Consider the following 60948-nt stretch of genomic DNA (forward strand, 5'->3'; position numbering starts at 1 on the left):
AGAGCGGCACTTAATTCGGAGCATGTGAATGCACTCACATGTTTAAAATCATGGATGAAGCAGTATTAACTAGGTGAGTCTTCATACTTTTTGTTATTTATGTTTGTCTCAAAAATTCCCGGAGAAATTGACACAATTTATAAACCTCATAATAAATATGTTAGTCATCATCATCATCATCATCATCATCTTCCTAACAAGTATTAGGACAAGTAGCCTGTTACGGTCTCAAACTAGAATTTTCAGTCCATCTCTTCTTTGGACGGCCTAGAGATCTTTTTCCATATGGATGGTAATGAAACAGAGCTTTTGGAATTCTGCATCGATTCATTCGTTCGAGATGACCCTACCACTGAAGTTGATTTTATTTTTTATTTTATTGGGTTATTTTACGACGCTGTATCAACATCTAGGTTATTTAGCGTCTGAATGATATGAAGGCGATAATGCCGGTGAAATGAGTCCGGGGTCCAGCACCGAAAGTTACCCAGCATTTGCTCGTATTGGGTTGAGGGAAAACCCCGGAAAAAACCTCAACCAGGTAACTTGCCCCGACCGGGATTCGAACTCGGACCACCTGGTTTCGCAGCCAGACGCGCTGACCGTTACTCCACAGGTGTGGACACACTGAAGTTGATATTTGCTGATAAACTGTATAATGGGTTCTATTTGAAATTCTTGCATTATGTCCTCATTTTTTTATGATCCCAGCGAGTATATCCAGCTGTTGCTCTCATAAACCTCATCTCCCTTGCTGTTATTCTACTGACATCTTTATTCTTCACAGTCCACGCTTCACTACCATAGCTTAATACTGGCTGTGCTAAGGTTTTATACAACCCTATTCTTGTGTGTCTTTATATTAGTGAAGGTTTCATGATTTTATTAATGGTCCCCATTGTTTTATAAATATGTTAGTAAATAATTAAAGTAGTTGTTTTGTAATATAATGATACAATATATACAGATATACAACATTAATTCAATACTTATACTTATCAACGAACTATAGTTAATTGATTAAATATTTTGATCGATCGACAGCACTAGTAATAAACTGTTAAAATCTGCACAGTTATATTACTTCCACTCTGTATATCGGTATTGAGTGTCGAGAGATTTGGCATCGACAATATTATATATTTTTCATTTTTACACAGATACTCGTCGAAGTGGAAACAGATGCACGAAAGAGAGATAGTAAAAAATGTTATTACTGCATTTTACCTTCCTCAAATCCGGTTTCGTAGAAGCTTACGAGAGATTATAATCTTTAGAGAGGGGAATGGCAATGCTATACCATAAGTGTCATAGCAAACTGTCTCGCAGTTGTAACGGTAATAAACATTGTTATTGCCGGGTGTCCAGGTGGCCGTGGATGCTTGAGAAGTCCTCTTAACACAGGAATGTATGTTTCAGTGCCCATAAACGATCTCCTCTTCAATCGCCTGAGCACTTACTCTCAGAAACAAGAAGGGTTTATGCCTCATTGCGATTCAGTAATGGACCTCGTGCTATATACAGGGAATTTCTGGACTACCAGCAAAAGATGGCTGAAGGAAGAATTGTCCTTGCAATAAGATGTTCCGTTAGACCAGTGATGTCAAAGCAAGCGCATTTTTCTGACCTTGACGTCGTGCGCGGGCATCAAGCGCTAAGTATGGAAAGAGGAAGGGTTGTGTGTATGAATAAGCAGCCTGTTGGATTAAGAAAACCTTGGTGCACAAACTTCAAACGGAACGTGAAATTTTATGTCGTTATTTTTATATGGCTTCTTTCTGTTTGATATTATCTATATTGTCTGTAAAACAAAAGTAGTAATAATTTTTTTTAATATTGCAGTTGTGTTTTAAATGTTAATAATATAATAAAGAGTTAAGAAGGAATATTCACATAAATTCCATAGTAGTATAAATGGATGTAACACATCATTCATAAAGAAAGTGATATCCCAAAAAAAAAAGAGATTGAGTATGACATGATAAGTTGGAATTGATATTGATGGTACCTTTAGCCTTATAAAAGTAATCAATAAACTAATCAAAACAATATTACAGTACAAAGCAAAGTTACCTGGGTGGTATATATGTTTTAAGTGTAATTAATATTCCATAACAAAACTCTTATCGCATTATGCTTTTAAGTGATATTGACGAGCAATTTCCTATCATCAGAATATTAAATTATTTTCTCGAAATGTGCTGAAGCTATAGAGCTGACATTTTTACAACACATGAGCACGTATCTTTTGCTTATGATGTAACAGTAGTTGCTTTGTTAATTCATTTCCTTACAAACAATTTCCATGAGAATATTTTCAAAATTTCCTATGCACTATCTTCAGTAATACGTATTTACGGTATATTAGATTTACGAAAACATTCTGTAAGGCTACTAAATTTCACTTTTCTATAAAAAAGAAGTTGAAAATATTTCTTTTGAATAAAAAAAAATCAAACTTGTGAAAAATGAGCATTAAAATTAAAACTTACTTTCTTATAATGCACTTATACTTCTGAGACAAATCTAAAAATTACCATGGATACAGTTTTAATAAGTTTTCTTCCCTTTATCTATTGATTCAGTTCTGGCCATCCCTGAATATAGCTCGACCAAGCGGCATATACTACCTCTTTCGTCTGTCTCTTTCCTTTCCGCTGTAAAGCGCTCAGACTCTCCTGAGCTCTAAAGCGCGCGCTTGCTCCTATAGACATCAATTTACATGACTGCGTTAGATCAATGGTCGACAAAGATGGCGTGATATAAAATACAGCCCGCAAAACAAAGAAAGGAAAAGGCAGGAGGAGGGAGGTTTAAGAGGAGAAGGCGGGAATACCTTCACTATTGGAAGTTTCTAGAGCACAGGGAGCCACCGGCGTGGCTCAGTCGGTTAAGGCGCTTGCCTGCCGGTCTGAAGTTGCGTTCGGGCGCGGGTTCGATCCCCGCTTGGGCCGATTACCTGGTTGGGTTTTTTCCGAGGTTTTCCCCAACCGTAATGTAAATACAAGGTAATCTCTGGCGAATCCTCGGCCTCATCTCGCCAAATATCATCTCGCTATCACCAATCTCATCGGCGCTAAATAACTTAGTAGTTGATACAGCGTCGTTAAATAATCAACTAAAATGAAAATAGAGCACAGGGACGAACAGTGAACATTTCCAAACTAGAGGGAAATTCCAATTAAGTTTATGTCAGTGTATTTTTGTTCATTCCTTTTTCATTTTTTTATTTTTACTCTTTTTTCTGTTATTTTATAACAATTTAAACATTATGATGGATATATAATTAACTCATTAAAATCAGGAGTCAAGCTGCATTTAGCATGTAGTCAATTTTAACTGAGAAATGAAATGTTTGTATGTGATATGCGAAATTCTCTATGATTTTACAATTTCCATTTTGAAAAAAAAAAAATATTCACAAGTATAGTATGTACTAGCCATACCCATGCGCTTCGCTGCACTTCTTAGAATTAAATTTTGACAAATCTAAATACAGTTTTGTAATTACTTAGTCAATAATAGCATTTTGTATGTTGTAAGTCGTTTGCTCCTGAATCGTTCTGAAAGTTGTATTTAAAACTATGAATTTAACTGTTATAGTCATGGAATACTTCCTGGAGTTGTTCAGTCAACTCTACTTTTAAGATTGATACTATCCCGGTCGGGGCACGTTACCTGGCTGAGTTTTTTCTGGGGTTTTCCCTCAACCCAATATGAGCAAATGCTGGTTAACTATCGGTGCTGGAACCCGGACTCATTTCATCGGTATTATCACCATCTCATTCAGACGCAAATTATCTAAGATGTTGATACAGCGTCGTAAAATAACCTACTAAAAAGTTTAAAAATTGATACTATATTAGACCTAATAGACAATTGGTCAGGGTCTGAAATGAAATATACATGTGAGAAATGAAGGCTCTTACCATCAGCTGGATGATTTCCAATTAAATAAGCCTATGCTTGAACTTTAAATGATGGCGTAGAAATTGACTTTATGTATTTCTTTTGCACCAAACGATGCCACTTGAAATAAGATGTTGTACTGTCTTACATTATACTATATTACTTAAAAAGTGTGTTGATAGCGCATGTACTCTGATAAGTAAGTTTTTAATTTGTTGTGGGGGCTCTTGAATCTCAGCAGGAACAACTATTACAACAGCGCCACATAATCTGCTTGGCTCATTATCCAATTTTTTGCATTGTATTTATTGCATAGTTAATTCATTTTACTATTTTAACACGATTCAATTGACCATAGTTAAAATTTGGATTATAAAATAATGGAATGCTAACCTAACATACTATTACTGCATACAAAATCAATACACTCGCGTTGCTCGTTAATTCTCTGAGATCAAAATGAATGTAGTACATAAACATTATTTTAAGAATTACAGGAAACGAATATACAGACTAGCTTATCAAGTTTTCTTTGCATAAGAAGCTATTTTAATCTTACCTTCCTAGATTCACTCAGAAGTTACTGTAATAGTATTATAGAATTATGTCCATCTAGAGAAACTACACTTTCCAATGATGAAATAATAATTAAACAAATCGGATAATTAGCTTCTGAGATTATTTCATACAAACAAACGCCGCTAACTGCAGGAGTGATGCTTGCGACATTGTACAGGGACATCATTTTATTCTTACTAACATTTTTAATATTAACCTCTCTATACCTTTAGAGAACCGGAAACACCGCTTGCTCCCCCCTCCAAGACTGGAGTTCGATGATACTGGCGTAAAACACAAATCACTCTACTAGGTATAGGAGGGAAGAAAAGTAGTTCATCCATTTACGTAAACTAGGAAATATCGCGATTTTGAGTTTGATAATTTTCATTAGGTTTTTCTTTAATTCAAGTGCAGTACTGTATTAAGAGTAAGTGTTTTTACTCACGAAGTGAGTTATCCAAGCGAACGTATTCATTATGCAGTGTATACTGTCTACAGCACATTAGCGTACAATATAGAGAAAGAATTTAAATTGAAAAATAATCATAATATGAATATTTAAACACAATTTTGAAAATGGTAGCCTTTCATTTCGATACAGGCTTCAGTTCTTTTGTGCATATTATCGCACTATAGACTATTGCATCTAATTCCAATTGCCAGTTTCGTCCTTCGTACTAGTAACTCATGTTGAAATAATTCTGTACCTACTCTACGTACTGTGAATTCAATCTTCACTTCTGCCCGACCCGAAAATATAAAATTACTCAGACATGCTATCTACTGTCCGTCCAAGTGGTTATGCCGCAGGATTGTAGAAAGGGAGGAAATCACGTGACAGTTAATTACTTAACGAGGCCCTTTTATTGAAGTTAAATTAAACAGCTGTATAATATTACGTAAACGTCCAATTCCTAAGAGAAATTAATGTTTTCAGAAAAGAGCTAAGACAGCCCAGCTTTTACAGAGGGGCGAGCAGAAGCAGGTGGGGGAAATCGGGATGCGACGTAGACAAACGGACAGTACCTGTGAGAAATATGATTCAATATTGAAAGCTCTTTCGTCACTGGAAAACGCGAACATATTTCTGGAACGTACTATACTCAGTAACTCAGTACTGCTTACTATCTGCGGTCTTGGTTCTGTGTGGAGTTGGAACTTCCTTAGTAGAAGGGGTGGGAGTGAAGTACGTTCAAAAACTCGGGTACAATAAAAATTGAAGTAAAAATAAAATGATGTCCCTGTATAAGTGAAACATGGACACTGTAATTCGCTTTACAAATACTGACACAATTAAATTAAATTTAAAACTAAACACAAACTAATTCTACCTTCGTCAACAACAAAATATTTACGAAAACAATAGCCGCGACAGAACACCAATACTTGCTGTAACACAGTAATGAAAATTCAACACTTCCGAACAAAGCACGTGCTCGCTGCGAAACAGTCGGCAACGTCGGGTTGTTGTCATGGTCCCTCTTTGGATAATTTGAGCGGTTGCCATGGTGACGCTTAGAAGGTTAGAACTGTCAATACCTTTCTAGTTTTTACGCTCGACCATGCCGAAATGTAGTAATTATACACCTGGTAGCAGCCCTTTAATGGACCTCATTAAAGTACACCTATTCATTAAAGTTCAGGTGTTCCACCAATCAGAAAATACCATTGTAGCAATATGAAAGCGCAAGTATCGATTATTCTCGGATATGCAATCGAAAGACAACTAGTTCTGTTACTATAATAATTAGCGTTAATTGTAAATAATATTCAAATAAATTCAATTTGTCATCTCGTTTTTCAATGTCTAATTCAATTTCAAGGTTATATCAAGATTAATGTTCATTTTACTCTCTGGATTATATTAAGTGTCAATGTCGACATTTGTTTCTCGGAAAAAATCAATACTTTCGCCTCTGCGCACATCTCACAATTTACGAGGTATTGCACAAGGTCAGTTCCGCTCCTCAGTCAGATAAGAATAACATGAATACTTGTGAACAATTTCAAGTTAGAAATATGGTCGAGCATAAATAGTCGTATGAAACTTGACTATGATGGTAATTAAGACGCTCGTATGAAAATTATGAAACTCGCTTGCGCTCGTTTCATAAACATATTCGCGTCTTAATTACTACCATTATAGGCTCGTTGCATAATGTACTATTTATAGACTGTAGTTTTGGACACATCGTTAATGAATAATAATGAAATTATCCAATTCTCATATTTACATTGCTTCAGACTGAACAATTTTTGTTATAAGAATCGTGTGTGAATGAAAAAAAAAATATGAAGAATGGCGATTTCTATACGTAATATTTGTAGCCAAAAGTGTAGCAATAATGTACCTTTCTTCCATCAGTTTAATCGATACACCAGTCCCATTACAGTTTCATAGGTATACAGTAGACAACGTTGAACCCTGTGAGGCAGGAGACGCAGTAGAACAAGTTCTCAGATATGGCCTTTTGAACGAAGTTACTCCTCGCTGGGGATGAGATTTTTTACAGCAGTTGAGAATTAGTTCGTCGAAGCAGGCATCAGTCACGTTCCTTGCGAGACGATTCAGAACGGCACGGTATAAGCAACGAGGGGGTTTTCTCAGGGAGGTGAACTCGAGAGGGACTCAGGTGTTCACGATTCGCGCTGATGCGATTTTGATATACTTCATAGTTAACGGCAAGGACAACCAGACACAGCAATACGCTCATTTTTTTATTTTTATTCTGTTGTCTTACTTGTCTTCTTTGTTTTTTCTCTTCCTGTTTCTATCCTTTCATTTTCTTTTGCTCCGTCTCATCGGCCTTATCTAATTCTCCCATTTCTTCGCTTCTTTTCCTCTCCCGCTTTCTTCTTAACTCTTTTTTTCATCCTCCAGCCTTTCCCTTTGTCGTCCACCCTCTTTTTTTCTTTAATTCTTCTTCATTTCCATCTATATTTTACTTGTTCCTTCTCCTTTGTCCGTTCCTTTCCTCTATACTCGTATTTTTCTCCCTTTTTTCCAATTATTTGTGTTCCCACTCCTTCCAGTTTATTTCTCTTTTCTTCATTATCCTTTTCCACTTAGTTTATCCCTCTTCTCCTTTATCTCTCTTTTCTCTTTAATAATGTTATCCTCGATCTCTTCATTTCTCTTTTCCTCTCTCTCCTTTACCCCTTGTTTAATCTTCTCTATATCTCCATTTTACTGTTTTATTTTAGGTTTCTTTCTCAATTTTCATTTATCTTTCTTATATAAATTCTGTTGTGGGCCTTTTCTTCTTTCTTTGTTTATAGTTTCCTTTTGCTTCTATTATCCATATTGTTCTCTTTCTCTTTAACTCCTTTCCATTTTATATTTATACCACTTTTCTTATTTCTCCTTATCCCCCGTTTTTCTCTTTATCCACTATCCTGCTGAAGTTTGTACGTTGGCCAGACTGCTAACATCAGTCAGCTGTTTATGGTGTAACGTACGCACTTATATTAAGCAATTCAAACTTCACTTAACAAAAATAAATAAAAGTTATTCCAATTGAACTCGAAATATTACAAGTACCTCAATCATTTTTTATTCCTTTAAATTGAAGTTGATGCTGAAGTTTGTACGTTGGCCAGACTGTTAACATCAGTCAGCTGTTCATGGTGTAATGTACGTACTGTATATTAGGATTTTTAAAAATATTGTTTTCAAAATGTACTATCGTGTAAAAAAGATTGCACAATTACAAAATCTCGAAAAATTGAAAACTCTCTCTTCTTGTTTTTCAAACTTTGCCTCGATTTCGTAAAAAGCACTTCCCAATCTTGTATCGTAATATTATCTCGATATATAATATAATGTAAGCATTACTTATCAACACCAAAGTGTTTTTACACTTTCATGAAACGTAATTTGGAAATAATTGTTAACGTAAAAGTGTCCTTCCGAAAAAAGATCATGTACAGTAAGAATAACTGTTTCCGAAAGTTGGTTTCGGAAAAACGGATTCGGAGACCAGAACGGTTAGTATTTCTTTGAAATTAGTTCATTTTCATTATTTATTGCGGTCAGGGGCGTACTTTGCGGGCTACCGGGGCTACCGGCGGTGCCCAAGGAAATTACGAAAGAAAAAGCTTATAATATAACATAATGTAATAATTTTGTATTATTAGTTTTACCATAGTAATTAAAATTAAAGTAATTGTTAGATATATTTTGTGTAATAATAGGGTCAGCGGTAGCCCAAACCCTTTAACCAGTATACGCCACTGATTGCGGTAGTATTTACTTACAGCTCAACGTATTTTGGACAAAAAATAGACCTACTGTATTTCCTTTACCAAACCGCGGATTCAATTACATTTATGAGTCCCAATGTGTATAATGTCCACTTCATTTGACTATAAATTAATTAATTTCACCAATACATTTCTAATGTAATGTTACGATACTCGATTTTGTTAATTATTCTATACAGCATCATGAGTACCCTTAACAGAATTCACACGACGAACATGTTTTGCTAGCAACTCATAAATTAGAATGAGGTTGTTACAGTGCTAACTTAATTAGCAACGTATGATCAAATTAACTTCTCGTTCCTTTTTAGGATCGATAACACTGTTCCCTACCATCACGTTGAAATTGTATTTTAAGCATATTGATTGATATGTTTACGATGTCCATACGTACCTTGTGTTATTTTCAACAGTAATCTCACTAGAGGTTTTTTATTTATCTAGATAAAATCAAAACTCGAGTGGGATTTAATTGACTATTACACGGTTAGAAGAAAGTATATAAAGATTAGAAGTAAAGAAGTACTCCAATACAATAAAATATTAATTGACTTACGAAAATACAACTGTCTTCGAATGTATTATTGTACCATCTCAACATTACAAATATTACGCTAGATGCATGCTAGATGGCAGTGGTGTGTTATGATTACGTGATGTTATCAGGTGTGCCAAGTATGGAATCTTCATTGAACTCTGTGGACGGTTACTAGTCAAGAAGGCTTTGTTGATTCAATTTCATTTTTATTAAAACAGTTGCATTCCACTTCAGTTATCCGGATCCCAGTAATCAACGTCACTTTACAGATGATTTTCAATAAATCTTAATATTAAACAATCTCTGATACGTGACTATCCATAACATCATATAGCATAAACAAGTGTTAGAAAAGTTTTAATTAGGGATGAGGAAATAAACAAGAAATGTTTTAATTAACGATGATAACATAAAAAATAAACATGAATCATTTTAAAAGAAACATTCAAAGTGCAATTTTCAAATTGGAATGTTTTAGTGGTTGGTGTTAGTGTTTTATATTGGACGTGTGCGTAAAAGAAGTGAACTCGTTGATGTACATGGTTTATTCCTCAACTTATTCAGGATTTCCGAATGGTGCTTTTCATTCATTTGTAACTAGGATTTCAGGGAAGATGTATAATTATGACCAGTGATCTTTATTAATTCTTGTTCTTGAATGCCAATGCGAGTCATATTCGAAACTGCTGTGCATCGACTGGAGTTGTTTATAATTTTCTGTTTTTTTTTTTTTTTTTTTTTTGACGTCCAGACCAGCACAGTTTGAAATGTTGGCAAACAAAGAAAAAAATGCTAGGGACGCGATAAAATTAAACAAATGCTAGGGACGCGATAAAATTGTGCGATAAGCAGCCATGATTGGTTGAAATATGTCCTTTCGTACCGTTTTATTGGTCAAAAGTAGTATGACGTAGTAAAAGTGTAATAGTCAGTGTAAAAATATGCTTCATTAATTCTTTAATAATTTATTCTTGTAGCAGTATTATATTTGAACTCTCAGCTAGGGTTACCGCACGTCCTCATTTTCCCGGACATGTCCTCATTTTCAAAGGTTAAAATATCGTCCGAGAGGAATTTTCAAAATCAATGCTAATGTCTGGAAATTGAACCTGTGATTTAATTTTAAAAAATACGTGTTTCACGCACTAGTCAGGAACTCAGACTGACATTTGACACGTTTTTAAGCTTTGAAGTATAGAGCCCATTTCACTTCCGTTTTCTTATTCTAATGCCTGTTGCTCACGGAGGAGAGGCTCATGACAGGAATAGTTTGACTGTGCGCATGCGCGGATCTTTCATGCAGCGCCAGAGTGATCCTTACCTGGATTTATTTTCCAGATCAAATCAGAAAGTTCTCTTCGTGCTTCGGTTTCACATCTTGCATATGCGAAGGTTAGGTTTTGTTAGTTTAGGTTTTCATTAACCAAGTCAGCGTATTCCGCGCATGCGCAGACAGCCAAATTGATCCTGCCGCGAGCCGTACATCTCACGGTCAAATTTTTCGTAAAATTTATTGTACAATAAATATGATGACAATTTTGATAAACGATTTATGAAATTGGTTCCTTGCTCACTGTCAAATTTTTAATAAAATTTCTCTCAAAAATACTATTTCCATCTATGCAGTAAATTTGACACTACAGTCTGCTTGCCCTTCCATCTATGAATAATATTTTGTACTGTTTTCTCAATTGAAATCTGTGATTATTATTCGTCTAGTAAAAGACTCAAAACTTCTTTGTTCCACCTAGAGTCAGCCATGTTTAATGTTTATGTTTGAACTTCACAATCTGCACACCAGATTGCGGTGATTCCACACACCCGCTTCGCTGATTGGTTGCTTTCATCCAATATATGACGAAAATATGACCTGTTCTATTTGGGAAAGTTGCATTCAACGTTTAACCATTTCGGTTCTACTAACATTTCACCATAAGCAACTGAGATTTGATAGAATTGAATTGAATTGAATTTCTTGAATAGTAAATTTAACGAAAGATTAGACCGTGAGCAACAGGCATTACTGTTTTACTGGTCAGTTTGAACACTACTCACACGAGATTCTATTTGTCTACTTAATTGATTCACACAAGCTTTGAGACGAAGATCGGAGTTCTTTGCCATGCTCGCCAAGCATTTTTATGTTTGTTTAATTCAAACGCAGTGGTCTAAGGAGAGGAATTTCCTTGTTGTGAAAGGCCTAGCTGTAGCGAAGTACAAATTTCTTCATTTCAATTGCGTAGTATTTCAGTAGTAATTTCTCAAACCTCCAGCAGAGAAATATTAGGGTTCTAATGGACTGTTTAAATGAAGTTACCCTCTATTGGAACATGTTAGAAATGTTACTCGTATAACCTCCGATTCCTCAGCCGGTGGTAGCCGCTCCACTGTCAGCACCATTTCCAGATATCTCAGGTTGAAGACTGTCTTATGAGAAGTGTAATACAATAATAACTACCACGTCGAATGACATGATGTACTATATTTTGTTTCCGATTACATGGCTTTTAGTTAATACATTACTAACAGTAAAAATGTAACGTATTCTACCTTGTTATTACCGCTGTGTTTAGCTTGTACAACAGCGGCGTTAGATATCTGGACAACTAATAACGTTTGTGGGGGCGGGGGTTAAATATGTAGCTTACCGCATTTCACCTCCACTATCACACCTTAATAGGAATACGTCGAATTACAAATGTATGGACTCTTTGGTAGCGACGTGCATTCTAGCGGAGTCGAGAGGAAGTATCCAACTTACATGTTCGAAATGCAAAATGACAGCATGGGATTAATGTTAATGGCCGTGTGCACCATTCTCGATCATCTAGCCCGTTTATTAGCAATCACGGAAACATGGTTAATTCTTGACAATGATCAAGTTAAGATGCGGTGCACCGACATTTTCCCTCGATCAACTCAGTACCGTCAGCTGACGGTACGCTCGCTTGAGAAGAATCATCTGAGCGCTAGGTTACCGCGTATAAAACAGCGAACGAAAGCACTCTGTTAATTATCGCTTCGTTTTTGTTTGTCGGACTGCTTTCAAACATCCTCGCAATTTTCAAATAACAAGTTTCTATAATCATGGAAGAAAAAAAGAAAAGAGCACCGAACGTCTCACAGTTCGAAGTGGGAATTCCTTTAGAACTCTTCAGCAATTATCCATCCATATTATAGAATAAAAGTACTGACGGAAGTTCTCTAAGAGAAAAGCAGGCTACCTGGTTGAATTTAACCTCACAATTCACATGAGTTATACGTGTTTACATAATTCCACATAATTTGTAACGTAATTTATACAGTGGTTATTTCATATTATTGATAATAATTGGGAAAATTTCAGTATATGGATACCTCACTGACAATTATCTTGAAATAGGCTATTAAAAAGAGCAGATTTGTATGTGTTTGTCGAATGCTCATCATCTTGCTTATGAAAAGAGACATTTCAGTGCCAATAAATTTATTTGGGAAAATTTCAGTATACGGATACCTCACTGACAATTATCTTGAAATAGGCTACTAAAAAGAGCAGATTTGTATGTGTTTGTCGAATGCTCATCATCTTGCTTACGAAAAGACACATTTCAGTGCCAATGATTTATTTGGGAAAATTTCAGTATACGGATACCTCGCTAACAATTATTTTAAAATTTAAAAAAAAATTATTCTGTGTATGTCGAATACGCATCATCATGCATACGAAAAGGAAGTTTTTAGTGCCAATTTATTTTGTGTGCACAAGGTTGGAATTTTGGAGTAAGAGGGAAAGGAAAGTATCCTTGTTCTGAAATGTATCCATTTATTTTGTGTTCACAAGGTTGGAATTTTGGAGTAAGAGGGAAAGGAAGGTATCCGTGTAATTTCTCTTAATTCAAGCGTAAATAGCCTAATTGTCCAAAACGTCATGTAGGTCCTAATAGTTTCAAACGGCAAATCTATAGCTAGTAAGTGATAATCTCGCATATTACAAAATGGTCATTTAGTTTTGCTATATTATTACCGGCATAGAATAACTACCTTAGGTATTATTATGTTAACAAAATTGGACAATTAGGCCTAAATAATATTTTGTCCTCAAGGAAAGTCCCGATCTTCCAAAGCAGAAACATATATAAAACATTAGTCTATTTTGAGAAAAAAGAACATTTTTATTATTCATCTACAAACTTACTCTTTCTACAATAACACCAATTCTGTTATTTCCGCAGTGATTTGCGTGTTCAAGATACATCATTTCATCTTCAATTCCATCAAGTACGTCAAATCGTGCCGCCATTTTGGTTTTCTCGATTTGACCATGTTCAATTCAAGATAATCGTTCCCACACCCGTGATCAAATTTGATCATCATCAACTCGCTTGTTTAACTTTGATCGAGATTGATACTCCGCAAATTGGCGTTGAAGATGGTCAAGTGCCGACTTAACCATGGTCAAATTTTAATCGAGAATGGTGCACACGGGCATAAGAGTTTGAATAACACAACAATGAGCAAAAAGAAAAAAACTATATATTGATGACGTGACACTTACGACTCTCTTCATCTGAGGAATTGGAAAGGTACAAGGAAATAAGGTTGAAACCAAAGGTATTACTATAAAACGTCAGAGAATTTTAAATATTCTGGCATGTGTTTGTATTTACTTAGAAGTGATTAAATCTTATTTACAAGTGCATTTTAAATTAAAATACAGGCAGGACAGAAATAAATAATTAATAATAAGGATGTCACGTTGTTTGTGTTGTTGTTTCAACGAAGTTTTCAGATATTGATGTTGGCTGATATGAAATTTCAGTTGCCTTTTTATTCTCTGGAACTGGATTTTGATTCTGTGCAGCCAGCTGTCTCAGCATGTCGATGTCAGTTACATAATGTGGAACTGTAAATAAATTGTGAAGCAAATATAATAAATATTGTCTTCACTTACATAAACATTACGTATTTTCTGAAAAGAAATTTTAAAATGTTACATTTCTTCGGATCAAATGTCTGCATATTTAAATGACAAATCTAAAATTATTTCAGTCATTTATTATCATAACACACTGGTCTCTTAAATTAACAGAGCATATTGGGAATTAAATGAATGGCTTTCTCAAAACACGCTATGAAATTTTTTATATAGAACTGTTTTTGTTTCGGAAAGGGAGCAAAAAACGAGCAAAGTTGCATTAATTTTTTTTTGTTTGAAATATCTCAAAGAGGTAGAGGTTCTATTTCCAAATTCACATAGAATTATCTTAAGGAACTTCACATTCCTTTTGATTATGTAATGTCTGTCCTTATAAATATTATCAAGGACTCTCTTCAAATATTACATCATCATCTGTATTTCAATTAATCCACTTATATTTGCCTTAAACATTTAACTTTCTTTTTTCTTTAATGTATCACATCACATTATACTGTACATGTTTATTGTATTCAGGACCCTTGTGGTCACTCAAATTCTTTGAGCTGATGTCTATAATTTAGAATTTATATAATAATCCCTAAAATTAACAACATTACTTATGGTTGATCCTGTATATGCAGAACCATCTGGTGGAGATTCCAGATCCTAAACCTACTTATCTGTCCGATTCCACAGTCTTTCTTAGTATCATAACTTAAATACTCGGTCACAATATGATAACACGCTAGAAATACCACTGCACACATCATCTCTTTATTCTTCATCTTTCACTGTTGCTACTTCTCGTCACTGGAATTCTCTGCCGCCTGAAGTCAAGGACTGCCAAATTTTAATTGCCTTTAAATGTAAATTAGAAAAATATCTTATGATGAGTTGCCAGACCTAACGCGTTGCAAATATTTAATGGAATGTGTTCCAGTGTATTTATTTTTATTATTTTTTGTTTCTTATTTTTATTATCTAAATCGTGTTTATTTATCATTTAAGGCCAATATGTATCCCACTGTGTTGTTTTTTATTATTAATCTATTTTTTTGTGTACATTTTATTCAATTGTCGGTTTCTGGTTTAATTATGTAAATCCTACTTAATTGTAATCTAATACTAATATGTATACTAATGTGTTTACTTTTATTTTTACTGTGTACATTTTTTATTGAATTGTCTGCTTCTGTTTTTATGTGATTCGTATTTGACTCTAACAACATTAATATGTATTCCACTATGTTTATTTTTATTTTATGAGGTAAATTTTTATGTAACTACCTCTTTTGATCTCATTATGTACCTAAATTGTATCAGTATGTAATTACTTAATTCCGATCCAGTTTTGTGTTCAACTGTGTAAGCAAGTTTTAATCCTGGTTGAGTGTAAGAGAAGGCCTCACGGCCTTAACTCGCCAGGCTAAATAATGCCATTATTATTATTATTATTATCATTATTATTATTATTATTATTATTATTATTATTATTATTAAACCCAGATTCCTCACATGCGCACTTAGAATCCGTTCCAGGGAATTATGCTAGCTGTCCTACTGTATGTCTATATACTATGCTCTGTCGATAAATTGGTGTACACATCTGGCTTCATACAGCTCAATGATAAACAGTCAACTACCCGCTATTATCAAAAAAAATATGATTATCATTCAATATGGTATAATTGTTTGGGGTGGAAGTACAAAAATTAATCTTAGTCCGTTAAATTTACTACAAAAACGAATAATTAAAATTTGTTTGAAGAAACGTTTCGATTATCCAACTAAATTAATTTATTCTGAATTTAATGTATTTAATATTGAACAAATTTATAAGTATACGCTGTTAAAATTTTATCATAAAAATCGTAATAAGTTTGTATTACAGACACACAATTATGACACAAGACGAAATATTAATTCAACATTAGTAGAACCTAAATGTCTCACATCTGCTGGTCTAAAGCATAGCATAAATTTTGGCCCTCGGTTGTACAATGCTTTAACTAAATTACACCCAGAACTTCTAACATGTAACCCACTAACATATAACAAGAAAATTAGAAACGTGTTAATATCTTCAATTTGATTAAATAAATTTATAGCCTATGTGTATGAATTAATCAACCTATATTATATTTGTATTCTATAATTTTGAAATATATATTAGTCCTACTTTTCACGTGCGATATTATTCTTCTATAGTGTTAATATTATATTATATAATTCCATTGCCGCTGTAATTATATTTTAGTTTCTATTTCATTTTACTTATTTATTTATATTATTATTTTTTATTTTAATATTATATCTGAACTGCGACCGAGCACGAGCGCTGCTCATTCGGTCTCAAATTTTGTTAATACTACTGTATCTTTTTTTATATTGCTTGTATTATTTTATTTGTATTTCTCTTTGTTTGTTTTGTAATTATATTTCTTTATTCTGTATATTTCTTTATTCTGTATAAACTTAATGGGTCTCCCTGATGTTCTGGCTAACATGCTTGAAAAAAGGGTCATTTTGCATTAGCTATATGTACAAATTGCAAATACAAAGATAAAAAAATACATGCTAACTGCACTGATATCAGAAAAAGACAAAGGAATTTGTTGGGTTACTGGCTGAGGAGAAACTGTCTACTGAAGGATGCACTAGAAGGAATGGTGAACGGGAGAAAAGATCGGGGCAGAAGAAGATATCAGATAATAAACGACATTGAGATAGTATGTAGATCGTATGCTGAGACTAGAAGGAAGACAGAAAATAGGAAAGATTGGAGAATGCTGGGTTTACAGTGAAGGGCCTGCTTTTGGGCAGGAAACTTATGAATGAATGAAATAACTTCACTCACTGCAATACGGTTCATCATCACTTGTGGCCACATCAAATGATCCTCGAGCAGGATACTGATTGGTTTCCAGTCCAAAAGGAGAGCACGTCGACAGGGTGCACTTCCTCAGTGACGTCACGAATTTTGAAGCAAAACCGTTTGTGATGATGCTGCAAAGAGGTGAGCGCAATAACGTAAGAGTTCATTATTTTAGATGTACACCAGTGGTGGCCAACTCGTGCTCTACGTGCAGAGCACTCATCGCTGCAGACGAGCAGTATGCGAAAGCAGATTGTCCGAATGTTTCTCATGCCAGCGCTGCTCTCTTTTGCTCGTGAGTGCACACAGTTCTTCGTAAGAGCAGCTGCGTTGGTCAATACTGATGTACACCATAGAATGTTTCTCTTCTTACTGTCAGCGTTTAAGAAACTATTTCTTTCGAGCATGAACAGCTTTACATTTTTTTCATTTATTTAATATGAGGTAACCAGTGGCGGTTCGTGCCTAAAATGACAAGAGGTTCACTACTTTTATGATATTACATACTGGGTGTTCAGTTCAAAATGTGTCATGGCTCGCTGTATGCCGTCATGTGGCTAGCCGATGAGCCTAGAGAATTCAATCTTCCTACACTTCCGCAGAGGTGTATAACCTAAGAGGCAGAGAAGTTGCCTAGCAAGTACGACGTTCATTCTGAAGAGTACGTACCGATACGTACGGTAACGCCGGTAGTGGCAGGAATGTGAACTGTTTGGAAATACGTACTGTCGGGATATAGGGAGAGGGTTAAGACGATTACTTACGTATTTGTTGACATTAACTTCGACGGTCAACATGGACACGGAGCATTTGATTTGTGTTGTGAAATGTTACCGTACGCAACCGATGATAACAAATACCCTGCGTACGACTTGCCGGCGCAAAACACAGTTCGAAAGAGGTTATGGTAGCACACAGACCGTACAGACAGCCGTCTGTTGCTACGACGTTCAAGTTATACCGTACACGTTCTCAAGTTCAGATTGAAGAATGCCTTAAATAATAGGCAACTTCTCTAACATATAAGCTGAAACTCGCTTCAAATCGGTGACCCAACAACAGTGACGTCATGACACACTTTGAAATGAACACCCAGTAGTTTTCCAACAATTTAAACAATATCTAATTTCTGAAAAATTAAAAAAATACTACACTTCTTTAAAGTAATTGCTTTAAAATGAACCTGATTATGATGATGATGATGATGATGATGATGATGATGATGATGAATTATCATTGAAAGAACATAGCGATATTTTCTTGCGTTATCATTCTGTCTTTCAATATTCTGCCTGAAAGCTGAACTAAGCTGTTGCCTAATTTCTGTTCTTCCAAGGACTGACAAGCCTAGGCAAACATTCTTATGAGCAATAGATTCCTTATGCTTCTTAATTTTCTGTGTCAAATGGCTTAAATCTGACACACCAGTGCATGTCCAGCTCGTATCTTTACCCTTAGCAAACAGCAGGCACGGGAAACAAAATAATTTATTTGTAGATTCACAACCGCAAATCCAAACACCAGGGCAGCCACACGTTTGCCATACAGCATTTTTCCTTGCCTCTCGTCCCGCACGCAAGTCCAGAAGTTTGCTTGGCGAGGTTCAGAGGAGAAATTGAACCTCGGAAGCTTACAAGCACATGTAGGCATTCGATCTCTCCGATTCATAGGTTTTCATACGACAAAAAAAAACTTCAGAGCCGCAGGTAAACTTATTAAAGACGAGGAAGAAAGAATGAACGTGTAAATTATAAATAAATTTATTTAAACTATTAAATTGTTTTCCCTTGTTTTTCCTGAGGGTTCTTCGAACCATTGAACGCATAGCACGCACCGCCACTGTAGGTAACTAATATCAGTATAACGTAAAACTTACTTGATAAATTCTCGAATGATGTTCCGCTTCTTACCCCAGTATGTGCAGTTGTCGTTGATCAAAGAGTCTGTGTAATATTTCATAGCATGTATATGACTGCACGTGATATTGATTGGGCTTACTTTATCTACAAAAAGAGATTAACAGTGTCAGAGTTGAAAGATAAGATCATAATAGTATGTTAGCGTATGTAAAATGCGAACAATAAATAAACAGTATTATACTCAAAGAAGGGCACAACATTTTGAAACGAAAATAGCACCACTAATAACGATATTTACAGTAGTGTCGATTTTCCGAGTTTCGATTAACCGAGATTCCGTGTTATCCGAGTCCGATCCAAAAAAAAGGATTACTGTAAATAGTGTCCAGTATTGCATGTTAGTTTTTTTTTTAAGTATGCGTACTGTATTTATGAACTCCTAGAGTCAATATTAACCCGATTTGTTGATTCTATTTAGTGTATTAATGAGCTTAATTTATAATTGAAACACATTTTTCAGTAACCATCCGTTTTATCCGAGTTCTTCCTCATCCAAGGTAGTCTTTGAGACGGTTCCTCGTATAGGATAAGGAGGTTTTTCATTAGATTAGTATTTCGTGTTAATATTCTTATATGGATAGTAAGTGTGGGGCGTGTAAGAAAGGTCCAGAATGTGAGGCGGAAGTAACAGGTGGGCAGGAAGGCCGAAGCGACACTACGCGGACAGGAAACATGTGTCCAGGCGTGGAGTTGACCGATGAGGGAATGTGTGGACTTTGCCTGCGGGTGGTCACCAAGATGACGCCAAGCCAGGTTCGAAAAAGAGATGATCTGGTATATGTCAGAGAATTGTCAGGAAACACCGGAAGTAGGGGAGAATCTAGTAACGAGCAATTTTTGAAGAACGCGTCTTAAGTGACGTAAGAGTAATCATGGCCAATCAGGATTCTTAATAGAGACACGTGATTTATAGATAGGAGGGCGAAATTGTAAGTATGGTGGTTGCAAGTAGAGGGTAGATTTGGCAGATAGACAGAAGGCATATACAAAGCGTGCGGAGAGGACGCACTCCACATATTCTCGGCGAACCTAACTCGGAAGGATAACGATTGAGGGACTTAGAATTTTTTTAGTGGTTTAGTAAGAAGTCGTGTGTTGTATCATTATTATAAGTCTGAATTCTTTTCTCGTCATTATTATTACATTCGGAATAAATTGTCATCAAGTTATCAACTCTCCGTTATATTACTGGTGTTTTATAGTACAAAATATATAATTACGTGAACTCAGAAATTAGTCTACCAACTTGTAGGAAGTGAGAGCAGTATATTATACACTTGGACGCGCATTTCTGCTAATCTGAAATGAACACTTAATAATAATAATAAACGTTCTCATCGTTCTTACCAACAACTTCTGGTGTGCGCCTACATCATTTCAATCTACGAGCACGTCTCCCAAACCCCATGTCCCAACCGTTTTGCAGCTGACCTGGGAAATCTCATACTCTACCGGAGTAATCTCGAGGAGGCTGGCGCCCAAATTAATTAGTGTGCATCTTTAATTGTTGACATCAACGTGCCTCCTTGAGATACTTTCCATACACGACGGAGCTGACAGCCGAGGGCAACGACGACGACGACCGACGACCGTCGCAGATTCTGGCTCCCCAACGTGGTCCGACCGCCTCATCTTGGCCCACATTAACTCGGATAATCGAGACTCTACTGCAGGCATGTCCACAGGAGCAAGCGCGCCCAGGAGAGCCTGAGCGCTTTACAGTGGAAAGGAAAGAGACAGACGAAAGAGGTGGTATATGCCGCTTGTCGAGCTATATCAGGGATGGGCAGCACTGATTCAATAGATAAAGGGATGAGAACTTATTAAAACTGTATCCATGTTAATTTTTAGATTTGCCTGAGAAGTATATGCGCATTATAAGAATGTAAGTTTTAATTTTAATGCTCATTTTTCACAAGTTTGATTTTTTTTTATTCAAAAGAATATTTTCTCAACTTTTCGTATACAAAAGTGAAATTTTCAGGTATAGGCCTATTTATTTAGTAGCCTTACAGAATGTTTTCGTAAATCTAATATACCGTATATACGTATTACTGAAGATAGTGTATTGAAACTTTTGAAAATATTCGCATGGATATTGTTTGTAAGGAAATTAATTAACAAAGCAACTACTGTTACATCATAAGCAAAAGATACGTGCCCATGTGTTGTAAAAATGTCAGCTCTATAGCTTCAGCAGATTTCGAGAAAATAATTTAATATTCTGATGATAGGAAGTTGCTCACAAATATCACCTTAAAAGCATAATGCGATAAGAGTTTTGTTATGTAATATTAGTTACACTTAAAACAGATACAGTACTTTGCTTTGTACTGTAATATTGTTTTGATTAGGTTATTGATTACTTTTGTAAGGCTAAAGATACCATCAATATAAATTCCAACTTATCATGTCATACGCAATCTCTTTCTTTGGCATATCATTTTCTTTATGAATTATGTGTTTCATCCACTTAATACAGTATAATATTATACTACTATGGAATTTAAGTGAATATTCCTTCTTAACTCTCTATTATGTTATTAAGATTTAAAACACAACTGCAATATTAAGAAATCAGTGTTAGTACTTTTGTTTTACAGACAATATAGATAATATTAAACAGAAAGGAGCCATATAAAAATAACGACATAAAATTTCACGTTCCGTTTGAAGTTTGTGCACCACTGTTTTCTTAAACCAACAGGTTGCTTATTCAAATACACAACCCTTCCTCTCTCCATACTTAGCGCTTGCCTACCGCGCACGACGTCAGGGTCAGAAAAATGCTCTTGCTTTGACATCACTGTTCTACTATATATTATGTTTAACTCAGCTCCTTTTTATGTGTGCGTGTACAGTATGCGTCAAAATAAACAGTGATGAAATTATTGCTCATTTGCTGTCCACGTTTCCCTAGCAACGAAGTATTTATTTATTGTGTAACTAGCCGTACCCGTGCGCTCCGCTGCACCCGTTAGAAATAAATATAAAATAATTACATAATTAAAATAGGACATTTGATCCAGGGAACATTCGTGTTTGATATAAGGATAAATTGTTTATTATGTTACTTAATTTAAATTGTATTTGCATAATTAAAATGCGATCATTTTGATCCAGAGACCACTCATTTGGTTATAAAAATTATTTTAGGAAATATAGGAAACGAATGTACAGAATAGTCTACCAAGTTTTCTGTGCATAAGAAGCTATTTTAATTTTACCTGTCCTCGATTCACTCAGAAGTTACTGTAATAACATTATAGCATTATGTCCATCTAGAGAAACTACATTTTCCAATGGTGAAATAATAATTAATTATACAAATCGGTTAATTTAGCTACCGATATTACTTCATACAAACACAGAAACATTCTCTGTAGGCTATCTTTCATAGCTTTCGATTGTTGCTGTCCAAGCCCCTTATAGACGAAGTCATTTGTTTTTTAATTCCTTACACGGCCTTAGATGGCAGTTATTTTAATTTTAAAACTCATTTATCTCATTAAATATCAGTCCTATCAACATTTTTCAAGGAATAAAACTTATCGCAAATTATTTTTAAAGTAACGTTTGTTATGTAACATTTTTCACAAAAATCAATAATAAGCGAGATATTTCGATTTATTTAATTCAGGCCCCCTTATAACCCCCCTTTTAAATAAAATATTTTGAATGCCATATAGCCTAAAATCTAAGTTACAACGAACTTAATTTATATACCAATTTTCATCGAAATCCGTTCAGCCATTATCGCGTGAAAAGGTAACAAACATACATACAGACAGACAGACAGACAGACAGACAGACATACAAACAAAAATTTCAAAAAAGCGATTTTCGGTTTCAGTGTGGTTAATTATATATGTTAGGACCAATTATTTTTGGAAAGAGTGATGGAACGGAGAAAAATTCTCTCTGGCGCCGGGATTTGAACCCGGGTTTTCAGCTCTACGTGCTGATGCTTTATCCACTAAGCCACGCCGGATACAACCCCGACGCCGGTCAGAATCGTCTCAGATTAAGCTCCATCTCTTGGGTTCCCTCTAATGGCCGTCCTCTGCACTACGTCATAGATGTCTATGAACGCAGGACCGAAGTCCATACATGTGTTGAGGTGCACTCGAATGAGTGACTGGTTGGCCGGGATCCGACGGTATGGGCGCCGGAGAGAATTTTTCTCCGTTCCATCACTCTTTCATCATATGATGACGCAGAATATCTGCATGGAAATATCATATGTACTTCGGTACATCAAAATAAATATGATATGCGTAATAAATCACTTTGTGATTTAAGACGGCGCCCATACCGTCGGATCCCGGCCAACCAGTCACTCATTCGAGTGCAACTCAACACATGTATGGACTTCGGTCCTGCGTTCATAGACATCTATGACGTAGTGCAGAGGGCGGCCACTAGAGGGAACCCAAGAGATGGAGCTTAATCTGAGACGATTCTGACCGGCGTCGGGGTTGTATCCGGCGTGGCTTAGTGGATAAAGCATCAGCACGTAGAGCTGAAAACCCGGGTTCAAATCCCGGCGCCGGAGAGAATTTTTCTCCGTTCCATCACTCTTTCATCATATGATGACGCAGAATATCTGCATGGAAATATCATATGTACTTCGGTACATCAAAATAAATCTTTTAAACATGATATCTCAGTCAAATATGGTGATAGCAAGAAGATATTGGTGTCATTTTGAAGCTTGAAATGTCCTCTAATGCCTGACAATGAGTAAAATAACATTAATGTAGTTAATAATTATCTATGGATTTTTTACATGATATATGCAACATAAAATATTAGTATAAGTTACATATATGCATATTTAATTAATGTAAATGAAAATAAAAGATAGCTCTGTGTCAGGCACTAAATAATAGTTTTAGCTATAAAACAGTGAAAAAATGTGGTTCTATCTTAAAAACTGCATGAGCTATCATGTTTCAAGTTGTATGTCAAAATTATAAACAAAATAATTTTTATAAACAATTTAGACATAATTTCAAGGGATTTGTTCACTTCATTCTCTTTCTGGTACCATTTTTAATTGTATAAAAATTTTACAGAGCAAAATTGTGCAAAACAAAATTGTTTGTATGTAAAGGTGTACATATACCTTAAGAACCCCTCTCTTCTATTCTAGCCCTCTTGAGTAGCCCTCACTGGCAATGACCCATACTCTTCTTTGCCATCAGTTGACCCACTTATCTCACAGACAAGAACAACATGGTGATGGTCATATTTAACTTTTTTCCTGTTTCTTCCTGTTATAATAAACTCCTATTTCTTTACGCACAAATTGGTATTTTTATTTTTTCAGAATCTAAAAATCTGCCAAAGTTATGGTCATTTGAAACTGGGAACTTACTTAAGAATTACACATACATGCACGTAAGCACACACACAATCTCTCTTCTGTTATTGAAAGCCACGTCATACGTTTCCTTTCATCTTGGCATTCTGTTTATGGAAGCGAAATAATAATTTTCTTTGATTACTTTCGACTATTCTATACGTACCATAAAAAGCAGAAAAATTGTCAAAAGCCAACTCAGTTATTTGGTTCCCTCGAAAAGGTACAGGACAGCAGGGTTGAGTTAATCCACCATTGAAGTAGAAATCCACGTCACCTGAAGAAAGTTAGAGATAAATTTTTATTCATGTAGGTATTTAAAAGCTGCCTATACAGAACGTTTGCATTTGTGTGGGAAACAACTGGGATGTGAAGAGTAGACCTCAAAACAACATAAAACTCTAGATTACAAATCTTGATTACACAGTTTTAATACTTTTATCATTTCTAATTCATTATAGAAACAACTTTCCTGTGTTAATATGAAACTAAGCTTATAATTTACAAGGAACACATCACAGACATAACGAAATCACACAATAACTCCAAATACGCAGAAAACATCAATACAAGGAACACAAGAGTCACAATCAAGTCACACAATACTTCCACATAGGCAGAACACATCACAAAGGATACAAGAGAGACATCACATCCGTAACCAAATCACATAATACCTCCGAATACGCAAAACACATCACAAACACCAACCACAACTACAGCAACACAGAAACAGACATGGATATTCCACATATTCAACCGAAGAACCAGAAATTAAATACAATGGAACAGTATGAAATATCCAGACACAGGAAAACATATCCGTAGCATATTTCATCAATACACAATTCAATTTCAGAAAACATCTGATTTGACTCTACACTACCTAACATCAACGCACCCACCACCACTTTCAAGAAAAATCATAAACAAGAACCTCACAATTTCTGAAGATGGCTAAAAAGAAACCTAGATGGGAGGATAATATTAAAATGGATTTGAGAGAGGTGGGATATGATGTTTGGGACTCGATTAATCTTGCTCAGGATAAGGACCCTTGGCAGGCTTATGTGAGGGCGAAAATGAACCTCCGGGTTGTCTAAAAGCTATTTGTAAGTAAGTAATCATCTTCTACTCATTAAACATTTGCATGATGTAGTGAATTGGATGTACTGTACAATTTGTCCCGGACAATTCGTCCCAAACAAAGTGTAACATATACAGGGACATCATTTTATTTTTACTAACATTTTTAATATTAACCTGGCTATACCTTTGGTTCAATGATTGAGACCCGGAAACACCGTTTGCTACCCCCTTCCACGACTGGAGTTCGATGATACTGGCGTAAAATACAAAAAAAAAATCACTTTACTAGGTATAGGAGGGATGAAAAGTAGTTCATCCATTTACTAACTAGGAAATATCACGCTTTGAGTTTGATCATTTTCATTAGGTTTTTCTTTAATCAAAATACAGTACAGTATTAACAATGAGTGTTTTTACTCACGAACTGAGCTGTCCATGCGGACGTATTCATCATGCAGTGTATATTATACTGTCTACAGCACATTAGCGTACAATATAGAGAATGACGTTAAATTGAAAAATAATCATAATATGGATATTTAAACACATTTTTTAAAATGGTGGCCGTTCATTTCGATACAGGGTTCAGTTCTAATGTGCATATTATCGTACTATAGACTAATGTACGTAATTCCAATTACCAGGTTCATACTTCGTATCAGTAACTCATGTTGATATAATTCTGTACCTACTCTATAAAAGAGTACCTTATCTACTGTAAATTCAATCTTCACTTCTGCCCGATCCGAAAAGATAACATTACTGAGAAATGCTATCTACTGTCCGTCCAAGTGGCTATGTCGCAGGGTCGTAGAAAGGGAGGAAATCACGTGACAGTTGATTATTTAACGACGCTCTTTTATTTAAGTTATTTTAAACAATTGTATGTGTATAATATTACGTAGACGTCCAATTCCCAATAGAAATTAATGTTCTCAGAAAAAAGCTAAGACAGCCCAGCCACCAGCCTTTACAGAGAGGAGAATAGAAGCAGGTGGGGGAAACCGGATGCGACGTAGGCAAATGGACGACAGTATCTGTACGAAAGTGATTCAATATTGAAAGCTCTTTCGTCACTGGAAAACGCGAACATATTTTTGGAACGTACTGTTTACTATGACCGTAAGGCTACTATGACTGTATATGCGGTCTTGGATCTGTGTGGAGGACGGTTGAACTTCATTAGTAGAAGGGGTGGGAGTGAAGTACATTCAAAAACTCAGGTGCAATAAAAACTGAAGTAAAAATAAAATTATGTCCCTGTACATATAACATGTACAACTTGATTTGTACATACCTAATAGCTGCACAACAGTCTCATTTTCTCTCACATCTTCACTTCATTCTCTTATTTCTTTCGCATTGATCTGTATACAAGTATCCTTTCCAAATTAATTTGGGTTTGCCTTTCTTAGATGTTGTAAGACGTGGGCGTCCACATTGTTACCTAAATTTCTACTTTTTTTTAATTTCTACTTTCTACGTCTGCCTTATTTCTACAAACGATTTTAGTCTTGTTCTAAATTCGTAACTTTGCTAAGCAACGGCGAATGAATTGTTGTGGAATGATTTGAAATTATCTCCAAATAATTAAATCTTCCAAATTCATGGCTATTGTTAAGCAACGGTAAGAATTTGTTGTGCGATGATTTCAAATTTTTTTCCAAAAATATCCGTGTTCTTGTGGTGAGACGAATTGTCGTAGAGTGAAATATCGTTTGATTAATATGATTCTGGGGACAAATTGTCGTGGAATAGACATGTTTCTTGGGACGAATTGTCGTAGAACGTATTGTCGGGATACCAGTTGAATTAAACATTTTGGGAAAATGAGTGCAAATGCTCTTTACTTACCTCCATCATTGCAAGTTCCAATACCCGATGAGGGATCGCAGTTGGTGTGTACAATTTCGACGAACTGTGCATCTCCTTTAAATGAAGTATGGTCGTTGAACAGAGGTCCAGCGGGATCCAGACCTGTTAAAGAACGAGTATTGTAGAACAATTAGTCGATACTGAATCTACTACTACTACTATTATTTTTATTATTATTATTATTATTATTATTATTATTATTATTATTATTATTGAACAATTAGTCGATACTGAATCTACTACTACTACTACTACTACTACTATTATTATTATTATTATTATTATTATTATTATTATTATTATTATTATTATTATTACTTTGCACAAGATTATGTTAGAACACTTCTTTCTACCTCAACTTTAGGAGTTATCACAAAATATCGTGTTCCACCTATGTATATTGGGCGTCCTCACATTGGGTTCTTTATATTAGAGACTTCTTGATAAACATTTTCCTGGACCATGGATTTGTCGATATGGTCCAATAGCCTAACCACCGATCATGTTTGACTTTCTAGAAATTTTCATTAGAAGTGAAAGATATGTTTTAAAGAAGGTCGTTTATGAATATTACGTAACAGAATCACAGATGTAACTAAAACTACAAAATACCTTCTGGAAAGTGTATTGACCGAAATTGATTAACAATTGTACATTTTCCGCGGAGTGCACCGCACATGTAAAGAAAAAAAAACTTTTAAAACTACGATAAAACTATGAACTTTTGTGAAATTTTCTTTTTTTTTTTTTTACTGGGTTATTTTACGACGCTGTATCAACACCTCAGGTTATTTAGCGTCTGACTTGTGAGTGAAATGATGGTGATAATGCCGGTGAAATGAGTCCGGGGTCCAGCACCGAAAGTTACCCAGCATTTGCTCGTATTAGGTTGAGGGAAAACCCCGGAAAAAAACCTCAACCAGGTAACTTGCCCTGACCGGGATTCGAACCCGGGCCACCTGGGTGAAATTATCTTAACAAACGGAAAAAAAAGTATAATTAATAATTAAATTATTATACTTTTTAACTTTATGTCATAGATACTCTGTATTTTGATCTTAAAATATTGAACCTACATTTTCTTGCAAGAGTAAATACATGGTGTAAGGGGTGTAAGTGCCGTCCTTTTCACAGTCGTCGGAGACGGTCTGTGAGATAAAAAAAATGTCCATACAATATAGAATCAAAACTTTGTAGTTTTCTCAGAAAAAAATATTTATTTGTGTTATGCTGCTTATATCGCTAGTAAAATTACGAAAACAATTATATCAATAGGTATATATAGCAAAGAGTTAATATTACTTTAAATAAGCATTTGTGTGTTCTATTACGTTTCCGTGAAATTAAATAATGCATGCTTAAATTTGTTAATATTCTGGCGTGAGAGACATGGCAACGTTCAGCAGGATTCAAGCAGCTGACGTACTCTGCACAGATGTATAAATCAGTTGAGTTAAAACTCCCTGTCTATATGTCTCCTGCCGAGTGTATGACAGTTTAGTACAGGTATTTGATAAACAACTTACAATATTATTCTCAGTTCAGGAATATCATGATACGAGTATGTTATTAATTTATGGAGAAAGTCGTCGTAATTCAAGTGCGGCAACAAGGATGTACCGTCAACGTTTTCCGCAAAGAAGGTTATCTAATCGGCGAACTTTTGTAGCAGTTTCTCAACAATATTATTAGAAACTGGGATTCTCTTACTCTGTTTCGAAAATCGTGGACTTCAACGACGATGTAAACATGTAAAATCTGATATAAATCGGTGTGTACAATTTTCAAATGTAATTTAACGAGTTCGTATTGATATGAAAACAAACTGAACTTAGGTAATCACTTATGAATGGCTTATCTGTAAGAAATGATTTTTCGTCAAGAGTCGTGTTCTAAAATATGACAAACTGCAAACTTTAAGTTTCTTTTATAAATGATACTGCTTTACGAAAGCGGGAAAGATTAAAATTTTGCATTAGAAAAAAAACGTTCACGTTGCAGTAAACCATTATTGTTTATTTTTAGACGTACAATAAAAAAATGGCTTGTCTATGCGGATGACGTGAATATGTTAGGAGCAAATACACAAACGATTAGGGAAAACACGGAAATTTTACTTGAAGCAAGTAAAGCGATCGGTTTGGAAGTAAATCCCGAAAAGACCAAGTATATGATTATGTTTCGTGACCAGAATATTGTACGAAATGGAAATATAAAAATTGGAGATTTATCCTTCGAAGAGGTGGAAAAGTTCATATATCTTGGAGCAACAGTAACAAATATAAATGACACTCGGGAGGAAATTAAACGCAGAATAAATATGTGAAATGCCTGTTATTATTCGGTTGAAAAGCTTTTATCATCCAGTCTGCTGTCCAAAAATCTGAAAGTTAGAATTTATAAAACAGTTATATTACCGCTTCTTCTGTATGGTTGTGAAACTTGGACTCTCACTCTGAGAGAGGAACATAGGTTAAGGGTGTCTGAGAATAAAGTGCTTAGGAAAATATTTGGGGCTAAGCGGGATGAAGTTACAGGAGAATGGAGAAAGTTACACAACTCAGAACTGCACGCATTGTATTCTTTACCTGAAATAATTAGGAACATTAAATCCAGACGTTTGAGATGGGCAGGGCATATAGCACGTATGGGCGAATCCAGAAATTCATATAGAGTGTTAGTTGGGAGACCGGAGGGAAAAAGACCTTTAGGGAGGCCGAGACGTAGATGGGAAGATGATATTAAAATGGATTTGAGGGAGGTGGGATATGATGATAGAGACTGGATTATTGCACAGGATAGGGACCGATGGCGGGCTTATGTGAGGACGGCAATGAACCTTCGGATTCCTTAAAAGCCATTTGTAAGTAAGTAACAATAAAAAAATGGAGCAATATTGTTAAATAGAATGGAAATTTGCCAGTGTTCTATTAATGAGATTGAAAGTTTGTATTTGCTGCGCGTTTTATGTAAACAACAGTTGGTCTGGTCCGCCTCTGCATTGGAACAGAGCATCTGTTTTGTATCGGCACGTCTGTCCCCGCTTCAGCTGTACTGAATACCTGTAAACCCTCTCCTCCCCATCCAACAACGTGTCCAAACGCCTAATATTGTAAACTTTAATGATTAGTTAAATATTGCAATTAGAAAAAAATTGTGAGGACATTTTTGTTCCTTATAACATGAATAATCATCAGTTAAAATAATGGCACTTATACTCCTTACAGCCTTATATTACTATACGTACCTGTGAACCTTCCAATTCCAGGTACAGCTCTCCCCGTGTATCCTGCAATTTGTGCCCCGATACCAAAACCAATTAAGTGGAACACATCTGGCATTGCATTCAGATTGGAAGTTAGGTTTTGTATAAATCTGAAAATAATTTCGTTGTTAGATACGATAATTACCACATCGTCAACTACAGTTAATTTATTTAGCTTTTGAGATATGCCTGTTTCGGCTTCATGATTAAAAGATTGTGTTTGTGATTTAATGGAGCTAAGAAATACATTCTTTAAAACAAATGTGGTTCATCGATGAAGATATTTTATTAAAATCATTTTATATACCTGATCTCTTTCATTCTTTTCTAACGTTGTAGTCACTGAACTTTATAGGTTTTAATCCATAAAATTATGCTTTCATTCTTTTGCTTTAGTCATGTCTTTTTTTACGGTGAACTTTTATTGCATCCTCTCGCCGATAATAACCGTATTTCTGTAATCTTCAGCCTCTAGTCTTGATCCCCGTCTCTGCTGCTGACTTCAGTTCTTAGTATTATTCTGTGTCGTAGATGCAACTGTAGTTGCTCCTACCACGATTTGCTAAATTATAATCAATGTTTCTTCTAAGTTTGATAAAACGAAAATTATCCGTAACTTTTATTTGCTTATGACCAAGTTATCCTTTCAGATTTAGAAGTTCTACAAAAATTCATTTATGAACTTCAAAAAAATAGCACTAAAGTTTTAAAAATATCTCTTAAGCCCAGTGCCATGGCTTTACTAGCATCCCACTTGTTTTTCTAGAATTCTCATTGTATTATAGTACCAATACGTGGTTCTGTGTAGTGCAGCAGAGTAAAACTAAGCACTTGTCGATTTTATACGTTATCAGGAATGCTAAAAATATACAAGTATATTTTTGTAAATGTGTTGAAACGAATGTTTCCAGTCAGAATATCTCTTACTTTACTTCGTCAAATGAAGAAAAGCCTATTTATTGTTATACGATACAAACCGAGAAATTTGTGCTGCAACAACTCTAGAATTTGCCACGCTTTGTTGGTAAGAACCAGAGGAATCGTAATCCACAATAATCACAGTAGAGTCGACCTGGAACAAGAAAAAGTAATACAATAGTACTACACACTTTGTGACTAACAATTTAAACAATAGTAGGATGAATTAGTGGTGGAGGAAATTAATTAAATACCGATATATATATATATATATATATATATATATATATATATATATATATATATATAGGTTAAACGAGCGTTGAGCGGATTCCGCCGATTTTGGAATAGACACCGACGTACTTGAACTGCCAACATAGAAAACAAAAAATCACACTCAATCGCTTTCACCTTCATCTTGACGGGATAATAAAAGCCTAAACTAACCTAACCTAACCTGAGTGCGTCGGTGTCTATTCCAAAATCGGCAGAATCCGCTCAACGCTCGTTTAACCTATATATATTGCAGAAAATATATGATATATCGAACGATTATCAATATATCGCTATTCCGTAAGCAAATTGCTTTTTCAGGTATACATTTACGGTATCACAATAAAATTAGGCCTACTTAAATTTTAATATTAGTTTTTACCGTTGAAATTAACATAACAGTCAAAAGCATAAATGTAAAATTGTAACAGAAAACAATACATTGTCAATAGCTTACCATATGATGTAGGTCTTAAACTAAATCAAAATTTTGTGGAGGTAAGGTGAGCTTAAGTGAAATAGTGGGAAAGAGTTAAGTGAAATCTACGTGGCTGAATATTTGATATTGGAACACGATTCAATTATTTTAATTTTATATAGGATTCAATCCAGGACACACAATGCTCTTTTCTACCTAAGAACGTAATCATTTTTAAATGTAAGTAAACAGAACTTGTATTATTTTTAAATAAGTAAACCGTACTTAGAATGTAACAAGTTTTAACAAACTTCACAGTTGAATTGATATAATCCTTCTATAGTAAGTTCCCATTGCAAGTTATTGTTACACTCCAACATTACAAACGATGATGATGATGATGATGATGATGATGATGATGATGATGATGATGATGATGATGATGATGATGATGATGATGATGATGATGATGATGATAGGGATAGAATTTTTATGCACTAAAAGATGTAATAAGAATACAGTACTAGGTTGTGCATAGAAATCCTAGCCGTAAACAAATGTCACATCGGTATTAAATCCTTGCTTCCCTTTCTATTTCAGAATATAGAAATAAAAGTTTTGGTACCCGTTTTGAGGTCAGACGATTCCCTTTCAGGGTGGGAGTTGCTCTTACCTTAGAGAACATTAATAACAATATTAAAACAGTAGTAGATAAACCTCCCGTCAAACTCACGTTCACATACGCTACATTTTGAATTTGGTGCTGCATATTAAATTGTTTGAATTCGAATTGAAGTCCAGCCAATTAGAACAAGGGTATTGAGTGAAGTTGCACAATTATGTAACTGTCCGCCTTCATTAGCGCCATCTCTCGGGAATTATCGAAGTTGTCTAGTGTGGATTTCGTTGTTGTTGATAATGATAATAATTCCACAAAAAAAACGATAATTTATGAGAAAACAGATATATTTTACGATATATTGAATCAAAATTTCGATACCGATATATCGCTATATCGAAACGAAAATATCGGTATTTCGTAAAAACTGATATATAGTTCCCATCTCTAGGATGAATAATCTTGAACGGTCGGTAATAAACTAGATGATATGTAGTAAACCACGTCCTCATATAGGCTTCAACAATACAAGCCAAGTTTTGGAAAAAAAAATACATAAAAGATTACTCGTAGAACTTGGTGCTTCAAAAAATACAATACATCGTCACATTAAGACGATTAGAAAATAATACAGAGATCTGTACCTTATGAATTGACACCTGAACAGGCTCAACGCAAAGTGGACATCTATCGTCAGCTTATTCTTGATCCTATGGATGATAGATTTACCAGGAGAATTGTCTATCGCAACCTTGACACCTCAAAATAGTAGCTTGAAACTTGTCAGCCTACCAAAGTCTTTGTTAAACAAAATCGGTTCGGTCCCAAAGCAATGTTATATGTCTGGTGGAATTTTCAAGATGTAATTCAGTAGGATTCTGTTCCAAACCGACATGTCGTCGATGCGAGTCTTTATTCTTAACCGCTAAAATGAATTCATGAATTTTGAGAGAGAGGTATCCAATCTCGAAAATATTTTGAAAAAAAAAAATTCCCAAATATAAAAATAGAAAACGAAGCATTTTCTGCGGAACACTGGAAAGAGAACTAAGGAAGAGATTAATGAAGTACTTTGTATGGAGTGTGGCATTGTATGAGGGCAGAAACATGGACATTACGACGAAGTGAATAAAAGCGAATAGAAGCATTTGAAATGTGGGTCTGGAGAAGAATGGAACGTGTGAAGTGGACAGACAGAATAAGAAATGAAGCTGTGTTGACAAGAATGGATGAAGAAAGAATGATGCTGAAACTGATCAGGAACAGTAAAAGGAATTGGTTGGGTCACTGGCTGAGAAGAAAACTGCCTACTGAAGGATGCACTGGAAGGAATTTTGAATGGAAGAAGGGTTCGAGGCAGAAGAAGATATCAGATGATAAACGATATTAAGATACTCGTATATGGATCATATGAGGAAACAAAGAGGAAGGCAAAAAATAGGAACGATAGGAGAAAGTTGAGTTTGCAGTGAAAGACCTGCCTTGGACAGATCACTGAATGAATGGACCTTGTACCATAATATGCTATTTTTCTCCCATGTCCCTTCAAATTAATATTAAGTTTAATATTTCGTTAAGCTTATACACGTAAAAAACGTTTTACCCGAATCTTTTTCAAGTTCATCTGATACCGAAATCACAGATCTATAACAACTGTTTTTAAGACGGTCCCCCTTGCATAAATACACCGTGTTCCGCTTATAAGTATAATAAAAGAAATAATTATAATTTCATAACAATGCATGCAAATGGGTTAAGATTGGTACCATTGTAAAGAGGAAATTGGGAAGTTTTAATCCATTGTTGTTACTTATTTTTAGAAGACTCACGCATGCGCAGATTAAATAAGAGAATTCGTATCGTATCTTTAGTCAGTCAGCATGTGGACGCCACAGCAGAAAGCCTTTTGTGTGCTGTCATTAGCAGAACATAGATCCATAATTCGTGTACAGCGCTTGTTTCGCCGTCAGTACAATCTTAGACCGAGGGAAGCTGTACCGACGTACGTCTCAATAATGAAATGGGATAGGCAGCTCAGAGAAACAGGAAGTTTGTTGTCTAATGCAGGTAAACATTCCAAGCGTAAAGTGTCTGACGAAAATGTCGAACGCATTCGCGAGGCATTTCAGAGAAGCCCGCGGAAATCCATTCGACAGGCTAGTGTGCAGTTGAACATCCCACCAACAACAGTGCATACAGTGCTCCATAAAAGATTGCGTTTGCGAGCGTACAAGCTGCAACTTCATCAGATGATTACGCCGAATGATAAACTGGAACGAAAACGCTTTGCAGAAACAATGTTGGATAAAGTGGACGATGACGACACATTTCTAACTCGAGTCTGTTTCTCAGATGAGGCAACCTTCCACGTCAGTGGAAAAGTAAACCGACACAATTGTCGCATCTGGGGGTCGGAAAATCCAAGTGTAGTAATTGAACACCAACGGGATTCCCCTAAATGGAATGTTTGGTGTGGGATCATGCGTGACAGAATCATTGGTCCCTATTTCTTTGCTGAAAAGACAGTCACTGCAAACACGTACCTGGATATGTTGCAACTGTATGCTGTGCCACAACTCCTAGATGGAGCAATTTTCCAGCAAGATGGGGCTCCACCACACTTTGCCAACATGGTTCGCACATTCTTAGACGAACAATTCCCTGCAAGATGGATCGGAAGAGGATCACCGTACATCACATGGCCTGCCAGATCACCAGATCTAACACCACCTGATTTTTTCCTGTGGGGGTTTGTTAAGGACCAAGTCTACAGGACGCCAGTACGTGATTTGGCAGACTTACAAGAAAGAATTTATGCTGCTGTCAACAATGTTACACCACAGATGCTTCATAACACTTGGGTCGAGGTTGAATACCGGTTGGATATTTCCCGTGCCACCAATGGAAGCCATGTTGAGGTTTATGGAACATAAGGTAACAAAAATTCCCAGTTTTCATTCTTTGTAGCAGTTGGTTTCAACTATATACTTGTATTAATTCAGAAGTTATAGCTATTTCTTTTGTTATACTTATAAGCGGAACACGGTGTACATAAATCGCTGAAATAAAAAAGGATCAAAAAATATTTTTCATGTATTATTAATAAAATTTCTACGTCATCGTTATTATAGGAGTGCCTATATAAAGAGACGATGGATGTTTTTTTTTTTTTTTTCAGAAAATGCTGCAATGCGCATTACCTCTCAAAATATAAAAACAAATGAGATTGGATCCGCTAACGTAATAAGCATAGGTTGCGCATTCCTTGTGATTAAGCAGAAACATAACCTTGGCCATGAATAAACAAATGAAGCTCTTTAACCAACAAATTCATTGTTGGTGACATCGACGCAACTTCTGTAAGTGGCAATGCTGTAATTTTTGTAACAATTGTTCTCAAGTGATACTCAGATAAATTTTGCATAATAGAAACTTTTATATTAGTAAAAATTCATTAATAACAATTTGAAAATTGAGAATGTACTTGCCTTCTTCAAATAAGCATCTGTTAAGTTTTGTACCAAACTGCAATTAGCTGAACCGGCATGGTCGTGAATGAATATCATAATAGGTTTACTGACGTCAAGCTGAGATTCATCAAGTTTTATATCCGGCCATCTCACTGTCAAGTAGGGCTTCGAAGACTCACTCCTGTAAAACAAGAGTCAAACAATCCTGAAGAATTGACTGTAGAATGTAGATATAAATATTTATTAAATGACAGTTAATGTTCACAGAGAGAGATGAGCCCGCGGCGTTTATGCTATCGTCCAGCGAGGCTCTCGTCGAGTGCGGGTACTGTAATGTGGAGGAATACAAATAATGTTTTGTGTTTCTTAATAATAGCCTCTTAAAATATAAAGATCAATTTTGTTCTCTATAAAATATACATGCTTGCAAAATTGCATTAAATTATTAAAAAAGAAAAACTGTACGAGTTATGAGGGAAACGGTTTCAAAAAATGTAAGTCACGGGAAATGACCGACAAACTTCTGAAGATGTGTATTGTTGAGTGACAAGTCTTCATTATTTATGATCATAAGTGAAAAAGTATTGGTAATATTTTAAGTTTTTTCATTAAATGCAGAAGTTAATTTAACGGAATAAAAAATAAGAAATAGATTTTTTGTCTCCCAATGGTGTACATGACCACATAAATAAGACTTTTCCTTAAATAAATACAATATACATTCAATAAAGCTTTACGCATCTAAAGGTCTGGTTTGAAATTTTTGAGGTTCAAATATAAGATGTTAAGCTTAATTTATTGATAGGTGTTACCTCATGCAATGGGGTAATACCGGTCACGTAGGTATTTGGTTTATATGTTTTAACGGTGTTAGATAGTTACTGGGTTAATACCGATCATTTATTTGGTTTTAAAAATTATATGTTTTAGATTTTCAAAAACATGAACTCAATATATTATTCCAAGGTTGCAAAATCTCTGTAATACGTCCCCGTATACTTGTTAATAAATCCCGGAAGTTCAGGCATTAATTTTTGCTAAAATAGGCAGGCAAGTATAACTCAAGAAAAAGACTACTAAAATAATAAAAAGTAGACGTTTAAAAATTACGGAAATGAATTAGTCCAGTGGCAACTCATATTTCTTGTTTGTAGGATATGAGATCGACGACTGATGACCAAGACAAATAATAATAATAATAATAATAATAATAATAATAATAATAATAATAATAATAATAATAATAATAATAGAGCATGCGCAATTAATTTCTTGCTACAGTTAAATTCTTCTAAATGATCAAATGCAACTTCAGATATTCTTTCGGCAGTCTGTCATCTGAAAATTCTGTTAATTCTTGTGTTTTATTATAGCTTATTTTATTTATTTTTATGTAATTTTGGTGTTTATTCATTTTATTTTTTATTATATCATTTTTAATTATTCATCATTTCGTTTATTCTGTTCTTTTAAAATGACCAATGAACTGCATTTAAGGAGGCTACAAGGGTACTTGAAAATTCGTATTGTGATCTCTGACAGGGTTTCCACACCACCATCCAGAAAGAAGAGTCTTAGTATTAGGATATACGGTCACATCCTCAAACGCGGTTAAAGTCAAGTCATACTCCACCCTCCGCACGCACTCAACTCTGTCCATAACTTCACTGCTAGAAAAAAACCGTTTGCTGTAAGATATTTGGTTGGTTCCTCGGAAAGTATCCCTATACTTGTTTTTTTTAAGATGGGACATGACAGTTAAGCGGCCGAGCTTGGCACTACAGTGCTATGTTGCCAATATGGACTACCATACTGCCAGCTGATGGAAGCTAGAATTAACGTTAAGATGGCTGACTTTAAAACATTCATTGACAATTGACGCAAAGGTAAGAAAACAATACAAAACTCGACAGAGAATCAAACACAAATCGTACCAATGCTAATATTGTGTGCACAATAAATGTCGCCAAGAGAGTATAAGCACTCGCCATGTGAAAACGGAAAGTTTGGCAACTCAACCGTTGTTACCATAGCAATAGGCCTACCACGCTATGTGACATTCAGTTGTTTTTCCGATCTCAACGCTCCTGTCATGTCCCATCTTAAAAAAAAAAAAAAAAAAAAAAAAAACAAGTATTAGGTCTTAGATGTGCAGTGGCGACAACTCGCGACAGAAAGTGGAAGTTTGAAGAAAATAATTACATCGAGCATTAAAAATCAAAATCTGCAATTAAAATGTTTCCTGTCCTCAGAGGCACGAAATTAAACAATCATCCTCATATCCTTCATGGAGGAATCGCCACTGGAATAGTTGTTTAATATAGGTTATTTATGAAAGTAAAGATAGTATAAATTTTCAAACAGTGAATTTAGATCTGTAAACTGCTATATTTTACCAATCTATTAGGAATGCGTACGTGCAAGTAGACAGGATTTTCAGCAACTTATTTACTATGTAGGCCTACTGTATGTCGATATTTCTTCTGTTTGCGCGGGACATCAAGGAAATAATCGTACTGTATCTGCAAGGTACGTGCAGAGTTTGCCCGTAACAATTTTTGGTCTAAATATTTCAATGTAACTCTAGAAATGTTCTACAAACCTCCTGTAGAAATAAAATGTAACAGACAAATCTGGCGGACATTTCGGAGTTGTAAATATACGTCTTCCAGTCGCAATTGGAGAGAAGCAACCAAGATCCCCGCAGCATACTTCACGGCTCTGTGCAGCTGTGAAACAAGAAATTCATATGCATTAAGTCTCATTACCATTAATAAAATCAGTTTCGGTACATATACACCCGTAAGTTTCGCTGCAGATTTTTTTCCACACATTCCTGTCACAACTTTCAAATATGTTTATGAATTTCCTTGGATTGCGTGAAACATGTGAAACATCTTTATGCTTGGTATTTAATTCTTAGGGTATTATCGCCACGGCCTCATACTTTACATACATACAGACTTTACATCATACAATAACGTGCGGTGTGCTTTTAAAACATAATTTTGCCGACCGATTTTTGCTCTGTAGGTTTCACTCTAAGCGTCACGTTGTCACGTCTACTTCCTCGATAAGAATAAGCACTAGTTTGTTATATTGTTAAATGGCTATTATTATTATTATTATTATTATTATTATTATTATTCTCATTCTCATTCTCATTGTGCTCATTATTCTCATTATTATTATTATTATTATTATTATTATTATTATTATTCTCATTATTATTATTATTATTATTATTATTATTATTATTATCAGGGAACGGATTTATATGGACTAAAAATATATGAAATATGTAAATATATATGTAGTTATTTTTACCAAAATATGGAATTAAATATGGATTTTTACCAAAATATGGAATTAAATATGGACTTAAAATTATAAAAAATGACTATGTACGTTAAATATTGGTACATTTTAATCAAACTAAACAAAAAATATAATGGACGTACCTTATCTTCCAATGTAGTTTCAACAAAACACAATTTTTATTGTCTGTTACCATAACAATAGGTTACAAACATTTCTTTCAAGTGCTGAAAAGTGAATCTTCTTCTATTGTCTCTGAGGATAGATTTATACTGACTAAAAGAGCGTTCGACGTCACAAGAAGTAACTGGTACATAATTCAATTTCACAATGTCTGCTGGGGATAAGTCCAAGTTAATCTTCACTGTTGATTCACCACTCATCACAGCAACAACCTTTTGTAGTTCTTCATATCCAGGGTTTTTTGAAAGTACAGTGTCCACCTTAGCTCTTACTGCATCTGCAACTTTACCTCTACCACGATTCAGTTGTTCCACAGTACTATTTATAATTTCAAAACTTTCAGATAGTGAAAGGTGCCTATTTTGGAGACTTTTGAGCGTTTTTATGATGCATGAAAATGTATGCTGAATGTGAGCTAAGTCATTCTTCACACTTATGTCACAGGTAACTGTTTTCGCAGTATCAATTGAGACTGCATCTTCAGAGTCCAATGCAAGGAGAACATTGTTAATAGAGTCTATATGTTCGGCATAATATTCAACTGCTTCTAGCCATGTACCCCATCTAGTTAAAATTGGCTTTGGTGGCAATGGAATTTCAGGGTACATTTCTTTCAACACGTTAACTCTACTGGGAGCTTTGAGAAATACTTTTTTCACTGATGAAATCAACAAATCTACTTTAGGGAAATTGTCTCTGACCACTTCTGCCACACGATGAAATGCATGCGCCACACAAGTAAAATGAGTCAATTTAGGATATACAACAGATAATGCTTGTCCAGCTTTGACCATATAAGGGGCAGCATCGCTAATAAAGAATAACACATTATCGTACATAATACCCTTTGGCCACAGGATACCCATAGCTTCGTTGAACAGTTTAACTATAGTTTTGTTATTGCACTTTTCTAGAACATCACAATGTAAAAGAATTCGTTCAGAATATTGTTCACTTAACAAACCGATAACTACATTACCAACAAGTCTACCTTCTTTGTCGGGAGTCTCATCAATGGAAACCCAAATTGAACTATCTTTAATTTCATCTCTTATCTTCTGTATTGTCTCATCGTAGATGGATGGAGCATACGTCTTCCTAAGTGTTGACTCATCCGGGATTGTATGTTGAGTATATTTTTCAAGGAATTCCCTGAAGACCTTATTCTTTAGTTTGTAGAGAGGAATATCAGCAGAGATGAGAGAACGGCACAGGTCGATGTTAAACTCAGATCTTACATTCGATGTTGTTGGTTGTGTTAAAAACAATTGTCTCTGCTTGGAATTTAGTTGTTTGTTGGCCTGATGTTTACTAGTTGTAATGTGTTGTTGCACCAGGAACTTTTGTGTAGATGATACTGCACATTGACACAAATTACAAAATAATATTTTATTGTCAGTTGATAAACCATCTTCTTTAAATTCTGAAATGTAACTTGTTAGTTTTGATTTTAAATTGACTGAATGACGTACTTTTGGCATATTTACCGTCTTTATAGTATGATTTACAAAACTGAACCTATGTGTACTCTGACTGGCATTTAACTGTTGAGCTGCACAACTGAAGTCTGTTAAAAATTTTAAATTAAATTAATACAGTTTTGTAACTTACTTTCCCATTGTTGATAGGACTGCTAATTTTCAAATAACTCTGATGTTAAAGGGATTACTGAACATGTGTTTAAATCTCTATTGTTGAAATGTATTTTTAAAAGTTAATGGAATTTTGTTTTGTTTTATTGTTAAACCTAATATAATATGGACTGTTTTATATGAAATATGGAAAATATATGGAAATTAACGAAAATATGTACTAAACTCTAAAATATGGAAAAATATGGAAAATAAAAGTAGGATTTTTCAACCCTACACATTGTGAAACATAAAGATAATGCAAAATAGAAATTATATTAGCTTTATAAGTAAATATGTATTTACATATAAATCCTTTCCCTGATTATTATTATTATTATTATTATTATTATTATTATTATTATTATTATTATTATTCTCATTCTCATTCTCATTCTCATTGTGCTCATTATTCTCATCATTATTATTATTATTATTATTATTATTATTATTATTATTATTATTATTCTCATTCTCATTCTCATTGTGCTCATTATTCTCATTATTATTATTATTATTATTATTCTCATTCTCATTCTCATTGTGCTCATTATTCTCATTATTATTATTATTATTATTATTATTATTATTATTATTATTATTATTATTCTCATTCTCATTCTCATTGTGCTCATTATTCTCATTATTATTATTATTATTATTCTCATTCTCATTGTACTCATTATTCTCATTATTATTATTATTATTATTATTATTATTATTATTGTTATTATTATTATTATTATTATTATTATTATTATTATTATTATTATTATTATTATTATTGTTTCATATACGAGTACGTTGACATTCATAACTCTCAATAATAACTCTTTAATAATAATTTTTAATCGCATACCTTAATGTTCGTCCTCAGCACAAGACATTGCAACCTCGGTTTTAGTCCACGTGGATTATTATCGCTGCAGCCTCATAATTAACATGTCGACATCATACAATAACGTGCGGCGTGCTTTTAAAACATAATTTTGCCGACCGATTGTTGCTCTGTAGGTTTCACTCTAAGCGTCACGTTGTCGCGTCTACTTCCTCGATAAAAATAAGCATTAGTTTGTTATATTGCTAAATGGCTATAATAATAATTATTATTATTATTATTATTATTATTATTATTATTATTATTATTATTATTATTATTATTATTTCATATGAGTACGTTGACATTCTTAACTCTTAATAATAACTCTTAATAATAATTTTTAATCACATACCTTAATGTTCGTCCTCAGCACAAGACATTGCAACCTCGGTTTTAGTCCACGTGGATCAGACAAGTAGGTGTCATTTAATAATGGAAGCAGCTTATTGGTTGCAATATTGAAATTGTGGCGAGTGATTGGAGCGGCGACATAAGAAATTGAAAACAATAATGCAATTAAATTTCAAAGACCTGCCGAATGTTATGCACGAGGCCGCTCAAAGACCTGCCGAATGTTAACCATGAGAGCGCGGCGATAATAATGTAAGGACGTATTAATTAATTGATTAATTAAGAGGAAGTGGAAGGAGAAACATTTTAAAAGTTCGCGATCACTCGTCCTTGTGACAAATTGGGGCTGAGAGGAAGTGTGTGTGAGTTCAAATCTGTTGGACACTAGTCTCACTCTGTTCTTTACACTTCCGTTGATGGAAAATAAGAAAATTTTCAAGGGGATAACCTACTTAAGAATGTAAGTATTAAATTAACGGTATCACAGGCAGGATTAGTACACTCTATCTAATAATTACATAATGGAGCAAGACGTACCGTGTGGAATGACGTAATGAAGCAATAAAAGGAAGAGAATTGGAAAGAAATAACAATATTAAAAGGTACGCTTTCGCTTGTCTTTGAAAGGAAATTTGGGACTGTGAGGGAGAATTTATGTGACCTCCACACCAGTTGGTCACTTGCTCATTCCATTTTTCACCACTTTCAAGGAACTTAAGAGAATTTTGAAGAGCAAAGTCCGAAGAAGAACCTAACCTAGTATCTGCCACGTGTGGAGAACTTTGAGGAACATTAAATAGAGAATGCAGCGAGACGGACGCGTAGAAAATCACGAGGCACTAAATTCGTCTTAAACTTCTTTTTCCGTGTACCGCGAGCGACGTCAGAGTAAAACTTTCATGTCAAAACATTACAATTTTTATCTTCTCGTAGGTCGAGTAAAGTAGGCGTTTCACGTCAAAAGATAAATTGTTATATTAGAACAGGAGTAAAACATTTCAAGAAAGGTAGTTTACCAAACAGATAAAGCTCTCAAAAGGCGAACTCCCACTCAGGTGGTAAGCATAATGTTCCTGTGATAAGACTGAAGTCACTTCAACAAGGTGTAGTCAAATTTAGACCTACACTTACAATACCAGGTCATTTATCATCGTCATTGTATATTAGAATTGCTGTAGAAAATATTAATTGGCTATCTTGTATAAATTTAGGAAAACTTGTCCCCGTCTTGTTGATTTACTGGAGGTAAAAGAATCCTGTCCTTGTACAAAAGATTTCAGGCAAATGTTAAAAATTGTTTTACATTTCTTGCCCACGTTAAATTTTGTCTCTGGATAACATTTGTAACCACAAACATCACTATTACTTACTACTACTACTACTAATACTATTACTACTACTACTACCACCACCTACTACTACTATACTACCTACTACTACTACTATTACTACTACTACTACTACCACCACCACCGTCTACTACTACTACTAGACTACCTACTACTACTACACTACCTACTACTACCTACTATTGCTACCTATTACTATACTACCTACTACTGCTACTACTACCTACTATTACTACCTACTACTATACTACCGCCACCTACTGCTACTATACTACCTCCTACTACTACTACTAATACTACTACCTACTACCACTATTACTACTTACTACTACTACTACTACTACTACTACTACTACTACTACCACCACCTACTACTACTATACTACCTACTACTACTATCTATTACTACTATCAACTACTGCTACTACTACCTACTACCGCCACCTACTGCTACTATACTACCTCCTACTACTACTACTAATACTACTACTACCTACTACTACTATTACTACTTACTACTACTACCACCACCTACTACTACTATACTACCACCACCTACTACTACTATACTACCTTATACTACTACTACTACTATACTACCTACTACTACTACCTATTACTACTACCAACTACTGCTACTAATACCTACTATTACTACCTACTACCGCCACCTACTGCTACTATACTACCTCCTACTACTACCACCTGCTACTACTATACTACCTCCTACTACTAGTACTACTACAACTACTCCTACAATACTACCTACTATTACTACCTACTACTACCACCTACTACTACTATACTACCTACTACTACTACTACTATTACTACTACTACGACACCTACTCCTATACTATCTACTACTACCACTACTACCTACTATTACTACCTACTACTACTACTGCTACCTCCTACTACTATACTATCTACTATTACCACCTACTACTACACCTACTCCTACTATACTACCTACTACTACATACTACCTACTACTACTACTTACTCCTACTATACTACCTACTACTACCTACTATTACTACCTACTACTACTACATACTACCTACTATTACTACCTACTACTACTACTACCACTACTACTACATACTACCTACTATTACTACCTACTACTACTACTACCACCTACTACTAGGCCTATACTACCTACTACTACCACTACTACTTATTACTACTACTAGACTACTAATACTACCACCTACTACTACTACTACTACTATTACTACCTACTACTACCTACTGTTACTACCTACTACTACAACTACCACCTACTATTTCTTCCTACTACTACTACTACTATATTACCTACTACTACCCACTATTACTACCTACTACTACTACTACAACACTTACTCCTACTATGCTACCTACTACTACCATTACTACCTACTATTACTACCTACTGCTACTACTACTGCTATACTATCTATTACTACCTACTACTACTTACTACCTATTATTACTACCTACTACTAATACCACCTACTCCTACTATACTACCTACTACTACTACATTCTACCTACTATTACTACCTACTACTACTACCACCTACTACTACTAGGCCTACACTACCTACTACTACCACTACTACTTACTATTACTACTACTACTAGACTATTAATACTACCACCTACTACTACTACTAGACTATTAATACTACCACCTACTACTACTACTACTACTACTATTACTACTACCACCTACTATTACTAGCTACTACTACAACTACCACCTACTATTACTACCTACTACTACTACTACTACTACTACTACTACGACACTTACTCCTACTATACTACCTACTACTACTACTACTACTACTACTAGGCCTATACTACCTACTACTACCACTACTACTTACTATTACTACTACTACTAGACTATTAATACTACCACCTACTACTACTACTAGACTATTAATACTACCACCTACTACTACTACTAGACTATTAATACTACCACCTACTACTACTACTACTACTACTATTACTACTACCACCTACTATTACTAGCTACTACTACAACTACCACCTACTATTACTACCTACTACTACTACTACTACTACTACTACTACTACTACGACACTTACTCCTACTATACTACCTACTACTACTACTACTACTACTACTACTACTACTACTACCTACAACTTATAATATTATTACCTACTACTACTACTACTACTACTACTACTACTACCTACTAGTACTACTACTACCTATTATTATTATTATTATTATTATTATTATTATTATTATTATTATTATTACTTTTTGGAAACCATATATTTCATTTAAATATACCACATTCATTATTCAGGCAAATGATATGTGTTTGAAAGTTTCATGCGTCATTTATATGCTTCCTCCACATAAACATGACAAAGATAAAGCTATAAAACAAAAGTACTATTTCAGTTGTTGGATAGCGTAATGGAAAACTGTAAACTTATTTTACTGATAATCAGGAAAGGTCTTTCCTCACAGTTGAAGGACGTCACTTCCTCCCTTGATAACGTGAAGATTAAAATACGAAAACATTCCCTCTTTCGAATGTACTTACAGACAAGATATGTATGTTCTGGATAGTTAAGGAATAATATGTTAGATACCCTTTGGCGCATAATTGTCGACTAAGATATGGAAAAAAAAAAATAAATAAATAAAAATATCAGTACTGTCGCTTCCTGTTGTTTACGTTTGACGTATATGGCTCATGTCTACAGGATGTCCGATAAGTCCCACATCATAGGATAGATTATGATAATTATGTGTTCGATATGAGCGCCTCCACGTTGATAACATGTCTGGAGGCGAAACGTCATGCTATTGAAAATGCGGTCGTGCAAAAAATGTTATACAATACATTTTTGTGAAGTGCATTATAAAATCTCGAAAATTGAAAAACTCGCTCTGTTCGTTTTTCAAACTTTTACTCCATTTTGTAAAAAGCACTTCCCAACTTTGTTAGTAGGAGAGTAGTGGGTACAGTGAGACACAAAATATTAAGACATATGTATGCAAGTGATAATGCAAGTATTTTAAAAATCAAGTGAAATAGAAATAGAAATTAAAACATGGAGTACAATAATACATAAACAAAAATGTTAATAGATAAAGGACATAATATACAATACGTATTTGTCAAAAAAATGCATATGTCTTACTGTTCCCATCCAGGAAGGTACAGTGAGACACCACAGTGTCTATTAACGGTCATTGAAATGATTTACATTTATTTCAAAAGAAAGGAAAGCTACCTGTCTCTTTATCTTGTCATGTTCTGTAGGCTTATTTAGAATAATTTTGATGTCTGACTTCGAAACCATTGAAAAAACATCTGGAACACTTGGGCATTTCAAACTTTTCCGAAAAAATGAAATGAATTTTTGGTGACAACAAAGCTTATAACTATAAGAATTTAATTTAATTCTTTATTATTTTTTAAAATATTCTTAAATTTTGTGAATAATTTTTCATTTAAGAAACCATTAAAATGTAATGTATCTATTATTTTAAGCTATAGTTCCTAAATTGGTTACTAGTATGTTCATTTTTAATGTTAGTTACCGGTAAATGTAATATAATTACAGTTTGTTTTTGCAAATCATTGGTACATGGGGACGGTGAGACGTGTCGGTGTACCCTTCAATGGCATGTCTCACTGTTCCCTATGCGCATAGTTCGTTTAAAAATGGCGCCATCACTTCAAAATCAAAACAAGAAAGACGAAACTTTGCCAAAATAACCTCAAATACCATAGTATTAGGTAACAAAACATTCATATTTCTATTCCATTTGTATATCCAATATAACCTTCATTAAACACAAGCCAAAATTTTGCTTCTAGAGTGAAAAATTACGAATTATTTTTTTATCACTCACCTTTATAACTAGAATCAAATCGAGTATGAAAATACTGTTACTTTACTCATGCAACATACAACTCCACTGTTACCAACATCTCAACAACCGACCCGAACGACTATAGACCAATCAGTATCCTGCCAGCCATATCAAAAGCACTGGAAAGAATCGTACACAGACAAATTACTAACTACATGAACGAACACAAACTATTCGACAAGTATCAGTCAGGTTTCAGAGCTGGACACAACACAAGCACTGCTCTACTTAAAGTGACAGAAGACATTCGTGAAGCAATCGACTCTAATAAAGTAACAATACTAACACTTCTTGACCTTAGCAAAGCTTTCAATTCTGTAAATTTCGACCTGCTTACCCATAAATTGAGAAATCTGCATTTGTCAGAGACTGCTGTGAGTTGGTTCGAATCCTACTTACGGGAAAGACAACAATGTGTTGTATCCGGGAATCGAAGCTCTTCCTGGCTTAACATAACATCAGGTATACCACAGGGTTCGGTACTCGGACCATTGTTGTTCACAATATATGTCAGTGATATTACATCTCATGTAAGGCATTGTAACTATCACTTGTATGCTGACGACCTTCAATGCTACATCTCTTCCCGCTTAGATCGAATAAATGACGCTATAGATAAATTGAACAAAGACATTGACTCGATTGTGACATGGACAAAGAAATTCCATCTTAATATCAATCCTGGAAAGACACAAGCAATCATATTAGGACACAAACGGCAAACCGACGCTGTAAAGCACCTCGACATTTCCCCCGTTAAAGTAAGTACAGTGCATATCCCTTTCAGTTCTTCGGTAAAAAATCTTGGCATTCACATGGATAATAATCTCAACTGGGACATGCAAATCACAGAAACCTGCAGAAAAGTATATTCTATTATTCATGTGCTAAAAAGGATAAATGTTCATCTTCCCTCTTGCTTAAAAAAGTCCCTTGTGCAGACCCTTGTATTTCCCTATTTTGACTATGCTGACATTTTACTGACTGACCTTACCAGCGACAACAAAATGAAACTTCAACGTGCTCATAATTTGTGTGTACGTTTTGTAAGCAATGTTCGTAAATATGATCATATTACCCCATCCCTGGAAGCAATAGGTTGGCTTAAACTAGATAAGAAAAGAAATTTACATTCACTTCTCTTTCTCTTCGAAATCTTGAACTCTTCTATTCCTTCGTACCTGTCGTCTCGCTTCACTTACCTTTCTTCCCACCACAATCTGAACACACGCTCTCGCCATGAAACAATACTAACAATACCATCCCATCGCACCTCCTCATACTCATCCTCTTTCACAATAGCCCTGCCAAGACTCTGGAATTCGTTACCTGCTAGCATCAGGGACTGTCGAAATAAAATTGAATTCAAACGCAAACTTACTAGGCACTTGGTCAGTAATTGAGACTCGTTCAGACATGGTTTCTTGTAAATAGTTATTTTAATCTACCACAAAATATCTCAATATCCGGTAATTTCATCACTATAGAATTTTGTTATTGTAGGTTTAATTTGTAATTTAGTAAATACAAAAATATTCTTTGTTCTTAACTTCTATGATAAAATGTCTAGCTTTCATTAATCAGGTATTCTTGTCGTACTTTAATTTTTATTGTAATTGTAATTGTAGATTTAATATTAATTGTAATCTTATTGTTCATGTTATAGTTGTAATCCCTTGGTAGAGGGGCAGAGAAGGCCTGACGGCCTTATCTCTACCAGGTTAAATAAATAAATCCAATCTAAATCTAAATCTAATCTAACATCAAAATTTACCATCTAATAAAAAATGTCTCACTGTTCTCCCTGTCTCACTGTACCCACTTCTCCCCTAATATATAATTGAGAATATCTATTAGGCGTGGTTACAATAATTATAGCTATATTGTGTTCATCTGTTCAGAATTAGTTACGTGTTACTTCTGTTTCAGCGTAAATTAAGTAAGATCACGTTTTGAGCTTGTAACGACAATGCTAGAGGTGACTTCAAAAGGATCTTCTTCTTAATTACATCAGATACCACAGTTTATATACATAGAAATAATTAAAGTGTAGCCCTTAGGGTTTAAGCTGTAGTGTATAACATTGCAAGGACCTTTCTTCCTTCATTTTGACTTTATAATTTTCCGTGTTGTTTGTTCCCAATGAGAACACACTCAAAGACTACCAATTTGCATTTAGCTTTAACATCTGCGTTTCAAAATTCGTTGTCTCTTATCTCTTATTCTAATTGATGTAGATTTTTTTATTTCGCAGTACGCTTCTTTGTTATTCAACAAAAAATAGGTTGAGATGAAACATTCTTCCGTGTTAGAACCACGGAGATTTATTTTAAGTTTACTGATCGAAATCGAAGCATTTATATAATATTTTATTGTGTTAGCCTATATCGATTCTAAATGCAGTTTAATTCTTCTTGATATCGAAGAAAATATTCTATATCTCTGTTGATAAATTACACTTTTAGGGCCATATTCATAGACATTCTTAGTGCGGGCTTCCGATGGATGATAAGCGAACTAACGTTTTTCGTATTCATAAACTAGTGTTAATGATATGATATGATATGAATCCTGTACAAGTAATCAGTTCATAGCCGGGGCTAGTTTAGCACGCTCGTAGCGCGGGCTAGCGAAATGTCTATGCATAGCACCCTTAAAGTTCGTATATCTTTTAGTCAGGATTAGCCCAAAAAAATCCTCGTTTACGATAATAACATACATTTTTCTTGAACATCATTTCTTGAGATAACGAAATCTTTCTTTCTCTCTTTAAGGAATACTAGAATGGAATATACTGGTTACTTATTTACAAATAGCAGGTTCATTATCGCCCTCATATAAGCCCGCCATCGGTCCCTATCATGTGCAAGATTAATCCATTCTCTATCATCATATCCCACCTCCCTCAAATCCATTTTAATATTATCTTCTCATCTACGTCTCGGCCTCCCCAAAGGTCTTTTTCCCTCCAGTCTCCCAACTAACACTCTATATGCATTTCTGTATTCGCCCATACGCTACATGCCCTGCTCATCTCAAACGTCTGGATTTAATGTTCCTAATTATGTCAGGTGCAGAATACAATGTGTGCAGTCTGTGTTGTGTAACATCCTCCATTCCTCTGTAACTTCATCCCTCTTAGCCCCAAATATTTTCCTAAACACCTTATTCTCAAACCACAGAAAGTAATACGCAAACTAAATTAAATTTTCCAATTCGATCTTCCTCAGACGAGTGTGCACTAAGTTTATTCTGTGGCTATTGATTTTGTATTGTAGTATTTAGCAATAAAATAGAATGCAATATCTAGACCTCCTTCCAAAATGAAATCATTGACAATATCTGGAAAAAATTTAATTCAGAATCAAAATTTAACACTGATGTAATATTAAGTTACTTGAATAAGTAAATAACGACTTCATTGTGTTAACATTAGCTATAAATTTTGCTGTTTTGTAACCTGATTGACTAGTTTCGATGTTATTTGCGTCACCCTCTGAATCCTAGTTTGTTTATTTATTTATTTATTTATTTATTTATTTATTTATTTATTTATTTATTTATTTATTTATTTATTTATTTATTTATTTATTTATTTATTTATTTATTTATTTATTTATTTATTTATTTATTTATTTATTTATTTATTTATTTATTTATTTAAACTACTTAACAGTTCATGAGTGAATATATAATAGTGTTGAAAGTGTATATTCAATAATGAGGAATCAAAATGTAATTTAAAAAACAAACACTAATAAATTTCCACTTTCACCTAGGTAAATATAGTTCTGAAAATATACAGTATTTCTGATAAAATATTATATTAATTTACTAAGGTATATTATATATGTTACTTTATAAATTAAATTATGAAAATAAATGTTAAACAAATGTTGACTGGCACAAAATAAATTCAGTTAAATTAAACTTGAAAAACATAAATTAAATTTCGATTTTAAATAACAAAAATAGTAGTATTTATATAGTGTTTATTTATTTATTTATTTATTTATTTAACCTGGTAGAGATAAGGCCGTTAGGCCTTCTCTGCCCCTCTACCAAGGGATTACAACTATAATATGAACAATAAAATTACAGATAATATTAAATTTACAATTACAATTACAATAAAAATTAAAGTACGACAAGATTACCTGATTAATGAAAGCTAGACATTTTATCATAGAAGTTAAGAACAAAGAATATTTTTGTATTTACTGAATTACAAATTAAACCTACAATAACAAAAATCTATAGTGATGAAATTACCGGATATTGAAATATTTTGTGATAGATTAAGAGAACTATTTACAAGAAACCATGTCTGAACGAGTCTCAATTACTGACCAACTGCCTAGTAAGTTTGCGTTTGAATTGAATTTTATTTCGACAGTCCCTGATGCTAGCAGGTAACGAATTCCAGAGTCTTGGCAGGGCTATTGAGAAAGAGGATGAATATGAGGAGGTGCGATGGGATGGTATTAGTATTGTTTCATGGCGAGAGCGTGTGTTCAGATTGTGGTGGGAAGAAAGGTAAGTGAAGCGAGACGACAGGTACGAAGGAATAGAAGAGTTCAAGATTTCGAAGAGAAGGAGAAGTGAATGTAAATTTCTTTTCTTATCTAGTTTAAGCCAACCTATTGTTTCCAGGGATGGGGTAATATGATCATATTTACGAACATTGCTTACAAAACGTACACACAATTTATGAGCACGTTGAAGTTTCGTTTTGTTGTCGCTGGAGAGGTCAGTCAGTAAAATGTCAGCATAGTCAAAATAGGGAAATACAAGGGTCTGCACAAGGGACTTTTTTAAGCAAGAGGGAAGATGAATATTTATCCTTTTTAGCACATGAAATAAGCCACATAAGATCGCTTTTAGGATTCACACGTTTAGACAATGAAATAAACACCAGAATACGAGTAAAAATAAACTGCTGAACACAAGGTCAAGCATATGCAGATATGTCTTTGCAACTGGCGTCCACACAATACCAATATGAACTATATTATGATCTGCTGCCCAAAATTGACCTTCATTTTAAACGTAACGGACGACAAGATGGAGGAATACATGAAAGGAAATGGAGGGAAAAGAAGAATATAGGTTTCATGATGAAGTTCTAAAACCTCTTCCGTTAATGATGATAAATATACCAATTAAATATGATGTACTCACATCTCGTAATTTACTGACAAATTTCACTCTCCTTCTGTATTATATTTTAATCTCTCCATGTAAATTTCATTCTCTTCTGCACCATACAACAGTTACTATGGCATTGCGCAACTTTACTTTATAAAGCATTGTAACAATGGCTCTTTAATTGTTCGGTGGGAACCATAGTGCTGCGTCGTATACATTTACATGGCAGGCGTGCTTACGAAATGGCTTCACTAGCACAGCCTCCTGTGCATTGTAGTTTCCAGGCTATTCATATTTTAATACATAGCGACTGTGCTGCGACCTGTATTTGAACACAAAGCCGATGTTTTCATTAGCGACCAATAACGTTACGTCATTGACTCTATACTACTATTATTTGTTCGACCTTTCTCCAGAAAGAATTAGCTACGATCTATGTACTTAGTACAACAAAATGGTGTCCGTTATCTGCGATGAAAATCATATTCTGAAATCCTAATTTATTATGACAATTATATGGGAAAAAAGGATGTCCTTTATTATCCACCCTGTTAAATGCCTATTAAAAGTATAGGTCAGTGATGTCAACTGATGCCCTTAGGAGCAAGCGCGCGCTTTATAGCCCAGGAGAGCCTGACCGCTTTACAGCGGAAAGGAAAGAGACAGACGAAAGAGGTAGTAGAGGGACATCATTTTATTTTTACTAACATTTTAAATATTAACCTGACTATACCTTTGGATCAATGCCGTTTCCTACCCCCTTCCACAACTGGAGTTCGATGATACTGGCGTAATATACAAACAAATCACTTTACTAGGTATAGGAGGGAAAAAAAGTAGTTCATCCATTTACGTAAACTAGGAAATATCGCGCTTTTGAGTTTGATCATTTTCATTAGGTTTTTGTTTAATCAAAATACAGTATAGTATTAACAATAAGTGTTTTACTCATGAACTGAGCTGTCCATGTGGACGTATTCATTATGCAGTGTATATTATACTGTCTACAGCACATTTGCGTACAATATAGAGAATGAAGTTAAATTGAAAAATAATCATAATATGGATATTTAAATAAATTTTTGAAAATGGTGGCCGTTCCTTTCGATACAGGCTTCAGTTCTAATATGCATATTATCGCACTATAGACTATTGTACCTAATCCCATGTTGAAATAATTATGTACTTACTCTATAAAAGAGTACCTTACGTACTGTAAATTCAATCTTCACTTCTGCCCGATTCGAAAAGATCAAATTACTCAGACATACTACCTACTGTCCGTCCAAGTGGTTATGTCGTAGGGTCGTAGAAAGGGAGGAAATCACGCGACAGTTAATTACTTAACGAGGCCCTTTTATTTAAGTTGTTTTAAACAGTTGTATAATATAACGTAGACGTCCAATTCCTAACAGAAATTAATGTTCTCAAAAAAAGAGCTAAGACGACAGCTCAGCCCCTAGCTGGCGAATAAAAGCTGGTGGGGGAAACCGGGATATGACGTAGGCAAATGGACGACAGTACCTGTGCGAAGATGATTTAATATTGAAAGCTCTTTCGTCACTGGAAAACGCGAACATATTTTTGGAACGTACTGTTTACTATGGCCGTAAGGCTACTATGACTGTATATGCGGTCTTGGATCTATGTGCAGGACGGTTGAACTTCATTAGTAGAAGGGGTGGGAGTGAAGTACATTAAAAAAACTCAGGTACAATAAAAATTGAAGTAAAAATAAAATGATGTCCCTGTATAAGCCTATGCCGCTTGGTCGAGCTACATACAGGGATGGCCAGCACTGATTCAATGGATAAAGGGAAGAGAGCTTATTAAAACTGTATTCATGTTAATTTTTAGATTTGTCTGAGAAGCATAAGTGCATTATAAGAATGTAAGTTTTAATTTTAATGTTCATTTTTCACAAGTTTGTTTTCTTATTCAAAGGGAATACTTTCTCAACTTTTTTTTACACAAAAGTGAAATTTTCAGATATGTTTGTTTAGTAGCCTTACAGGTACTAAAACAATGTTTTCGTAAATCTAATATATCGTAAATACGTATTACTGAAGATAGTGTATTAAAATGTTTGAAAATATTCGCATGGAAAATGTTTGTACGGAAATGAATTAACAAAGCAAATACTGTTAAATCACAAACAAAAGATATGTGCCTATGTGTTGGTAAAACTTCAGCTCTATAGCTTCAGCAGATTTCAAGATAATTTAATATTCTGATAACAGAAAGTTGCGCACCAATATCACCTAAAAGCATAATGCGATAAGAGTTTTATTATGTAATATTAGTTACAGTTAAAACATATAGCTAGACAACTTTTCTTTGTAATATAATATTGTTTTGATTACTTTTATAAGGCTAAAGATACCATCAATATCAATTTCAACTTATCATGTCATATTCAGTGTCTTTCTTTGGGCTAACACTTCCTTTATGAATGATGTGTTTAATTCACTTAGTACAGTATAGTTGTAGTTATAATGGAATTTGTGTGAATATTCCTTCTTTACTCTTTATTATGTTATTAACGTTTAAAACACAACTGCAATATTAGGCTAAGAAATAGGTGTTGGTACTTTCGTTTTACAGACAATATGGAAAATAACAAACATAAATATAAAAATAACGACAAAATTTCACGTTCCGTTTGAAGTTTATGCATCACTGTTTTCTTAATCCAACTGGCTGCTTATTCCTCCTAGCATACCTAGCGCTTAATGCCCTCGTACGACGTCAAGGTCAGAAAAATGCTCTTGCTTTGACATCACTGGTATAGGGCATTCCCAGTGGCAGTGCATCCTGTGCGTTCAATGGTTCAGAGGACCCCCAGTTTAATTGCTCAATAAACTTATTTATAATTTACACTACCATTCCTTCTTCCTTGCTCATCTTTAATAAGTTTACTTGCGGCTCTGATGTATTTTTATCGTATGAAGACGGAATACCTACATGCTTGTAAGATTCTGAGGCTCAATTTCTCCTCTGAACTTCGCCGACCGAGCTTTTACATGCGGGGCGTGAGACAAGGAGAAATGCTGCATGGCTAACGTGTGGTTGCGCTGGTGTTTGGACCAGCGCAGCTGTAGTCACGTGATCGTGAGACAACCGACACGCGAAACACTTCGTGATGGAAACCGGAAGTTAGCTCCAATCTGTAGCCGAGAGCACGCTTTTAGCACATGTACGTGTGTGTTATTGATTTTTGTGTTTATTAATGATTTCTTACAATCCTTTAAATGTCCATTTAGTCTTTCTTGGTGTTTTAGTCTTAATATAATTCATCTGTGATTGTGACCAGTGTTCGTTTCCAAAGAAAATGAATAATGTTCAATATCTTTTACAGACAAATTTTGTAGTTTTAATTTTGGACGATAAGTGTAAAATAAAGAAACTTGGAAGGCCGTTACCTCGACTCGATTTAAAGTAAGTAAAACAAGTCGAGGTAAGACATTTTCTAAGACTTTCAATGTAAAAATATATTAAAGAAACGGCTGAATTTGCGGTTGTGAATCTACAAGAAAATTATTTTGTTTCCCGTGCCTGCTATTTGCTAAGGGTAAAGATATGAGCTGGACATGCACTATTGTGTCAGATTTAAGCCATTTGACACAGAAAATTAAGGAGCATGAGGAATCTATTGCTCATAAGAATGCTTGCCTAGATTTATCAGTCATTGGAAGAACAGAAATTAGGCAACAGCTTAGTTCAGCTTTCAGGCAGAATATTGAAAGACAGAATGATAGGCCTTAACGTAAGGAAAAATCGCTATGTTCTTTCAAAGATAATTGATCATCATCATCATCATCATCATCATCATCATCATCATCATCATCATAAGGTTAATTTTAAGGTTACCGACCAATGTTAGTTTTTATCGAAATTGAATTCTTCATTCGACATAATTTCCCTAAAAATACACAATGTAGAATCGGCTAATTTTTTTATCACAGAATATAATAATAATAATAATAATAATAATAATAATAATAATAATAATAATAATAATAATTTATTTAACCTGGCAGAGTTAAGGCCATATGGCCTTCTCTAACACTCAACCAGGAGTAAAACTGCGTTACAAAAAACACTACAAATTTACAAAGTACACTACAATTTTACACACAAAACTGAATAAGATAATAATAATAGAATGTAAACAACAAGTAAGTAGAAATCAGCCATAATATATAACATACAGAAAGACAGAAAAAAGCATAATAAAATGTGAACAGCATGTCAAAATAAATTACACATACAAAGTATAAAGTATAAAAAATAAATAAAATAAGACAATTATTTATTATAATAATAATAATAATAATAATAATAATAATAATAATAATAATAATGATAATGATAAAAAATAAGAATAGTAATAATAATAATAATAATAATAATAATAATAGTGATAATGATAATAATAATAATAATAATAATAATAATAATAATAATAATAATAATAAAATAGTGCATTACAAAGCATACAATGAATACAATATTTTTAAGTACACACAGTGAGGAAAATTATGATTATATATAGCTCAACTTATCACATTATAGATATACCATTATCGGGAAATATGAAAACAAAAATATAAAATAAGTTAAATATCACTAGAACATAAAAAAATGTGAATACGTGGAAACATAGAATAATTATTTATTAAACAACATACTCTTTCCCGACATAACAGCCTTCTCTTTTGTTTATAATCAAGATCCAAGGGTGAATATACATCAACACCTCTTCTAATACAAAAACGAAATACGAAAACTATCTGAAGATTCTTGAAGTTTAGCGCGATAAAATTCTTAATTTAAAAAATAAAAATCTTCCCTGTATAAATCGACTAGTATATACTGACTATGAGGCTGTGTCTCAAAGCTCAAGTCCATACTACACACTAGTGACTAGCAACTAGGTGACTTGTAAGCTATACACTAGGGAGCTTTGGAAATGTATGCTTGAAACATGGCCTTCTTCATAGATTATTTTTCTAAAAAACATGACATCATGGTGCAGCACTATTAACTTACCCGCTCCTGAAGCATGGGCACCCGCCAGCAGTACCGTCAATACCACAGACCCTAGCATGACTTCGCTTTGCTTGTTGACTACGAAATGATGTTACTATGTACTAAAACACATTATCTTCCGTATTTGCATTGATAATGCTGTCACTTTTAATAGTTAAGAAGTATAATCAGAAGCTATTCCAACACGATTAAAGCTTCACACCGAGTATTTTTACTGCAAGAACGGAATACGTCACGTTCTTAAGTTCTAAAAGACGAACCTACACATTGGTAAGCCAGTCAGCTGACGGTTTTTCTAAAAGCAGACATAAATATTTTATTGCCGATAGAGATTTCTGGACTTTGACGTGGACAGATCTTTTATTGATGCTTCCGCTTTGTTTCCTTCCTTATTTAAATTTTCCATTACTGCTACCTCGCCATCGTATTTGAAAATGATAGCATTTAAAATGCACTTTAAGGGTATGAGATACAGAAATTTGAAATTGCTTTCCTAATTTATGCTCAATTTTTATTTTTTGTGTAAAAATATAATTTTAGTTTTTGAAAAAGAAATTTGGGGCCAAATTTTGAAAAAGAAAAACAAGATATAGTAATTCACTAAAATATATCAATATCGGCCATTTTTAAAGATAAATTCAAAATTTCTGACATTTTTATACATAAAATAGCATTATTTACAATGTGTAGCATAATTTTGATGTTGGTTTTAAAATTTATAAGATAAACGATTAAATTTTAAAAATGAATTCTAGAGGTACCTTCATAGGAATGCGGAGGCATATATTTCAAATGCGATAAAATAACACATTTTATATTGCAGAGAAAATTTCCTAATAGCTTAAAGAACGTGTGTATCAAATATTAATATTTCAGAAGATATATAACTTTTGATATGAAATGAAAGAAAAAATTAAAGTTATGGGAAACTGCTAACAGAGTTTAATGTAATTAAAAAATCTTGTGCACCAGAGCTTTAAAAATAGCGTCACTGTAGCTAAGAAGCCCATTAATACTTATTAAATGTTGTATAATATACTTTTCACACATCAAATATTATTTTAAAGGGGGGAAAAAATGAAAATTTACTGTTTTTTCGCCACATTTAACTGTCTTCTTCCCTTAAATAGAGAACATTCAAGAATGAAATTATTTTATTTATTTTTTTTTTTTTTTAGATTTTTATGCAGTCATATTAAGCCATTCAATTCTGAATCGGTTGATATATAAATTATGTATATTTCACCATTTTTTTAAATGGAGGGGAACTTATAAATTAGAAGAGTGTTTACAGAACAACATGGTAATACATACTCAGTTGCTATATTAAGAAATCATTTATATGATATTCGAGATTCTTAGGCAAAACTTGTGACGAAAAATGTATTACATATTTTATAATTTGTATTTATCAAAATCAAATTTCGTTAATTATTATTCTATGTCACATATTTTTTTTATGAATTCAAAAATTGTGAGTTATTCTCTGTCAAATGACAAGTCCGATTAGATCCAGAATAAACAAATAAATAAATAAACAAATAAACAAATCAATAAATAAATAAATAAATAAAATAAATAAAATAAAATGAATGAAATAAATAAAATAAATTAAATTAAATAGATTAAATGAATTAAATAAATAAATAAATAAATAAATAAATAAATATTTTAAATGGATGCTTGCTTATGGATACCAAAATTTAAGTATTTCACTGAATGAATTAAAAAAATTACGTTCTTAAGCCTTACGTACTTTCTTCTAGAAAGTATTGTAGCTATTATTTTCAAATTGTCCACAAGGCTAAATCAGGCCATTAGCAACAAAATGGATGAACAGTGTCATCAAGTATCAAAATTAAAATATATATACCGATATATAGGCCTGTTTATTTATTTATTTATTTATTTATTTATTTATTTATTTATTTATTTATTTATTTATTTATTTATTTATTTATTTATTTATTTATTTATTTATTTATTTATTTATTTATTTATTTATTTATTTATTCATTTATTTATTTACTTATTTACTTATTTATTTTATTTATTTATTTGTTCGTTTATTTGTTTGTTTATTTTTTATTTAATTATTTACTTATTTACTTTATTTATTTATTATTTATTTATTTGTTTATTTTTTATTTAATTATTTACTTATTTACTTTATTTATTTATTTATTTATTTATTTATTTATTTATTTATTTATTTATTTATTTATTTATTTGTTTGTTTCTTTGTTTGTTTATTTGTTTATTTTTAATTATTCATCTATATATTTATTTATCTATTTATTTGTCTATTTATTTATTTATCTATCTATCTATTTATCTATTTATTTATCTATTTACTTACTTACTTACTTACTTACTTACTTACTTACTTACTTACTTGCTTACTTGCTTGCTTGCTTGTTTGCTTGTTTGTTTGTTTGTTTGTTTGTTTGTTTGTTTGTTTGTTTGTTTGTTTGTTTATTTATTTTAAAAGAAAAATATATACTTCTAATAAGCTTTAAGCTAGTTCCAGTAGATTTAAGGCTCTTGGTTTAAAAATTGCAGAGATATTTGTACCTGTCGCATTTTGCAAATTTAAATTTTAAATGGTATTAATTTTGTTTCATTCGTACTCTGAAACTGTACAATATATTTCATAATTCTAAGAGTACGGTACAACTTTTCTCCTTTATAAATATGTGTTTCAAATTTGGTAAAATTATATGACTATTTGACTGTAATACAATAACTACAGTTATGAAAGATAGCAAACCACTGATTTTAACGGAATAAGAAATAAGAATAATTTATAATTTCGAGTCTGGTTTGATTGCATAATAGTAACAAAAAAAGAGTT

At 33.9% G+C, this 60948-nt stretch overlaps 1 protein-coding gene across 1 annotated transcript; it reads right to left on the reverse strand.

Moving 5' to 3' along the window:
• Nucleotides 1–13845: 13845 nt before the first annotated feature.
• LOC138696839 (phospholipase A1-like) lies at nt 13846–58232 on the reverse strand. The gene is made up of 10 exons (XM_069822285.1): nt 58095–58232; nt 38860–38986; nt 36276–36438; nt 31537–31631; nt 30542–30669; nt 27274–27396; nt 24497–24607; nt 18923–19049; nt 17029–17177; nt 13846–14156 (listed from the first exon to the last, which is right to left on the reverse strand). Exons 1-10 carry the CDS (start codon nt 58150–58152, stop codon nt 14005–14007), a joined length of 1233 nt encoding a protein of 410 aa, XP_069678386.1. The 5' UTR covers nt 58153–58232; the 3' UTR covers nt 13846–14004.
• Between the last annotated feature and the right edge of the window lie 2716 nt (nt 58233–60948).

The sequence above is a fragment of the Periplaneta americana genome, chromosome 3 (genome assembly GCF_040183065.1).
Source record: "Periplaneta americana isolate PAMFEO1 chromosome 3, P.americana_PAMFEO1_priV1, whole genome shotgun sequence".
NCBI lineage: Eukaryota > Metazoa > Arthropoda > Insecta > Blattodea > Blattidae > Periplaneta > Periplaneta americana.

Bases quoted from the DNA above. Each gene is read 5' to 3' on its own strand.
- LOC138696839 (XM_069822285.1), bottom strand. From the start codon at position 58,152: ATGCTAGGGTCTGTGGTATTGACGGTACTGCTGGCGGGTGCCCATGCT. The intron at 24,608-27,273 runs GTAAGTAAAGAG...AACTTTCTTCAG, and splicing joins TGGAACTTGCAATGATGGAG to GTGACGTGGATTTCTACTTC. The intron at 17,178-18,922 runs GTAAGTTTTACG...ACCTCTTTGCAG, and splicing joins ATCATTCGAGAATTTATCAA to CATCATCACAAACGGTTTTG.